The 71,348-nt window shown below is 43.7% G+C and overlaps 2 protein-coding genes and 1 long non-coding RNA gene across 9 annotated transcripts; 1 reads left to right on the top strand and 2 right to left on the bottom strand.

Annotated features, from left to right (window-relative positions):
• Window positions 1-2,260: 2,260 nt before the first annotated feature.
• On the bottom strand, window positions 2,261-26,016 carry LOC137153195 (heat shock factor protein 3-like). 3 transcript variants are annotated; one of them, XM_067548311.1, is made up of 13 exons: window positions 25,821-26,016; window positions 24,198-24,306; window positions 20,966-21,093; window positions 18,348-18,472; window positions 17,348-17,423; window positions 16,203-16,264; window positions 15,318-15,399; window positions 14,906-15,033; window positions 9,782-10,030; window positions 6,617-6,722; window positions 5,439-5,504; window positions 4,169-4,232; window positions 2,261-2,959 (listed from the first exon to the last, which is right to left on the bottom strand). In XM_067548311.1, the coding sequence occupies exons 1-13, from the start codon at window positions 25,932-25,934 to the stop codon at window positions 2,628-2,630; spliced, it is 1,641 nt and encodes a 546-aa protein (XP_067404412.1). In that variant the 5' UTR covers window positions 25,935-26,016; the 3' UTR covers window positions 2,261-2,627. The 3 variants fall into 3 exon arrangements, with proteins under 3 accessions (XP_067404412.1, XP_067404414.1, XP_067404413.1); XM_067548313.1 differs by lacking the exon at window positions 25,821-26,016 and adding an exon at window positions 25,499-25,596; XM_067548312.1 differs by lacking the exon at window positions 25,821-26,016 and adding an exon at window positions 24,394-24,412.
• HEPH (hephaestin) lies at window positions 25,844-55,054 on the top strand. Of its 5 annotated transcripts, none has more exons than XM_067548307.1 (22): window positions 25,844-26,056; window positions 27,213-27,313; window positions 29,694-29,893; window positions 32,559-32,803; window positions 33,936-34,148; window positions 34,782-34,961; window positions 35,397-35,651; window positions 36,282-36,450; window positions 37,708-37,847; window positions 39,001-39,132; window positions 39,821-40,032; window positions 41,829-41,979; window positions 42,447-42,659; window positions 43,587-43,800; window positions 44,446-44,585; window positions 45,486-45,617; window positions 47,704-47,810; window positions 49,469-49,694; window positions 51,179-51,318; window positions 51,710-51,872; window positions 53,115-53,147; window positions 54,278-55,054. In XM_067548307.1, the coding sequence occupies exons 3-22, from the start codon at window positions 29,733-29,735 to the stop codon at window positions 54,514-54,516; spliced, it is 3,465 nt and encodes a 1,154-aa protein (XP_067404408.1). In that variant the 5' UTR covers window positions 25,844-26,056; window positions 27,213-27,313; window positions 29,694-29,732; the 3' UTR covers window positions 54,517-55,054. The 5 variants fall into 5 exon arrangements, with proteins under 5 accessions (XP_067404408.1, XP_067404409.1, XP_067404410.1 ...); XM_067548308.1 differs by lacking the exon at window positions 25,844-26,056 and adding an exon at window positions 26,227-26,350; XM_067548309.1 differs by lacking the exon at window positions 25,844-26,056 and adding an exon at window positions 26,381-26,602.
• LOC137153197 (uncharacterized) lies at window positions 27,144-28,234 on the bottom strand. The gene is made up of 2 exons (XR_010919719.1): window positions 28,039-28,234; window positions 27,144-27,435 (listed from the first exon to the last, which is right to left on the bottom strand). It is a non-coding gene; the product is annotated as an uncharacterized lncRNA (long non-coding RNA).
• Window positions 55,055-71,348: the final 16,294 nt, after the last annotated feature.

Below are 71,348 nucleotides of genomic sequence, written 5' to 3' on the forward strand. Positions count from 1 at the left end.
ACAACTATTCAATGTTAACCCTCATTACAAATTAGAAAGCTAATGTTCTGCATCCGCTGAAAGCTGATAGGACTTTTTTGCAGTTTCCACAATAAGAGCCATTTTCCCTTATTACGTGCGAAACATCTTCTCAACATGCAAGCTCTAACCCCAGTCTGGTCCCATACACCAAGTCTGTTGCAGTCCTTTTCTCCCTCAAGCACAGACTTTTACATGCAGAGTAACAAAAGGCATGACAGACTTTGTACTGATTTTACAATCGCAGAATTTAATTACTTCAGCTCAGGCTCCTCCCTGGCTGCCCAATCTCCCCACATCCGGCATATGCTGGTGCCAGGAAGTTTGCACATTTTCAAGACCTCATCACCAACGAAAATGCTGTCAGCATTTTCTGTGTCCATTTTTAAACCTAGTTTTTTCAGCTCTAGCTTTCTAAGCATTCTCAAGAAAATAAAATGTGGAAAAAAAAACAAAAAACCAACCTTCATCTAAACCCTCTGATGTGATAAATGCTTGGCCCTGCTAATGCCAGGTACGTTCATGATGGGTGATCTCCAAGAGATATCAGTGGCAGGAAGTGTAGATGTTCAACTCAAACCTATTCAGACTGGAAATTATACAAGAACATCCACATATCCTGAACTGTGTGGTTTCAAAATATACTTAAACAGTCTGGGGTCTGTTCTATTTTGCTGCTTCTGGCCAAATCTAGGGATTGCAAAACTTTGTGAAAAGTTACAACAGAACTAACAAAAAAACAAACCAACCAACCTTTTTCAAAACCAAGGAAGGTTTTGGCCTATTCAGTTTTTCCTAAGAACTTACGATCCTGCATACTTAGCAACCAGCTGTTAAAGAGATAAACATGAAAGATCATCCAGCTAAAGGATAGTTATGAAAGTACTGGCCTAAAATATTTTGAAGGTCCACACCTACAAAAACAGCAACTTCCTCATTTAACTCAAGGCTGACAACAGAGGGAGCTATAAACTAGGTTCAGACAGGCTGACGGTGCAAATTATTCTATCTGAAAATAATGTATCTGGTGTCATTAGTCACTATCCAACAAAATATGAAACAGTTGTGTTCAGACCTATCGTTAAAACATCTTGGGTTCTTGATTAGGCAAGCAGTTTTGTGATTCAGGATATTTAGAGAGCTGGCAATACAAGTTAATCACCAACTTAACACCAAGTAAAGTTTTTTCACACTAATTCCATTGGAAAGGATGGCAATTACATGATATCAGTTTTTTGTCTTTCTCCAGCTACCCCGCAGCTGCTTTCCTGGTTCTGGATATTGTCTGTTTCAAGGGCCACACCCAGCCTCAGCTCAAGCAAGTTACGTTTGATATCAATAGACAAGCATTAGGTTATACCGGGGGCTAAATGTGGCTCTCTACATCATACCTGATCACAGAGAATGGCCAGCAGGAGAGTACAGAAGGGCTGTTTCAGTGCTTGGGGGAATATATTTTTGACACAATCCTTGGTTTTTAATATCCAACATGAGAACTGGCTTAAAGGTACTAAATACATTATTTTTATAGAAGAAAATATAGTCTTTTAATTATAATCCTTAGGAAAGGATTTGGGAATATATGATATCAGCTACGGGCAAGGTTCTGCCCAAAGCCATGAAAATTCCCCAGTACCCACTGCCAGATATAGCTGAGAGCAGAATCAGGCCCAAAGTATGAGTGCTGATGTGTGAACAGGAAGAGAGCCAGCTACAGGAATGGTTTTAAGTTAATAAAAGTCACCATGTTTTGTCCCAAGGGAGCCACAGTTGAGCTCAAACTTTGTAACTACAGCGAGAGCAGGAAACAGGCCCGCAGACACTCGCCCCCCACAGGGCACCACTGCCACTGGCAGGGAGGCTGCAAATGTAAGTATTGGCCCCTGTGCGCCGGAGACCCCCGGTATGCCACTGCATGTGTATGCTATGTGCAAGTTATACCAGAGGAGTGGCCATGCAGTGCACACAAGAAATCAGTTAACTAACGGAACACATAAGAGTTCTGTCAAGGGACAGTTGTTGGGATGTTAAAGTAATATTCTATGTTAAAAATACTGTTTTCATAGGAAAATAATTTTGCCTATATTAATATGTGCGGCAAATCTCAGATTAGAAAAAAGTGACATAGGCAGATGCAAATAATCCTAGCAACAGACAAACAAAATATATTCTATCTTTTCATATGTTAAAAATCTAGTTCTAACAGGAGATAAGCCACTTAATAAAAGAGACTCAGAACAAGTCAGTCCCATGTTGCAATATTCAGTAGGATGTGAGTGGACAGCTAAAAAAATACAGCCCAACTTTACAATACCATACAGATTTCCTTTTGCAATAATATAAAAAAAATTACGTATTACAGTGCAATATATTTGTGGCATTTGTTCTTCTCTCGAGTGCCTTCAGTGCTGCGCAGTTCTTGTTTTGACCTTGCTTACAGCTTCTCTCATGAACTGCTCTTGTATTTGTAAGAGATCTTCCATTATCTTTGCATATTAGGCCTGGCGGAGGGAAGATGACGGAAGGCAGAGAAAAACGTCTCGCTGAGCCTTGTACCATCTCTTTATTTACACCAGGAAGCTGACCTTACAAAGATTTTGTGCAATTTTTCAAGTAGTTTCTATCTCTGAGGCCTCTTCTATGAAGTTAGCAACAGGACTGAGAAGCAGGAGGGGAAATAGTTTATACTCTCCATTTCCATCTTCTGAAAGCAGAGGCTGATCATACAGTTCCAATGTATCAAGGAGTTCAGCCTGGTTTGCTGGAGCTGCCAGTGATGGAGCTGCTTCACTACTTGAGGGAAGAGAGAGAGTGGTTTTCTCCTCCAGTGAGGACAGGAGAAGATCTTTAGGATCCTCTGTCTTCCCTGCACCTTCAGCAGAAGGCAGTTCTTCAAATAACGAAAGCAGAGGGTTGCCCCTGTATTGTATCAGCTGCATGTCTGTAAGGAAACAAACATTCTAAATTCAGATTCATGACAAATGTGGGAGAGCAAGGAAGTCTTATTCAAAAAGGGAAAATGGGGCGGGGAGGGGGATTGCTTTAAAAGTTCCTTCACCTCAGACATCAGCGGCAAATAAAACTTTGGCCAACTGTGGGCTAGAAACAAGAGGATCCTGGAGGCTGCACTTAAAGCTTGTGAGAAATGGAGCAGACTCAGCTGTCTTCCTCTGTAGGTTGGAGATACTATTTATGGAGGCTACAAGTGACATCACATATCATCCACATTTGTCCAAAATGGCCTACCCCGACCACTGTAATGCTATGCAAATGGCCTGGGCCGATCTCTCAGCAACTCACCTCTCCTCCCTCTGCTGCTATTAAAAGTTCCCCTCTTGTCACTCCAAACATATCAATTCCGTTCCTTCAAATCACTTCAGTGGTTTTCTGTCTTGACACTTCAGATTTAAGGTCCAGCCTTTCCTTATCACATAGTATCTCCTTTTCTGTACTTCCTCCTACTCTTGCTTCTAGATCCATACACTCTGCCTTGTCTTTACAACTGCTCCAATCTCACCCTTCGGCCACTTTCAAGTCTGCCATGCTGCATCGTCTACTAGAAGCAACCTCTCACCTCTCAATACTCCTTTCATTAAGCTTTCCCTTGCCATTGCCTCAACCATCTTGTGTTTCAAGTTCCCCTGCATTTAATATTCATGCCCGAAGTAGAGTGCAAACTCACCAGAGCTGGGACACATACTTTACATGTAGCTGTATGTATACTTACCAGACTCCATAAATAAAGGAGACCGAGCATTACTTTCTGGGAGCTGCATCCTACGTGGGCCACAGTAAAGAGGGTGCAGCTGAGGACCCCACTTTGAAACTCTCTGAATTGCACTTTCTCCTACCATCCCAAATAGAATTATTAAAAATGTAAAGCCTCCTTGGTGACATTAACACATGGTCAAGGGACACAAGGAAAAAAGGAAATATTAAATCCACCAGCTAAGACTATGGTGCTATATTAAATCCTTACGGGCTTGACTCAGCTCCCAGGCAAGATCTTAAACAGGAATTGGACTGGGCTCTCAACTATGGAAGTGAGGTTATAACACAGGCTGGGAAAGCTAAACTCAAAACCACAGTGATGTATTTTTAGGGTGGTCTAAAGACTCTGGGACAATTCCCAGTTTTCTCTGCTGCCCACCTTTGTTTCCTATTGTTTCCTGCTCACTTGTTCCTTGCTCAACACTGTCTGTCAAGTCTTCAATCTAGAGGGGAAGCAAACACAAAATAAAAGGCAGTACATTTAGCAATAGCGAATTTTTAGAGTCAGAAATATTACTGGGACTTCCAGCTTTCTGTTGATAAGTTAAGACTAGGGGTGGGGGGCAAGTCATTAACCAAAGTCTGCACAAAAAAGGCCAAAATGGCACTCATTCTCTCTATTCTATTACTGATGTGCACAGCCCTGATCTCAAGGACTTTTGCTACTCATGAGGATGAAAGCTGGCAGTACAGCAAACAGAAGCTTTCAGAGATGCTTCTTGTAATTCAGATAACTAACATTCCCTATACAGATTTGCTGCAGTTCGTTTTTGGCAGATGTTCCCTAGTAAATATTGATCTCACCCTAAAACCAGAAGCTCTTCTAGCTCTTTTATTCCTGCAGGGCAGACCATGAAAAGCTGTTTTAAGTAATGCCTGCAAATTAAATCACACCTGATGAAAGCTGCCAGCATTTTACTCTGATTAATGTGACCCAAACCAAGCTGACAGAGAAGCTTATTTAAATAATGCGTATTGTTTTAGGATTTGTAAAATCAGAAGCCATATTTGCACAAGGTTTCTGTTTCAAGAGAAGAATTTAAGAACTGGATTAAAGAATAGTTATAAGCACTGAATTCTGAGGTCTCATCTCACTTTAGGAAGCTATTATGGAGGTGGGTTTGGGATAAATGTATTTTATTGAAATTTTTATGTCACTATGAAGAACTGGTGTCAATTCTTTGATGAATATTTGCCTTCATTATGTCCTGTTTATAGAGCTGAGTGAATAACTCATGAATATATGAATTGACAGTATCTGTGACTAGGTTTCCCCTTCCCCATTATCCTTCAGCTTTATTTATAAATCATAGAATACGTTACCGAAAGCAAAATGATGAAGCTCAACATTTTTAAAATTAGGTAGGAGTATTACAAAATTTAAGAGGACACTCAAGACAACTTTCTCTTAATTGTTGAACATAGTATCACCTGCGATAATTCAAACAAATCTGAAGTTCAAACTTTTCCCCATTTCTGCTCTTCACTCATTGTGGATGGTGAAACTAACTAGAATGACAGTTTTCATGTTGTATCTCCAATCAATTTCACTTGCCACATGGACAACTGGTTGCTGAATTTTGTTTTGACCTTAATCTTCTTCAATACCTTGTCAATCCTTCTCACCAGAAAAAATCCCCACCACTTACATTTTCCATATTGGACGAGGCATTTGTCAAGTTCACGTCCAGGGCTGGGAGCTCAGGATTGAAAGTCTAAAGGTAAAGAGAGAGGACATGCAATATATTTATGGAAAATCATAGTGACACACATAGCATATGTAGGTCCACAGTGGAAAGAGGAAAAGCAAGGCCAGGCAGATTGTGACATCCCTCCCACCCTTCTGCTATGGAAGGACACCACCTTAATAGAGGATGTGTTACATTCAACAATGTGTACGGTCTTTCATCAGAGAATCTAAGAGAACTTCACAAGCATAAAGCTCCAGAAAAGGCCTGTGAGATAGATTAGTATTCTCCATATTTTACAGGAACAGAAACAGAGGTGCATAGGAAAAGCATCTTCTCCAGTGTCAGAGCACGATAGTAAGAACTGGAAAGAATTCCAGTCTCCTATGGTCCAGAACTGCACTGTTGCTAGAAGACAGCCTTATAAACTGATGCTGCTATTAAACTCAGCCAAAAGGCCCAAAATACTTGTAGTCTTTTTTTCAGAGGAGCTGAGCATCCGTAATTCTCACTGATTAAAATGGAAGTAACAAGCACTCAGCCGTACTGAAAATCAGACCATTAGTTTCTTGAATCTTGCGTTCATTGTAGTCCCTTAGGATTTTCCAGTCAAAAGGTACAAGAAACAGATCATAACAATGCAATGGAAAGTCCCATCACAGTTTAACATCACACATCTGACCTTAGTCACAAACCCTTCACAAAGTGCCTATAAAGGCAGTGAACAGCAACCAAAAAAAAAAAATATTTCAACACTGCATCACCTTGAATACCTCAAATGTTCAGGCAGCAAAAACAAACATATATTTTAGTGAGTACACATGCAACTAAGGCATGGAAACGAAGGGAAACGTGCATTATCATCAGTCTGTGATGCTGCCAGGCAGGGTGTTTTATATTTCTTGTTCCAAGTAACACAGAGAAGTGTACCGAGGCTAACAAACCATAAGATGGTTTGATAGGAGTCCCTACAATGACTATTTATAACTTTGTACTATTTTATTCACTAACATCTACATTTGAGGATCTTCTCCTCTCCACCCTCCTATGAAATAAAAGCCGACATGAGAAGAAAAAAATGTAAGTGTTCCAACTGGCACATCTGAGAAATCAAAGTGTGCAAATAAAGAGCCGCTCACATCACTAAAGGGTTCAGAGCCAAAGTTAAATTTCTTCCCAGACAGCATCGCCTGGAGCTCCTCAAGGCTGGCATCAATACAGTTCAGAAAATCCTGAATCTCTTCCCTAAAAAAAATAAAATGACAATGTAAAGCGAGATGCATCAGAAAACCAGACATGTGGATTGTATTGCAGGCTGGGAAGAGCTACTGAGATAATCAAGTGGCCAAGTGATCATTACAGCTGGAAGAGAGCAGGGAGTGGCCAGGATCCAGAGTGGGCCACTGCAAGTACAAGGTAAGTCTCATTCCCATGCTACAGACCCCATTACACTGCAGTGATGGCACATACAGCACTATTCCTGCTCAGACAGGTATTGGCATGAGGAAGACGACTATTATATCAAAAAGAAGCAGCAAATCCATCTTGATTCCTCCCTTTCTGCATATATTTTCCCCTCATTTTAAATTTCTTCCAAATACTCTCCGGATCCTGCTGTGGTCTGAAATATATGAAGTTTCTCTATTTTAGCTCAGGTTCAGGGTGAGCAGCTCTTGCCTTGTTCTTCCCATGCTGCATTCAGCACTGCTAACTGTTTTCAGGAAAGCGGCTATGTACGGACACCGCTTGCTTATCTTGTAACATGAGCAGCCGGATTCTTGCCAAACTGTACCTGCTTCCTAGGGTGGCTGGAACACAAAGGGCTTGGCCTCAAATGAAAAGGAAACGTGAAGAGAATGCTGAACAGCATTCGAGCAATGTAGCAGACAGACTGCAATCCCTCACTCTCTTTTGAGCTACTTTCCATAGTGGAAAGATATATACAGCTAAACAAGACAGTTATACAACAGCTGTGCAATACTCCAGGTCTTGAGCTCTCAGTGAGGCGACGTACCAGTGGGTATCGGCATTTGCACCCATCACACCAACAAGTGTGAATTATTGCAGGTATTCATACATGAAGGGCATCATAGCACCAGGTCACTATGAAAAAGGTTTATGGGGAAGAGGGGGGCATTTTTTCAGTAACCAATCTTGTCAATATGGCTATCTGTCTGATCGACAGGATAAAGGAGCATTCAACCTACAGTAAGAGTTACTTCTAAAAGCATGTGCTGCTAGAGGACTGGATGGCAGAGAGAGACCGTCACCTCTAGGTCACAGATCCAAACCTAGCCCTGATCAATAGTGACCAACTGCCACTAGTGGTTTTCCATGTGGAATGAGTTGGTCTCAGTCCAGCTTCTATTGGATAGGAGTCCACATTAGATAAAAGAGAACCGATAAAAGTGGTACTACTTGGTCCCCTTATTAGCAATCTTAGAAGAGAAACCAAGGCTGAATGGCCCATTGAGAATTAATTCCCCTCCTGCTCCAGAACTTGGATGTGTAAACCCTGATGGTCATTGTTACTGAGATACCTGTTTTGTAGGATAAGCAAGCACCTGTTCGTGGAGCTGGTCAGTCTAACTCCTTTTCCTAGCAGCATATAAATTCACTGCTCACAGCATCAAACCCGTGCCAGAGGCAAAGGATATTTTGGAGGGTAGTGGGGGAGAAGTCCATCTACATGTTTATTGCTCCCTTCCTCTATACTAACAGTCATTTTTAGAGTAGGTATTCCCTTTGTTGTTATATTGGCAGATCCAATTAAGTTAAGAGTTTCTACCCAGAATATACAATGCTCAGTTTCAGGAAATGAGACCTATTCCCTCTGGCTCCCTCCAAGTAGTACAAAGCATCATCTTCATCTAGGGCTTATTTTGAGAATGCTGGCGTAGATGGAGAACAGATGCTGCCTGCTTTCCATTAGCCACACATGTCCCACAGCTTTCTGCAAGACAGCAGAAAAAAATGACTTTAGAGGCTCCACCTATTTTTTTTCCTATGAAACCTTCAATAAGTTGTGAAGCAATAACCCAAATCACTGATCAATTTGAAGACTGAAAAATCAGTGTGGATATGTTACAAACTATTGCATTCATGAAAAACTTTTTGTTTTTAATTTAAAAAGAGACTCAATACTGCAGTCTACGAATCCAGACTACTCCAATATTCTCCCCAGAGTGGTCACATGCTTTTTTTGCCTGTTGGCTCACGTTTTGGTTCCATGTTAAAGGATGGTCTCAGAGTGTTTTGGACAGTTACTCCTTTTCCCAGGGAGCCCTTTCATGCAGGATTCCATTCAGTCCTGTTCAATGTGTATGAGGGGCAAGCGGAAGAGATGGTGAAATTGATTTGGGGTGGGATGCCAGCAGGATACAAGAGACACATAGATCTGTGTCTAATATTCCCTTCAAATCCAGAGGATCTGGCATTTTTTGCTTTCTAGTGCCGGGCTGAGAAACAAACTGGTTAAAACAAACTCTGGACAAGATGCAGCAGATGATCGTGGGTTGCAGGGGGAGATTAGAAATGCATGGTTCCTACTGCAACTACTTTGCTCAAGGGGTTTCCAGTTGGAGTGTACTTGCATATCACCAATTACTGGTAGCATTGGTAGATGAAGATACCTGCTTTCACTTTAATGTATTCAGGACTACGTCTCTTTGATCTGGTCTTGACTAATGCTGCGCATACTTTTGCGACTTATAGACTGAATAACTGCAACATGCTCACAGGGGGTCACCTTAAAAACTGCAGCTCCCTGCCTGATAGCACCAACTGCATGGAATTATTACACCAAATCTTCAACAACCCCACTGACTTTCTAATTTCTTCTTGGTGCAATTCAAGTTGCTGACTCTGATTTTTAAAGTCCTACCATATACAGTATCACTCCTGGCTAGCAGAAAGTCTGCCTCTTTCCGTGGACTGACATGACAAGGCCATTTGTGGGGACAATCCCAAGATTTTTCATATCTGGAGCGCATGCATTCTCTGTGAATGACCCTCAGCTCTAGAATTCGTTCCCCCTGCCCTAGTACAGATAGTGTGCAGACCTTCAGCACATGGTGCAAGACTCATCTCTTTGTCAAAGCTTCGGAATGCGGAGTGGAGAATTATGATTAATGGAGGGAGTAGAGGGAGCTCTAGGTTGTTCAAAGGTATCTGTTATGTTCCATTATGTACACACTTCTGTAATTAGAAGCATTCTACAAAATTAGCACAATGTATGTCACAAGAATCCTAGCATATAGGCTAGTTGCCTATACCAATCATATTAGTAGAATGATACTCTGTACCTCTCCAATAAAACATCACTCTGAGTTGTGGAGTTGTTCTCATTCAAGATGGAGTCAATCACCAATGCAGGGTCTTCTGGAGCATTAACTTGTGCAGAATGTAGCTCTATAGCATCGTTTCCTACTGCATTGGACTTAAGGGAATCATCAGCAACCTGAACTGGGCCGTCTGGTTCTGTACGGCTTAACTTTATGGGCTGTGATGCTTCGTGGACAGGCAGATCCTGTTCTTGAGCAGTGCGGGTCTCTCTGAGAAATACATGATACAAGGAAACAAGACTCAGGAGAGCTCAGCTACTACAACATATCATAAGAACAGCCATAATTAGTCAGACCAATGGTCCATATAGCCCAGTATCCTGTCTTCAAAGGGAATGAAAAGAACAGGGCAATAAGTGAGTGACTGATCCCGTTGTCTAGTTTCTGGCAGTCAGACCTTTAGGGACACCCGGAGCAAAGGGTTGCATCACTGACCATCTAGGCTAATAGACATTGATGGACCTATCATCCATTAACATAGCTAATTCTTTTTGAACCCAGTTAAATTTTTGGCTTTTACAACATCCCATGGCAACAAGTTCCACAGGTTGGCTGTGTGTTGTGTGAAGAAATACTTCCTCACATTTGTTTTAAACCTACTGCATATTCATTTCATTTGATGACCCCCTGGTTCTTGTGTTTTGTGATGAGGTAAATAACTCTTCCTTATTCACTTTCTCCATGCCAATCAAGATTTTATAGACCTCTATCTTATTCCCTTTTACTCATCTCTTTTCTAAGATAAACAGACCCAGTCTTTTTAATCTCTTTATGTACAAAAGCTGTTCCATACTCCCAATCATTTTTGTTGTCCTTTGTACTTTTTCCAATTCTAATACTTCTTGAAATGGGGCGACCAGAACTGCACACAGCATTCAAGGTGTGGGTGCACCATAGATTTATATAGTGGCATTATGGTATTTTCTATCTTATTATCTATCCCTTTCCTAATGGTTCCTAACATCATTAGCTTTTTAGACTGTCTCTGCACAGTGAGATGTTAGAACTACCCATGATGATTCCAAGATCACTTTCTTGAGAGGTAACAGCTAATTTAGACCCCATCTTGAACAATTTTGTATCATCTGCAGACTTTGCCCTTTTATGGTCTACCCCTTTTCACAAATCTTTAATGAATACTAGGACAGTAATGGTCCTAGTACACATCATTGGGGGACCCAACTAATTATCTGTCTCCACTCTGAAAACTGACCATTTATTCCTACCCTTTGTCTCCTATCTTTTAACTTATTACTGATCCATAAGAAGACCTTTTCTTTTATCCTATGACTGCCTAGTTTCCTTAAGAGCCTTTGGTGTGGGACCTTGTCAAAGGCATTCAGAAAGTCCACATACACTATATCCACTGGATCACCTTTGTTCACACGCTGGTCAATAACCTCAAAGAATTCTAATCAATTGGTGAGGCATGATTTTGCTTTACAAAAGCCACGTTGATTCTTCCCCAGTGTATTGTGTTCATCTATGATAAGTCTGTTCTTTATTATAGTTTCAACCAATTTGCCTGGTACTGAAGTTAGGGTTACTGGCCTGTAATTGCCAGGATCGCCTTAACAAAAAACAAAACAAAACAAAACAAAAAATCAGCATTACATTAGCTATCCTCCCGTCATCCGCCCCAGTGACTGATTTAAGCGATAGGTTAGGTACCACAATTAGTAGTTCTGCAATTTCATATGTGAGTTCTTCAGAATTCCTTGGTATATACACCATCTGGCTCTACTGACTTACTACTGTTTAAATTATCAATTTGTTCCAAAAACTCCTCTATTGACATCTCAATCTGGGACAGTTCCTCAGATTTGTCACCTAAAAAAGAAGGGCTCAGGTGTGAGAATCTCCCTCATGTCCCCTGCAATGAAGACTAGTGCAAAGAATTCATTCATCTTGTCTACAACAGCTTTGTCTTCCTTGAGTGCTCCTTTAGCACCTCAATCATCCAGGGGCCCCACTGACTGTTTACCAGGCTTCCTGCTTCTGAAGTATGTAAACAATATTTTGCTGTTAGTTTGTGTGTCTTTTGATAGTTGCTCTTCAAATTCTTTTTTGGCCTGCCTAATTTTATTTTTATGCTGGTCTTCCCAGAGCTTATGATCCATTCTATTTTTCTCAGTAGGATTTGACTTGCAATTTTCAAAGGATTTTTTTGCCTCCAACTACCTTTTACACTTTGTTGTTTAGCCATGGTGGCATTTTTTTGGGTGGTCTTTTGTTTGTTTTTTAAATTTGGGGAATGCGTTTAGTTTGAGCCTCTATTATAGGGTTTTTTAAAAGTTTCTATGCAACTAGCAGACATTTCACTCATGGCTGTTCCCTTTAATTTCCATTTAATTAGCCTTGCCAGTTTTTGAAGTTCCCCTTTGCGAAGTTAAATGCTACTGTGGTGGGTTTCTTTTGTATTTTCCCCTTTGTTTAATTAAATTACATTATGGTCACTATTACTGAGTGGTTCAGCTATAGTCATCTCTCAGACCAAATCGTGTTCTCCACTTGGAACTAAATCAAGAATTGCCTTTCCCCTAGCTGGTTCTAGGACTAGCTACTCCAAGAAGCAGTCATTAATGGTGTCTCAAAATGTTTATCTTTGCATCCCATCCTGAGGTGACAAGTTCCCAGTCAACATGGGGATAATAATAGGGGATTTTGACTATGGTTTCTGCCTTTGCAGTCTTGCTAATCTCCCTGAGCATTTCACAACAGTCACCATCCTGGACAGGCGGTTGGTAGTATATTCCTACTGCTACCCTCTAATTATTCAGGCATGGAATTTCTATCCATAGATTCCATGGTACAGTTTGAATCATTCACAATTATATTTGACTCTATCCTTTCTTTCACATATACTGCAACTACCCCACCAGCATGACCTACTCTGTTATTCCTATATGTTTTATACCCTCGTATTATGGTGTCCTTTTGATGATCGTCATTTCATCAGGTTTCTGTGATGCCTATGTAACAATATCTTAATTTAATACCAGGCACTCAAGTTCATCCATCTTAGTATTTAGATTTCTAGCATTTATATACAAGCACTTATAAAATTTGTCCACATGTACTTGTCTGCTTCATTTGATGTAATGGAATGGACTCTGTCCTTTGACATTTTCTCTTCAGTTCCTACTTTTACATTAACTACTATCCTCTCCTCTTCTCCTTACTAGGATAGAGTATCCATTTTAACAAATCTTCCCCTAAGGGAAGTCTGTCTGAACCATGCGCTCATCTGCACCTGTTGGGTTTCCCCCAGCCTTTTGTTTTAAAAACTTCTCTACAACATTTTTAATTTTACATGCCAGCAATCTGGTTTTGATTTAGATAGAGCCCATCCACCCTGTATAGGCGCCTCCTTTCTCAAAAAGTTCCCCCATTCCTAATAAACTTAAATCCCTCCTCCCAACATCAGCACCTCATTCTCATTAAGACCCTGCAGTTCTGCCTGTCTAACTGACCCTGCGTGTGGAACTGGAAGCATTTCAGAGAATGCTATCATGGAAGTCCTGGATTTTAATCTATTACCTAGCTGCCTAAATCTAGCCTCCAGGACCTCTCTCCTACCTTTCCCTAAGTCATTGGTACCTACATGCACCAAGGCAACCGGCTCCTCCCCAGCACTGCACATAAGTCAATCTAGATGTTTCAAGAGGTCTGCAACCTTAAAACTTGACAGACATTCCACCACGCAGTTTGCTTGGTCATCACAACCCAACTACCAATATTTCTACTAATTGAAATCACCCACTATTATTACCTGTCTCTTCACAATAACTGGGGTTCCCTCACTCAAAGAAGTATTCTAAGTGTGAGTGGATACCATGACATCTCAACTATGGGATCATTTTTCTCCACTCCAACTTCTCCTTCCCAGAGATTTTCATCCTCCTCAACAGCACAGAGGCTGTCAGATTTCCCATCACAAGCTTTAATATCTCAGTTCTCAATGTCTTTTATTTAAGTCTGACAGATTAAATCTTTGAGTGCTTTGAATGCTGGAGTCCTTTGAGTGCTCAATACATCATTCCAGTCCCTTTTAAAATTAGTGGAAAATACCTTTACAAAAGGAGAGATGGAGAATCACTTATGACAGCTTAGATAATAAACTAAAACTGAACATTCTATTTTGAAGAACTGGAGTAGTGTCTGAAGACATGAGAGCATGAAAAAAATCCTCCCCTGTAAAAATAGGAGAACATCATCATGCTAAACTCAAACTACAAAGCTTTGAAGTGGGGCTGCATTTGGTATTGACTGCTGACAACTGGGTGGCTTAGGACCTTCTAAGACATTTAGATTTTGAGAAAAAGAGAAACCATCTGTTCCAAAGATTCCATGCTTTACATGGCTCCTCATTCAATATGCAGGGACAGGTGATTTTTTGGGGGAACAAAGATCTCTTTTCCCTGGGCTGAGACAGACAAGAAACACTGACTGACCTTTTCACTTTTGGCTTTATTTCTAAAGACTAAGATTTGCCAACTTTTCCAAACATTTGTTAGGTGACTACACTGAACAATTCAGGCAATATTATCTCATCTTCAGATCATCTTGGCCCACTTTGGGCTGTTTCATATTGTTCCTCCCAGACATTCTACAAGAGTCTGAGGTTGTATGTTGGAGGTTTTCTCCCCATCCCACTTAACTGTTATGTTCTGTAGATTAGAATCAAGGTAACTTCCCATACCAGGGTAACAACTCTATCTCTATTGCTTTGAATATTATTGCAAAACTTGCCTGCAGCAGGACCTCAGCATGTAAATACTTGAGCAGGTACTTAATTTTAAGCAGGTAAATAGCCCCACAGAATTCAACCCAAAGTTTTTAAACATGTAAATGGTCCCATTTGAATCAAAGTAAAGGAAAGAACCCCTTAAGTACTTTGCTGACTTAGTGACTTGCATGTTTTCTAATAGCTTTAAAAAAACCCAGCCTGTAATTCACTGAATATATTTAAAGATTTGTATAGGCTATTAGATTTTTAGAATCAAGTAGTGCCTGCCACTTATGTTATCATGACAAGTATTAAATATGTCTCATGTGCAAGTACTTTTACATTCTCTTTCATACCCATCACTTCCACTTGTGTGTTCTAGAGTGAGCAGCCCATCTGTGGGATCATCGATAGTGTTGGTGATATCTTGAATGATGATACCTGTATCATCAACACGGTTTGGATCATGTTCGGAAATAGCCACCTGCATACCACAGGAAACAATATAAATAAATCAAACATCTGGCATATGAAGGGCTGTCTCTAATTCTTGTTGCAATTTGTGTTCCACATTCAGTTTTTTGGGTTTTTTTACATCAAGCTTTGTGTATTTCCATTGTTTCAGGAGCATATCAGTAATCTACCATTTTCCACATCAGAATCTAAAATGTTTCACCTAAAGTTTAGGATATTATGGTTGCAAGATTGCTGAACAGACCACACAATGACAAACACATCCATTTTCCGAAATGCTCCCTCAAAACTTACTGCATCACCATGCTCCACAGGTATGCGAACATACTGCCGACTGAATTTGGAAGGTGAGGCACCTGAGGCATCTGTTATAGATCTGAGGAAAAAAAAATATAGTTGTAGTGCATGGTTCAAGGTTAAGAGCACAAGTCATAGTAAAGCCTGATTTCACACATTCGCTTACGTAGAATAGCAATAGCAGTTTCTAAGAGCACCTAGGAAAGGATTGATATATAAGCAATTTAAAACCATCAAATAGTTGGTGTAAAATGCACTCTTTTATTACTGTTATTTTCATCCTTCCTCCTGTTTTTGTCACACATATTTTTTGTATTAGGTGAGAGAAAGGTCTTGGTGGCAGGGATAATTTCTTCACATGGTTTGCCCAGCACAACAGAGCTCCAGTACTGGTTGGGTCAACTGGGCATTATTGCAATACAAATAAAAAAATAAATAATGAGAATGACATTTGCTCATATTTGTTTTGAAAAAAAAGTCTTCACAGCAAAACTTGGACAGCAATTTTTACGACAAGTTCTTAGTAGCCCCACAATCAGATAATCAGAAAGCCATATTTCAATTAGCAGAGATACAATTTTAACATTAAAAAAAAAAAAAAAAAAAGCACATGCAACATCCAGAAGAAGTAGTTAGGAAGACAGACTTCCAATCTCTCTCTTTCTTTCTCACATGCACAAAGACAGACATGTGCCACAAGAGAGCAGCGGTGTTACAGTCCTAAAAAATAAAATCTTTCAAATGTCTTGATTTCAGAAGTTTGATGATTTGGTTAAAAAAAGAACGAGCTGGGAAAGAAGAGAAAAAATAATAAAAGGCAGTGTTTTAGGGATCTTACAAAGAGCGCTTTGGCCACCAAATGGTTAAATACCCAGTAGATACCTTTTTCTTTTGAGTCCCACAATGTAGTTTCCTCTCATCAAACTTAGTATAAATTGAAGGATCTGAGGAAACAAAAGAAAACATGATCATATGGACTGATACCAAGAATGGACTCTGTATCAATGTATAGACTTGGCTACAAAATTATAAGTAGAGTGAGAGTAGGTGTTTTTGATACAAATACCACCAAGTGGTGTGACTGTCTTTACATTAAGAAAAAACCTAAGAAAGAGGGCCCCCAAAATGAGACTCGCCACCATCAGATCCATTTCTCTGGATCAACTGAGCAGTCAGTGATCCAGAAATCGATTAAGAACATCTTCTCAAGTGGCGCAGTGCAGTGAAGACGGCGCGCAGAAGAGAAGCAGAGAAGTCGACGGGAGTTACGCAAGTTTTTTACGTAGCTTGCGTAACTCCAGTCGACTGCCGCCAAATCTCGGAGGTAAGAGTAGACAAACCCTAAGACATAGCTATGCCAGCAAAAGCCTTAGTGTAGATGCACTCCTTCTGTCAGCATAAACTGAACCTCCGCTAATAGAGCGCATTGGTAGAACTATACCAGCAAACCTTTTCTGGTGTAGGCAAAGCCTCTATTCTTCACCATTTCCTAGTCTTTACTATGAACAGCAAAGTCTTCTCCCAGGCCATGTATGGAACAGGCCCAGTACACCGCTATGCACCACATGTATTTCAAATCCCTGGTTTATGACCTAAACAATCCACCTTCACTCAACCTCCTAGTTTTCCTATATGCTCATTCATTTTCCCTGAAACTTACCCTTAGTGCTAGTCTTAAAATTCTACGACCCACTTCTGCTGGATGTATAGTAACTGTGATTGCTTTCTCTAGGGTGGCATGAACATGACCTATCTCCTGAAAAGTTATACAAGGGGGGTGACGCAATATCTTTTATTGGACCAACTTCTGTTGGTGAGTGAGACGCAAGCTTTCGAGCTTACACAGAGCTCTTCTTCAGACCCGTAAAAGATATTACCTCACTCACCTTGTTTCAGCAATATCCTGGGACCAACAACATTGCACATATAACTGCATCATTTGTCATCCTACATAATGAAAGAATGCCATGGAATGTCACGGACAGGCAGGAGTAAGGATAGTAGCACTGAAGAGGCTGCAGTGGTACCTTAGAAAGCAGCTTCTGTTGTTGGCTGTGCTTCTGCCTTAGAACAGCCACTTCTTTCCACAGGGCTTTATTTTCCCTGCAACGCAGAATAAATCAAGAGGTAGGGATGAACAGAGTGTTTATTACTTATGTGCTAGTTCCACAGTTTTCAAACCTTCATACTAGCCTGAAGCACTGAAGATTACATTCCTTCCCTAGGTAACTGAGAATCAGTGAAACAGACCCCACCAATCCAGACTCTGGGTTAAACTCGCTCCATCCTCCATCATGCTGGACCAACCAATCAGTACTGGGGATTTTCACATCCTCTGCTGCTCAGCCAGTCATCTTGGTCTGAAGTGTCCATCCAAAGCCTCCTGAGGCACTTATGCCAATAGCTTTCTTCTAACTGGTCATCACCATGTGATGCTCAGAGAGAGAAGCTCAGTGTAGCATGGACCACGTCAGAGCAACCTGAATGGCAACTTCAGAGAAACACAAAAGAACGTCTAGCAGGGGATGAAAATACTTACTGAGCTTTGGTTGGTGCTACTTGCTTGTCAGAGGTCAGAATGGGATAACCCAGTGTCCATAGGAATGGATCTGCAGGAACAGAGAGACTAGGACATGCAAATTCAACTTACAAAACTAGCTGACCTCTCACACAACCACAACTGACCCTGTTTTGTATTTAGGAAGGCTAAGTCATTTCCTGCTGTAATCACCAACAACAATCCAAATACTGGCATGGATTCTGATGCTGGTAATCAAACTGAAATCTCATGAGTGTTAACAGATTCAAAGTCCCGGATGCTGCGTTAACTGGAATTGCTGAGTCACGTGGGTGAATGAAACACAGAAAACTGGAACACAGATTATTCAATGGAAAGTAAAGGACAATAATGAAATTATATGCTTTTGCTTAAAATGAAACAAACTAGGGAACTAAAGTTTGGCTCCATTAATTAGATACAATCAGTGTCCAAAACATAAATTCATCTGAAATATAGGCACTGTCTACCTCCTCATACTAGCCAGTCTGACATCCAAGTTGTTCTGTTGCTCTCTCATTTCCTGGACTTCAGAAAGCACTTTGTGTAAATCTTCCGGGCAGACTTTGAGATCCTCAGCTCTCATTGCAGATACCTAAAATAGGATTGGGTTGCAGGTGCTTTATTAAGGTCTATATTCTGTGCATTTCATTTTTATAATGAACATTTTAATTTGATTATTGATTCTTCAGAGGAACTGGATTGCCTCAATGGATTAGGTAAGATTGAAAACACACTCATACTTTGGAGCATGAGAGGTCACGTCACTGCAGACTCAATCTACTACTGATCATTTACGCTTGTTCCCTAAAGAAAATGCTCCACAATCTTTAGATCCTTTTTAGCCCAAATGCATACAAAATCAGGGAGCCAAAAGGAGTGTGGCGGCTATCATGGTAGGGTGGGCATTTAACACTATGCATCATGTTGAAAGTTTAACACAGATTCAGAGCCTTCTCCCCTAAACAATTCTCTGTATTTCAGATATGAAGATTTGCCTCTACCACTGGAGCACAAGCCTGCCGTCACCAGAAAGCTAGAAAAAATCCTGCATTTTGCATAACAATGATGGAGGCGCCACTATTACAGATACTGAGGCACACTTTTCTGTATGGTGCTTGGTGATTCCTATTAGTAAGTCAGCTAGTCTGTCTCTCTCTGGCATTTATATGGTGCTTATCACTGTGGTATAGTTAAGTCCCTACAAAACAGTAAGTTTAGGTGTCCAGTCAGATGCATCCTACTTTGCTGCTCCTAATCAAAAATAATTTCTTCCTTCCCCCTCCCTGCAGAGTCCCACACACTCCTTCCCTCTCACCTCTCCATCCTGCACTAGTCCACTAGCACAGAGATCTAACCTCTGGCAAGTTGTGGACAACATGGCTCCCTCTACAGTCCATCAATGATGCTCCTTCAGATGGACTGGAGCAGAAATCGTCGGAAAGTGAAACAGGTTCTCTCCACCGCAACATTCCCAACTGGAGAAGCAAGCAGTTGAATACAGAGATCCCTAGTTACAAGATAACTAGTATAGCAGGCTATCTTAAAGATTCTTCTCCAAGATAAATGGTCTGAACAGAAATTTATCTGCGTTATGGTCAGAAACAATCCCATATTAAAACAACAAAGAAGCAAAGTAGAAATTTACTTGGCTCTAGATAGTTGCATGTAGAGTAGCACCTAAATAATCCAGAATTACCAGGTATGGAGTAGAGACTTAATTCTTTTCCATCTCTATGATTCTATGCTAATAATTAATAATACACTAGAGATCAAGGTGTATACTTGGTATCCTGATCAAAATGCACTGCTGCCTGCTTCATTATCTGCACAGCATCAGTTCCTAGGGAAGCCTCCCAGAGAATGCAGACAGCAAGAAGGTAAATTTTACTGCCAGTCAGTCTGCCACTAAAAACTATTATGTATCCATCTAGATGAAATGGGATTTACTCCCTTCAAAGTCTGTATTTAAGTAGTAAGGTCCATAAAACTAACCACAGACACAGAGATCCTGTAGTTGAGAGTGTAAAGATCCCTCAACAGCCTCTGTTAGGAGAGACTGACTCTTCATTCCAGCCTGCACTGCTGCTGGAAGCCTGAAACAGAATATATAGCAAGCACTGCAGTTATGACTCCCTTCCAACTCATAAAACAGCAGGAAAGGCTGACGGCCATTTTATCCGCTGTAAGAACCATTCACGTTTGCCACACAATGAAGCCCGTGCTTGCCAGCCTATTCCATGGTTCAGGATGAGTTTTCTCAGCATTAATTAAAATCTTTTGCCTCCAGGCTATAGCACTCCAACAAATGTAATGTAGAAGACAACAATGTGAGCCAACTATTCCAACATACTCTCAGAAAACTAGGTTTTGAGCCAAGACAAACTAATAATTGTAAGATGGGGGGAGGGAGAATGGCAGCATCAGAACAGCAGCTATATTTGGTCCAGTGGACCTGCCTGCAATCAAAGTCACAAAGTAGCACATCAAGCAAAATAAAATTGTAGCTTCCTGACTAGCCCCCATATCTATATCCCACTCTTTATTAACTGAGGCAACACAATAGCTAAAAGGATCCTCCACAAAACTCAGTGCATGCTTGCACACCGGCAAATGTCCACACTGCACTCCGCACAATAATATTCTGGGCGCCAACTGCTTGGTATGGAGGTTATGGCTTCTAATGATCAAATACTGTTTTTGTAAAGCCGCTGTTACAAGACAGATTTAGCGTGTGAGTTCAGTACTGGGAAAAGTGGATTAGATTGATGGCCTTGGAGACTGAGGTTTATTTATTTATCCTCAGGAGAAGTACAACAAAAACAAGGGCAGGGCAAGCTTCCTCTACATCACACCAGGATAACCTGAAGGGGCTGCATGTGGAATTCAGCCTATATAGCCCACCCAATCTGCAGCTTTACGTATTGAACAGGGCAGCAGAAAAACCAATCTGTGCACAAGTGAGATGGTGCTTTTTTGGTCATGCAGAATTTGTTGGCTGGGAAGTGGACTAAGATCCAACAACTTATTTCATATAAGCTGCCTTTGATAAAAGGATGAATACATGAATATGCTCAGTGCACTATACCTTGCGTTTGATGTTTTCCAGTAAGTTTTCTTTCCCTTGTTTGAAGAAAGGGTGCTGGAATTCGATGGCTGAGTTCTTCTCTGCTGTAATCATACCATTCTCCAAGGCAATCACTTTCCTGAATCCATCTGTTGAGGAAAGATTAGTGCAGTCATTTCTCCCAGCAGCCAAAACAAAGTTCAAACCATGCAGTTAAACAATGAAAACCAAATCCAGATATGATTAAAATATCTGAAGCACGTAAGAGTAAAGTTACTGAAAGCAGCACCTGAAAATGAAACCAAATCTTCTCCCAGTGCTCAGCTACTTGATGGATGCTGAACTTCACAACTAGAGAATGCACCTGCAGTGCTACTGAGTGTAACTGACATGGGCTAACAGATTCCATTCCCAGGGAATGAAAGTGGATGTAGTTTGAAAAGCAGGACTAGGAGAGAAAGAGTTGAACAGTGATTTCTAAGGAACCATGGACGTTAGAGAGAGACATGACCTCTTAGGACATCTTGGGTAAAAATTTGGCCCAACTGAAGTATATGGGAGTTTTACCATTGACTTCAATGGGGCCATGATTTTACCCATTGTCCATCTCTCGCTCTTACCCTCCCCCTCTGATGAATACATCAGAAACTGAAATTCCATGTACTACCCTAGATTAGGAAGATAATATAGGGAAGGGAGGAGAGCAGCCAACATGCTGGGGAAGGAAGACTAAGACTTGGTCTGTGCATGCACACACATGCCCCTCTCCCCACATCACTCAGCAGGAAAGTAGCATTAAATAGCATGTCTGCTCTAAAAACAGCATGGTGGCATTGTGTTCTATTTCCATCAGTGCCATAAATACTATGATGAGGATGCAGAGCACATTCTTGAGAGGATAATGAGAGTCCTGACTACTCTCAGCCAAAGTTTCCAATGTAAATAACATCTTCTAGTTACCAGGATACAGCTCTCTGGGTAACAACAAGTCTGTAAACTGCACTCAGAGCCTGGCTGGGCCCAGCAGGAATACCAGGCCTCATACAACTGCATTTCTTTGTGAGCCAGGAGAGCTTTTGCAGGTTTAAATCCAATCTTGCCCCAAGATAACTGGCAACTGTTAATCTTTTGATACTCAGAGGTCATCTACTTCACCCTAAAAACACCACACACCAAGTGCCAAGAGATTAACACAGTTGTCCCCAAACTTTTTATGCTGTGTCCCCCTTATCCCTGTCCATTCCCCACGGGGAGCCAGGGCTGGGAGTGGGGCCATGGTCAGGGCCAAGACTGGGGCTGGCGCCAAGGCCGGGCCAGGGCTGGGAGCAGGGACAGAAGTGGAACCACAGCCATGCCGTGGTCGGCACTGTGGCCATGGCCAGGGACCATGGGCAAGGCTGGGGTGGGTCAGGAAAGCGAACCGGGCCAGGCTGTGGTCGGAGGCAGAACAGAGATCGTGACCAGAGGTGGACCTGTGACCGGGCAGGCAGCCAGGGGTTGAGCTGGAACAGAGCCGTGCCTAGGGGAGGGGCCAGAGCAGAGCTGAGGGCAGAGTGGGGCTGGTTGGTGCTCCCTCCCCACCCTTAGTCACTTCACAACATTTCCTTATGGATAAGTCCCAGTATCACTGTCAAACCACTGACAATCTGTTTCTTCTGCATGTTTATATGCTAAACCCACTGTTTAATCCACCATTAAACCAAAAAGGATCCGAAATAATGAAAGTTTGCTCTGGTTAGTGACAAGGGAGGATCTCCAAAGTAAAGGAGTGCTTTTCTTTGCAGTGATAAGGAACACTGAGCAGTTGGCTCCTCCCGTTCACTGACATGGTTCCTAAAGAATTATACCCCACAGAAGGATCATTCACACAGCTCTGCATCCTGATATCTGATTTTTTGGCTCATTGGCCAAACCTGGGGGGTAATAATCAAACACCCCTCACCCTCCCCCCCCCCACAACCAAACACAAACAAAAATAGTTCGGTCTTGAGCCAAATGACATATTTGAAGGGTTTTTTTTTTTTTTTTGGGGGGGGGGGGGGGTTCTTTTTTTAAAAAAACCTTTAATAAATTTGAAGCAAAATTCTAAATGAAAAATTTTTGTCTGAACTGAAAGAAATCACAATGTTTTGAAAGCGTTGAAACAAAACATTATGATTTTTTAAATTTGTTGGAAAAAGAATAATGAATTCAACATGAATTTGTGGAAATGTTTCAGTTGACCTAAATCTGCATGAATTTCATCCCACTCTTCTGATAAACCTGGGGCTTCCCCAGGGCACCCTGCTCTTTTTCCTATCAAGTATATAACTGGGTCACACATAACATATTCTGATTGAAGATTTTGTGTAAGTAATAAATATTGGAAGTTTCATTAAGGGTTGTTTTTCTATATAAATTTCCATCTCCCCTGTCCCATGAAGTATTCCAGCTACCAGACAACAACCTGTTTGTTCTGTAGCATAACATTGTATTGTGTCTTTGGAGTATAACCTCACTCAACCTTGGTTGGCAAACTGTACAAGGCATACATCTGTGATGTAATAAAAACAACAATGCACCAGATTTACGAGAAGAATGTTTAAAAAGTTATTTATGAACGTGGCGCTTAATCCAGCCTAATCTGTAAATATGACTAATCATGTTTCAACTTCACCAGGCAGCACGGACTAGAACATTTTGTCTTTCCAAAGATGAATGCACGTGTGTACATATGACCCTTGTTTCTTTTAAATATTTATAAGATTAGTACTCATGAAAGTGAGATACTAATAGTACTAGCAGGAGCCAAATAGAGAATGCAAGCTTCCCATGCACAGCTCTGCCAGTACACATCATCCCAAACAACATTCGCTGCTATTTCAGCTCTGGATTGAGCAGGGATCAACTATAGCACCAAAGTGAGCAGCAGTTCTGTGATGCACACATGCCAAAACAGGGATAAGCGCCACCATCATACTCCTCTTCTGTTGTGAACCAAGCTCAGGACTAGAACAGAGCCCTGTATGGGACTACTTTTAATCTCGCTCCTGCTATTATGACAGCGGGTCCTGCGGGACCCACAGGATCCTGGTTCCACTGCAGGCCTCTACACTAGTCCCATGCTGCACTCCAGACTAGACCCCACCCCTTCAGGAATAAAAAAGTCAGAGCACTCAACTCCCAGCCAACTCTATTCCTTTGTTTAAAGAAATTCCAGATTATGTGCTAGCAAATTTAGCAGCACTGACACACAAGAACACCTGTTACTTACACATATTGAGCTGACGTATGAAGCTGCAGATATTGTTGTGTTTGAAGTATTTGGGAAGTAGCTCTTTAGCAAACCTCTGCTCATCCAGAATGCAAAAGCTCTGGCCATTCTAGAAGAAAAGTAAGGTACCAATTAAAGAACAAATACAAGATTTCCAAAGTGTTTACATGCAAACCTCTTCTAGTCTGGTAATTACCTGAAATGACTTATTTAAAACAAATTCAGATAGAAGAGAGATTTTTAAGTTGATGGGGTCCCTTTGAGTTCCCAGTACCACAGGGAAGAGTTTAAAGTCAAAAAGATATCCACAACTGCATTTCTGTTGCCAATGGAGTGTTGTAAACACTTTTCAATTAAAATTTGAGCCTAAACCATTTGAAAGCATTCCTCTTGAATAAGCAGTGATAAGTATAGCACAGTCTTTAAAGGCAAGTCTCTGCTCGCCCAGAAAAATATAAGCATTGCTTGTGCATGTTGGAATTCATGCCACTAGAGGGCTCTCCCACCTGCCCCAAAGCCAAGCCTTCTCACTTCCTTTTTCGGAGGCCTTTCCTCCTCTCTCCACTGCTTTGGCCACTGTGTCATCAGGTATAAATACACATGTAATCTCAAAAAGATACTGAAAGTACAAGGGAGCAGAACCCAGCAATAAAAACAGCCATTTTATGGTAGCTGAACTAGTTTTAGGTTTATTCTATTTAAAAGTTTAGAGTGGTTGGAACTAGGTTGGTCTTTCACCATCCTCCTGCTGTTTGTGCATAGAATAAAATAATACAGCTTCTCCTGACCCATGCACCTTATCCTCCCAATGGCCAAACACCATAAAGTGCTAGCACTGCAGGGATTTAAAAGTAAATACCTTTTGTGTTAACCTCAGTGTCATGAATGTACATTTGTATACATTATCCAGAGCCTGACAGAATCACAAGCTTCCCTACTGTCAGGTAGATGAGGCACAAAATTAGATTTAACTTTTTAGACAGTTTTACAAAACCCAAACTAATCAATTATTGCATAGTTTTTTTAAAGGGTTTGGATTTCAAAAAATTCCCTGCTGTGTCTGCAGCTCACACTTTGAGAATAAGTGAAACCCATTAGTGCACATTCACTTTTCAAAATTAGTCATCAGGAGTAAACAGCAGATACAGAGAAAGTTAAATGAGATCTTTTCCATTGTAATGTTCCAAGACCTTAATTACGAGGTGCGGGTTGTTTTTAATTTAATTGTTGTTAATTCTGCCTCTGGCTGAGTAACCCATTTAGTGGCACTGTGCAAATACGAGCAACACAAAGGCACTCACACAGTATATGGTGTATGTAGCTGTAGAAGAGGGAGGGAAATAGCTCCATAAAATCAACACAAATACTGCCACGTTCCTATCGACAACTATGTGTGCAGGCAACACACACACTCTCACTGAGCATAACCTGTCTATGCACGTGTACTGTGCAAGGACTATTTGTGCACTAGCGCTAACCCCCGCAGACGCTGCACCTACGTGCTCACACATTACTAATGCACCACGCAGTACACCTGCGCCCCTGCTGGCCCACCCCCGGGGGCTCTCGCGGCCTAGGCTAGTAGCACCGCCGCGCATGCGCCCTGCCCCTGAGGGCTCTTACCCGACCCCAGCCGATCACATCGTCACTGCTCGGGTCCTCCACCAGGGCCCAGAGCTTCGCCAGGAAGCCGGGTACTGGGCCGGCGCTAGGACCGCCGGCCACCGCCTCCTTCATCTCCGCGCACAGATCGGGGACGACGCCGCAGCAACAGGCGCAATTGACCGCCGGCGCGCACCGCAAGGCCAGACGCAGGCAGCGTAGCGCAGCGCAGCGCGGAGGAGGCCCCACGACGTCACGTGAGAGGCGGGGCCTCCCTTCACGAGCCTCCTCATTGGCGGGGCTTTCCGGGTCTGGCCCCTCCCCTTGCTGCGCACCCCCGCCCTGAGCGTGGCGGTTGTTGTGGCTCCGAGAGGAACGAGCCGAGGGGCGGGGCCATCAGGGCCTCGCTATGACGTCAATGGAATGCCGGAGACAAGGCAACGCGTCCACTGCACTTGCAGCGTTCCGAGCCTCGCGCTCTTTGGTTTGCGAATGGCCAACCCGGCCCCAGGAAGAGGAAGGGGAGGGGGACAATCCAGCCGGGCGGGCAGGTTGAGCGGGAGACTGACAAATGGGGAGGGGGGGCGCTCTTCTCCGTAGCCTGGAGCGTGTAGCGCCCACCGCTGGCGGCCCGGGGACCAGCCGGCAGAGCTGCATGGGGAGGTGACGTTATGTCACATGTACTGACCCAGCATGTAGGGCAGACTCAGCTTTCATTTAACAAAGGAGAGTGGGAGCCAGCTCGGCACTTAGGGGGTGCAGCTCGAAGCAGCACGGTGGCGAGCGTTTAGGCACCATCACAGGTACCCACTAAAATGCACAAACCCTGAGTTATGGGATTGAACGGCGCAGAAGAACATAATCCACAAAACCAGCCTACCTACATTATATAGAGAGCCGCCTAACCTAGCCGATGCCGATAAGTGACGTGTTTGCTAAGCCTAGCGCCTCTTTGAGATAGGCACATATCTCCAGTTAGCCACCCGCACACAGGAGTCAGGCAGTGCAGAGCGCATATGATGCTTTTTCAGGGGCAGCTGCCTCCTCACTCTATGCAAAATGGCCAGAGGAGATGGTGACAGTGGTGCTGCGCTCCTCATATGTGACGGTTTCCTGTTTCATAATTAATCCTCGGGGATGGTGCCATATGGAGAGGTTGCCATAACTTTTAAAAACTGAAAGCAAAACAAACATAGATGTGCAGATATTTTTAATTATGGGTGATGCCTACGTGGGGTATTTTTATAGTACTTGTGACCTGAATATAACCACTCAGGCTGCTCACATTATGACTATTCAGTGTGTAGTACATTCCTGAGACAACCCACAGCTCAGATCTACCCGTTAAAGGCCAAGCATCTCCCATCTTTATAACCTGGACTTTGCCCCCTCTGAATGTGTGGTTATTTCCAGGTTCATTATTGCTGCAGTGCTCCCGGTGTTTAAACAGGAGAGCCTCAGGACCGATTGTCTGACCCTTTCCACGTTGCCTGTTTCTAACCCAGCTCAACAGAGTAAGTGAAGCAGCAGCAAAGTTAATTTAATACTTTCTTCTTTTTCTTGAGTAGAGGTTTCTTAGTGGTGGAAATGTCATAGTCAAGACAGGTAGTAGTTTAGCTTGATAATATGGAGTTTTCTATACAACAAAGAGAGAAGTAAAGAATTGTCATTTTCTTCCTTTATATGCATTTGATAGTATCAGAAAATAACCTTTGGTTTTAAGATGTTTAATGTTTAAGTGTCTAACCAGCTCTATTTCAGATGTGATTAGAATAAGAAATTTGAAACATTTATTTTCCCTCCTTCAGTTCATGGACTCAATTCTGCTTTTATTTACACCAGAGTAAAATCAGGAGTGACTCTATAGAAGTCAAGGAAGTTGCACCATGGTAAAATAGGTACAAGGGATAGTAGTGTCAGGCCCTGTGACTCTTAACTGAGAGAAACAGTTTTACCATTTCATACAATTTAGAGCACAGGAAAGCATAGCATCCTAAATCCAACCCCTGCTGTGCTGCTGACCTGGTCTTTGTCTCTCTTTGGGATCTTTCAGTCCCAAAGATTCCAGTGCAGGTTGTTGCACTAGGCCTGGACAATTTACTGGCAGTTTCATTTAGGGGGACATCTATTCAAGTAAAATGGATTCAGTAAACCAGCTAATGCTATCATACTGGGTGCTAGTGTGGTAAAAAGGGACTCAAAATATAGTGTTTCTAAAAGGGCAGAACTAGTGACTCACCTGCAAGTGGTACTTTTCCCAATCTGTTTTAAAAACCACTGGTCATTCTGGATATAAAATCCAAAGTCACCCCCGGCTGAAATTTGATTTTGTGAAAAAAGAACACAGCATTAAGATGACATAAAGTTTTGCTCAAACTGTCTCTCCACATTGGGCTGCTTCTCTAGGCATCCTCCTTCAGCAGTGTTCATTCACCTCCTAGATATTCTTTTTCCCCAGAGAGTGACTCCCACCTCATTTATACCCAAGAGGTTAATGAGCTTACTTCCTAGATGAGTCAACAGATTATCAGTGTTAATAGGGTGAGAGGTTTCAGGCTAATCCAGTTTCTTACACCATCTATTCCTTCTCATGACTGGCTGCTGCTGCCTCTCTCTATTCAATATGATATTTGTGTGCATCTTGAATAGTAAATGTACAGTTTAGTTAACAAATTGGTTTGAAACCTATTTTAAAGAACAGCATGAATGTGTAAGCACAGCCCTTTCATTTCCAGCTAGTTACCTTGAGTGTAGCTTAGTGGCTAGCACTATAGCATACAATTCATGAGACCTAGGTTCTGTCCCTAGCTCTGCTAGTAAAATGCTGGGAGATCTTGGGCAAGTTATTTCACTTCTCTATGCTTTTGTTTCCTCATCTGTAAAATGGGGATGATATTTATCCACTTTGAAAGCTACTGATGAAAAACTCTCTAAGAGCTACATATCATTGGACTGTAGAGTAGAAACTTCTCATAAGTTCAGAGACAAGGGGCACTGTCACTGTGGGAACTGTTCACACATTGGGGTATACCACAAAGTTGGGTATACTCCAAGTTGAGTACCCAGCAATGAAAAGCTCAGCCTTGTAAATTTAATGACCATCTGGGATTGATTAACAGTCACTTCTCCCCATTACCATTAATTTACGGCGACAAATGAGTTGGTTCAGGATTCTTTCCCTTAGCTCTATACATTAGCACAAGAGATAGTTGGAGGTGCCATAGGGCTAGTAAAGGCAATGATAACTTATAGTGATTTTCATTCAAAAGGACTCCAGAGCGATTTAGAAACAAATTTACAAGGACCACTTCACCCACCATGGCAGCACAAACACACACAGTGGAGCACAGCAGCTGTTTTATGGTGCACAGCAACATAATCCAAAACTATAGGACAAGCAGTTTAGGAGAATATCATAGCCAATGAAACACTTGAAAGTTGGCTACGTCATCATGAGGGATAGTTGGGGGGTTTTAGGCATGCCAAGCCTCTCCCCACTTTATAGGAATTGCCACAGACCAATTGTCCATGGTCCATTGCCCTGTCTCCTTCAGTGGCCAGTGTTGGATGCTATTGAGGAAGGTGTAATCCCTTCAATGCACTTTGTTGTGCATTAATATACAATATGGGGAAGGAAGGGGGGATTTTTTTCTCATCCTGGAGCTGGTGACCACCTTATGCCTTGAAGCATGGGAGCTGAGAATCCTTGTAATTTTCCTCATTCATTCTGGTATAATTAAATGGTGACCCCAGGGCTTTTACAGGTTGACTCCTTTCCATGTTTTCACACCATTCTGTACCTTCAAACCACACCACCTAGGACTGAGTTGTGAGAGTCTAATTATGTTTTTGTTCTCTTACTCCGGACCCTTTTTTATTTCTTTTCCAAAATAGCAGTTGCCTCCCCCTGAAGAGCCTTCACCCAGAGCTGGGATGGAATCTTATTGGCAGCTGTTGCCTCAGTCTCTGGTTTTCCTTCATTTGCTGTTGCCCATCTTTGCCGAAGTCTATTACCTGGGAATCCGTGAGGTGGAATGGAATTATGCTCCAACAGGGAAGAACATAATCACAGGCCGGAGCATTAAAGATGACCTGTATGTTTAACGACTATAAGTATTTGAGTCTGTATTGGCCTAAAAAGCAAATGGCTCAGTATTATGCAAGAACTCTGAGACTATTAAGCAAGCAGGTGACATTGTCAATATCTGATTTTTATTGGCTTAATGGTTAACCTGTTTTATTATAGGAACATAGAAACTATCACACTGGGACAGGCCAATGGTAAATCTAGTCCAGTATCCATTGACCAGTTCCAGGTATTTTCAGAGGAAAGTGCAAACTGTCTAGAAAGGACCCCATTGCACGATGCTGTATCATGGGGTTTATTTCTTCTTGACCCTAGCTGGGGATCTGTTTATGTGCCTTGAAGCCTGAGAATTTTATACCATTATGTAAATCAGTGGTTAGAGTGGGTCAAAAATGTATTTTGACAAAAAAATACCTTTTTGAGTAAATGGAAATTTTTGTAAGAAAACTTATGTTTTCATCAGAAATTTTCAGAATTGTGCTGAAAACCCAAAAGCCTGAAAACTGAGAAAAATTAGTTTTCAATAATAAAAAACAAAATAATTTTTGGTTTCTGCTTTTCAAAAACAAAAAACTAAACCAAACCAAACCAAGTCTTTTAAATGACAACCTGAATAAAAATTCTGCAAAAACATTTTCTGAAAATGAAAATTGTGCATTTTCTTTTGAAAATTTTCATGGTAAACAAAATCCATTTCCTGACCAGCTGTCTCAGTGCTACACCTTCACCATAAACACTTTGTATAGTTTGGGTCACTTTATCTCAAAAAGCATAAAGCAAAAATAGAAAAAGTTCAGAGAAAGGCAACTGAAATGATCAGAGACCTGGATAGATTGTCATATATGGAGATACTGAATAGGTTGGAACTATTTAGTTTATAAATAAGACAAATAAGTGGGGACATCATAGAAAATACATATAAAAATAATGAATATTTTAGAGAGGGTAAATCTTGTGTTTCTATTCACCCTCTCTCATAATAATACAAGAACAAACAGACAGCCACTAAGATTAAACACAGAATTAGTCTGTGGAACTCATTTCCACAAGGTATAACTTAAACCAAGAGCTTAGTAACAATGATAAGAAAAGGATTAGACATTGATATAAATCACAGAGCTAGTCAAACATTTGCAGTGCTAATGAATAGCATTGGGCAGCATTTGTAGCTACAGAGAGCCAGTATAGCCTAGTAGCTAAGGCCCTCAACTTGCCTTAAGGAGTTCATTTCCTGGTACTGCTACTGGGTGACTTTGGGCATGTCCATTCCCCTCACTGTGCCTCTGTAAAATAGGGATGATGATGCTGACCTCCTTTGTAAAGAACTTTGAGATGAAAAATGTTAAATAAGAGCTGCTATTTATTACATTCGATTATATAAGTTTTATAAGCTTTCATAAAATTTAAATTATTGACAGGTTCTCATCCCTTTTTAAAACTTCTACTTTTGCCCTGCTCCATGGAAGAGCTGGCTGCAGGAGTGACTTTGTGGATGTAGTGCAGCTCTGAGCTGCATATCTACAGCCCTAACCTTCTCTATTGTCATGAATGACAAAGCTCACGGTTGACTTCAGTGGTACAGCACCGAGCCCATGAAGTACAGGTTTTTTTTTACCATGGTTTGCCTGTGTGCCAGGACTATTTTTATGGCTGTAGCAGTGATGATACCTAGGAAAAATATCGTCACCTTCCAGTATGATTTGACACACTAATACCTGAGCCAAGATTCATCTATCATCTAGTAGGAAATGATTATAAAAAAAGCAATTCACTGTTGTATTGACCTTTGGACATTTGTAAAAGGTTTAAACTCTGAAGTTAGATATGTGCTGGGGACACAACGTCCTGTGCTGACTACTTTTTCCACTAATATTTCAGATTGAGCTCTTGACTAGAAACTCACCCCCTTTTCTTGTGTCTGTGTGAGAGAGCTCAGGAGATTTTTTCCCCCGTGCAATTCACATTGTGTAGCTCCAGTCTGTACTAGAATTAAGCACTGAAATGGATTTATAGGACTAGCACAATAGATAGGATAGTAATTACTAGGGCTCTCAACTTTCATTCTTTAGTGCATAAAATGATCACCAGATAAGGAAGAAAGACATTTTTTCCATACCTCCATTGTATAGCATCGCACAGTTAAGTACATTTAGGGGGACTGTTTCAGGTCTTCCCCTGAAGCAGTCAGCACTGACCATAGCCAGAGACAAAGTCTCAGGCTAGATGGTATGTTGATCTGTTACATTTTGTCAGTTCTTCTCATATTTCACAACACTCAAAAACCAGACAAAAATAGAGAAGCCAATGTGATTCCCAGCTGGATTACATTCCCAGTACTGCAACAGGGTCCTGGAAGAGGAAGCACAATGCTGGACTAGGAGTTGGGTAGAGCATGGGATACAATAGTGGCACAGCAGAGGCCCTAGGAGTCAGATGAGGGAGTAGGGTGACCAGATGTCCCAATTTTATAGGGACAGTCCCGATATTCAGGGCTTTTTCTTACATACACGCTTATTACCCCCCACCTGCTGTTCTAGTTTTTCACACTTGCTATCTGGTCACCCTATGAGAGAGCTACATTAGATGTCCCTGTTCTCACTACTCCCCACATTATGTAGCTGTAATAGATGGCACATTATTCATCATCTGTTTTCCTGTTCTGAATTTAACAGAGAAGCCTCTATGTTCCTCCAGCCTGGCAAGGACAGGGTGGGAAGCACTTACAAAAAGTCTGTGTATAAGCAATACTCAGACTCCACGTATACAACAGAGATCCCCAAACCTGCGTGGCTGGGGTTTCTTGGACCCATCATACGAGCAGAAGTGGGTGACACCATTACTGTGCACCTAAAAAATTTTGCCAGCCGGCCACACACGATCCATCCTCATGGCGTCTTCTACGAGAAGGACTCAGAAGGTAAATGAGCCCCTGCTGAGTTCAGATTCATAGTTTCCCCACTGTGAATTTAGGAGTATGTAGGAAAAGCAAAGCCAGCTGAGAAGGGGACATGTTTGGGTTGGCTGAATGCAATATCACCTGGAAAACTGGTATATAGTTAGCTAGGCTTTTAGCAATACCTGATGCAGGGTTATTGGGTTCCTAGCAATACTTTCCAAACGTGAACACCTTGACAAAATTTCCAAATTCCTTCCTAAAGACCACAATCTGCAGCTTAACAACACTATCATTGCCTGAATACAGGAGCTGAGGACCAGCAAGGAAGTAGCTAATGAATGTTTATGTTATAGTGCTATGCATATTTAGTTGTCTTTCATGTGATGAATCTTGTAGGTGCCATGGGAATGAGAGAATATCAGAACAGAGAGTCACTTTCTGAAATAGTCCCAGAGAATTTAGAAAGGAACTATTTCTGGGATGCTGCAGATTTGAACTAAAAACTTAGCACAGTTCTCTGCTTTCCAATGAGAATATAAAGAAGCAATGATACAGTGGTTCTCAACTAGGGGTATGTGTCCTCCTGGAGGTATGCAGAGATCAGGCAGGGAGTACATCAACTCCTTTAGATATTTCCCTAGTTTTACAACAGGCTACATTAAAAGCACTAGCTAAGTCAGTACAAACTAAAAATTTCATACAGACAAATTGAGAAAGTAAGCAATTTTTCAGTAATAGTGTGCTGTGACACTTTCGTATTTTTACGTCCGATATTATAAGCAAGTAGTTTTTAAGCGAGGTGAAACTTGGGGTATACAAGAGAAATCAGAGTCCTGAAAGGGATACAGTAGTTTGGAAAAGTTGAGAACTACTGGATTAGAACACGGGACTGTGAGTCATCTTTCTGACTTGGCCACCAGTGTACTGGGCAAAGTTACTTAACAGCTTCTCTGTGCCTCAGTTTGCCGATTGGAAAAATGATGATTAAATTACTTAGGTGGGGTGAGTCTTAATTTGAAAGGTGCTACAGAAGTGTAAAAAATAACATGCAGCCATCTGTGCTATATCTAGAATGAGAAATGCAGTACAGCTTTATATGTTATACACTCTCTGCCAAACTTGAATGGATGCTGTGATTGCTCAATTATTCCAGGGTCCCTGTACCCCGATGTATCCTCACAGGATCATAAGAAGGATGATGCTGTTCCACCAGGAGGGAATCACACTTATACTTGGATTGTCTCTAAAGATCACAGCCCCATGGCTGATGACCCAACCTGCTTGACCTGGGTCTATCACTCTCACACTGATGCACCAAAGGACATTGCTTCTGGGTTGATTGGTCCATTACTGACATGCAAAGAAGGTAAAACCTCAGTGGAAAGACAGCTCAGAGTTACAGCTTTTACACATATTGAAGACTTTACAATGATTTCAGTTATGGTAAGGCAAGCAATGATGCTTTGTTAGACAGCTCTCTAGTTCATGCGGAATTTACATGTAATCTGAGATAGTCCTCATATTCTAGATTGATTCTGATTGTTAAAATTGTATATTTCTTTGTGGCTCAGAGGGTTAGTACATTATCTTCTCATCTCAGGGTATTAGTTCAAATGCACAACTGAAATTAGTGCAGGGATCTCATCCAAGATCCCATCTGTACATATTACAAAAGAAAAGAAAAACAAATCCCCCAAACCTCCTCCAAACCCAACAGGATTTCAGCAAGAGTGACAACACTATTGAGAGATCCAGGACTGCAATAGTAGGAGGTGCTGTCAGCAGAAGTGAGATGCATTGTAATTTAGGAATGGAATAACAGGGCGTACTGCAAGTTAAGGGTGAAGTGAATTGGCAGAACTCAGTAAGGGTCTGGGCTGAAATAACAGGGAGAGCAGGAGTGTCATGCTCTTGTTGAATTAACAGAGCTCATCTCACTAAATCCCTTGACAGATCTCTCCTTTGCAGTGGGAGTCAATCATCCTCTCTCTTGCTATAGGAGCTCTGACTGGTGCATCTCGAAGACGGCAGGACGTGGACCTTGATTTCTTTCTCATGTTCAGCGTGATTGATGAGAACCTGAGCTGGCACCTGGATGAGAACATTGCATCATTCTGCACAGACCCAGGCTTTGTTGACAAGGAAGATGAGGAGTTCCAAGAGAGCAACAGAATGCACGGTGGGTGCCACCTTTCCTAACCCACTGGCTTTGCCCAGTCACTCTATGCATGGGGAGCTCCTTCCCTGATACCCTGATGTGCAGCCTCATCTGATGTGAGTGGGGATGGTTTGAGAAGTCAATAAGACAATGCACTGAAAGAAGCCCCATCACAGTGGCAGCCACATCAACGCTATCAAAACAATCATAATTTTTGTTAAGAGTTTTGGCTTTTACCATCACTGGCCATTGATCTGAGGTCCAGAATAAGCTCTATGTTAGAAAATGATTAGTGGAAGCGGGCTCACCAGGATTGGGCAGGAGAAGGGAAAGGCATTCTGTTGAGACCTGTTTTCTGAATGTCCTGGATTTCTGTAATGGGACCTGCAGGATGGAGCTGTGAGCCCTACCTCCATCCCACTCCTCATCTCTGCTCTGATTCACTTGGTTTTGCAGCTATTAATGGTTATGTGTATGGGAACTTGCCTGAGATGACAATGTGTGCTGGTGATCACGTAGCATGGCACCTCTTTGGGATAGGCAATGAGATTGACGTTCACACAGCCTTCTTCCATGGACAGACATTCACCATCAGAGACCACAGGTTCGATGTGGCCAGCCTCTTCCCAGCTACTTTTGTTACAGCTGACATGATTCCCAGTAACACTGGGAAATGGCTTCTGAGCTGTGAGGTCAACGATCACCTGCAAGGTAAGGTACAGTCTGGAATCTGTCCTGCTCCTTGGGACCCCCATTCCCTTCCCCACTGTGATCCCATGACACTGCAGGATGAAGCAGAACAGCTTGTGGGCAGTGCCCTATTGTAAAAGGACTTTTCCTGAGGTGTAAGGGATGGTTCGATCTGCTGGCTCCCCTATATTGCATAAAATTGATGCGACTCTGGTCTTTAATATGCAGGTGCAGCCTACAGGGAACAGATGCCAGATGTGACACTCTACCTTGTTCAGCACTGAATATCACACAACTGTAGCAGTTTGTGGTGCTGCAGGAGGTGCTGTACATCTAGGTGGAGCACTGCATGCTGGGACCTGTAATCTTTCCAGGCTGTGCTTGTATGGTACACATGCGGGTGGCCGAGAGCTATTTTTGTCCACCGACCACCCTGATGCAGTGTCCTGTATTTATGGTAGGCACTCTGGCAAAGAAAACTCCCCCATGTGATTCAATTGCCTAAATACCCACTCCCAGTCATGCACAATTTGGGACAATTGGGCTCAGTGACTAGGGAAAAGGGGGTACACTGTGGAAATATCCACCCTTCATTCAGATTGGCAGACGGGAGTTAAGTGTGCATTTCCTTCTCCCACATGTCTTGGGCAGCTGGAATGGAGGCGCTCTATGAAGTCAGACAGTGTTCCCACGAAACTCTGGAGTCCTCCCTGAAAGGGAGAGTTTGGAGATACTACATAGCTGCAAAAGAAGTACAGTGGCATTATGGACCCTCCGGGCTTGACCAGAGCACTGGGAAAAGTCTGCAGGAACCAGGCAGGTAAGAGGGCTGTTGCATGCAAGGCACTGTACTAAAATCTGTAGCCATTGTCTGGAATATGAAGATATGTCTGGAACACTCTCAAGGAAATTTGGACTGCCTTTTTCAATGGAATGGTTTAACATGCAAGTCACATAACATACGGTCACAAAGATTGCAGATGTTCCAGTGTCCTGTATGGTTGAGGGACTCATCAGTTGCCTCCAAATTCCACCTCCGCTCACGGTACCTGATTTAGCAAGAAGCCTGCAAGTTAGATAAAAGAATGTTGCTACGATTAAAAAAGTCCAATGGCAGATGCAGAGTGGCATAGATGGACTACAGATTTACACTCAGCTTCCATCTAGCCTTGCTACATGAAATCTAGCAAACGCAGAGAGATTGAAACAACTAGCTCTCCTGAGAGCCTTACATCCGTTCATTCCAAACAGCTGTAATAATACTTCGCATGTAGAGGGTGTTTTGTATTTTCAGAACACTTTGCAAATAGAAACTAATGAATTCTCACACCTACGCCTGGGAGGTGGCAAATGTCATGCCCATTTTACACATGGGAAAACTTGAAATGCACAAAAGTCAAGTGACTTGCCCCATAGCCCACATACTGAGCCAGTAGCAGAGCTGCGGTTAGAACTCAAGAGTCCTAGGCTGTGTGCTCTCTCTGCTAGACTATGCTGCTTCTCCTGAAGGGCATGTTTTGGAATGGGGAGGAGGGGATGGAGAGAGGAATTAATCTCTTTTCATTCCATGTGTGTTTCTTTTCAGTTAGGATTGCCACTATCCAAAACATCCCAGTTCTTATAGCTCTTTCCTAAGACTTCCAGGGAAATCCAGGGACTGCAGGAAGTATTGATTCAGTAGAGGGCACCTTCCCTGCTGAGTCAGTACTGCAGTTTCATTTGGATACATTATTCTATACAGTCTGACCCCAAACTGTTGTACAGAGCTGCTGTACAACTGTTAAACAGCTGCCATGTTCCACCATATAATTGACTGCATTCCTGTGGAGAATGAGGGGATCCATACATGAAATCTGCATATCAGTTTGTAAAGGACTTTATCACACTCCAGGAGGAAAAGTGCTACCACCTAACTGCATTACTATACTTGACACTGCTGGGTTTTCAAAATCAGAGGTTCAGACTCGATTTGAAGGGCTGCAGAGCTGAGAGCTGCTGCTGTCACTGCCTTGATGGGGGTGGAGGAGTTGGCCTCTTTGTAATGTAAAAGGACATGAAATTTGTTCTTTGTGTTTAGTTCTGCTGAGCAGTTCTTCAAGCAAAGCCCCAGTCGGATTGGGGGAACATACTGGAAGGCCAAGTACGTGGAATATACTGATGCAACTTTCCGGGTAGAAAAACAACGGTCAGAAGAAGAGACCCATCTTGGGATCCTTGGTAGGAATTGTCTGGCAACATAAACCCTCTTACAGCACCTTTTAGAATGATCTATCAGCACCAGAAATGCTGATTGGCTGGCACTGTCCCATATTTACTAGAAGCAATGACTTCTGGGTGGAGATGTTTCCTGCATGACATTACACTGCAGTGTTTAGAGCGAGGGAGACCCAGGCTGGGGGAGAAGGTTCTTCTGGTTGGGCAGGGGAGACCCAGTATTGTTCTGCCACAGCAACCTTTGGAAGCTACCAGGAAGGGGAAAGAAACACATTATACCCCTATCTTTAACTGTACAAATCAGAGCACAGAGCTTGTCTGAGTGAACTTCTAACTGATTATGTGTTTCTGACTGTGTGTCTTCAGGACACAATGCAAACTCCACTTTCTAGTGAGAAACTTCTTCCAGGGAGGAGTTGGCAGCTTTCTTTGTGGTCAGATAATGATGAGAAAAAAGAAGGGGGACTTGGAGAGCAAATGAATCGTGCATGGAAAGGCATAGCATCAATTCCTTTGAATAATTTTAGTACCACCTATAATTTGAGCTTTTGGTGCCTAGATAATACTCTGGTGAGAGACACAACAGGAATGTGATAGATCAGAGTAGAGTAGAGCAGATTAGATTAGACCTATTAATAGATTGATAGTCTGGCTGGGTGGGGTTAGTTCTCATAGAGGCAGTTAGGGAGTGGTTCAAGGAGACGAAGGGCTTGATCCTGTCCCACTGAAGTCAGTGGAGCTTTGGTCATTGATTTAAAGTAGGATCAGGGAGTTGGGAGTAGGAAAAGGACATAAACCAGGAGGGGGACTGCTCATTGCACCAGCTAAATCCCCCTCTCCTTCACATTTAATCCCAGCCTTTAGGACCTGGAGTAACCTCTCCACTGAATTCTCTCAGTCAAACGTCAAGCTATTTTACTTTTAAATAGCACTCCCTCCCCCGAATGCCAATCTGCCAGAAAGGCAAGCAGTCCTACTAGCATGGCCAAAATCAGACAGCTGGCAGTTCTGCTATGCCCATCATTGTTTGTCCTCTGTTGCTGTGAACTCTGCATAGAAAATGGTCAATAGCCTGTTTTGTCCTGTTATCTTGGAAGTCACTCCATTATCCACACATGCTCTCTCTCTCTCTCTCTCTCTCTCTCTCTGCGTGCAGGTCCAGTGATAAAAGCTGAAGTGGGAGACACCATCTGGGTTACATTTGCTAACAAAGCCTCTTGGCCCTTCAGTATCCAGCCCCACGGTGTGCTTTATGGAAAGGAGTGGGAAGGAACACTGTACCATGACGGTTTGTTACTCCCATCCCACCCCTTCTTTCTAAACTAAGGCAGTGGCAAGCACTGTGGTGTGGTTCCACACCCTGCAGCCACACCTCATTGGGTGGTGATCCTATCAGACCTCATTTGTTGAGCAAAGCTGGGCCTGCTCGGCTAGTGTGCTGTGAGAAGTGGGGCTGGTGATTCAGTAGAAGATGCTCTTCCCTTTGACCTATCACTGAACCACTGCCGAGTGTTGGCACTAGAGAGGAGGTGGTGCTGGAGGAGCTATTTCTTGGAGAAGAGATGAAATCACAGTGCTGACCATTTCTAGCCATTAAAGAGCCCGTGACACATGTTTCAAGAGCAGAGGTATATATCCCTGGTCACACTGTAATTTGGGTAGCTATATTCCACCTACCAAAATTCTCCCGAGGATTTAATTGGATATATTTCTTTATTTCATGCTATCAGGCCCACCTCTGTCATGACATCTACAATAAATTTGCCCACAAATGTATGTCCAATAATATGTAAATATGCCCCTATTGTATTTCTGAGATATATATAATGGTTGCCACATTCTACCCCAGAGGTGGCTGCCCTTTGGTGGTGAGTGAAATTAATTGCAGTAGCAGATGACACTGTAAAGTGCTGCAGAGCTTGCAAGGGGGGAGGGGTTGTATACATGAATCCATATCAGCATCTCATGTTTTAAAGGTCTGTCATGGAATGGGGTTTCAGTTGAGCCTCTCCATAACTTCACATACCGCTGGACTGTACCACAGCATGTTGGACCCACAGCCAATGATCCTCCTTGCCTGACCTCGATGTACTCCTCCGCGGTAAATCCCATCAGAGATACCAATTCCGGCTTGGTGGGCCCTCTGTTGATCTGCAGATCTGGGACTCTGAACAACAGCAACAAGCAGGTACAGTCAGCTCTCCCACTGCAATGTTTCAGGCTCTTGGTCCTGTGATGAAGAAATAACTGGAGGAAGGAGACTGCAATAAAACCATGGTGACTGGAATGTAATTAAAAATATACTGGTGGGGGTGACTCACAGATTAGAATAAAAGCATCAAGGCAGAATATAGGTGCCGCCTTAACCATGCCAACTTAATGCATTGAAGTTTGTATGGGAGAAGACTAGCACGCTGGTTCCTGAGATCTTTGACTAATCTAATCTTGGGCTTTAATTTAAGGGAAAGGGAAACCTTTAGCATTGAGGTGGATTTTGTCAAAATTTTCGGCCAGATTCATCTTTAGTGTGACTCTATACTGACAGTTATGGGATTACACCAGGGATACATTTGTCCTAATATTTGTAGGGCAGAATGCCCTGTTCTTTTTCTTCTTCTTCTTACTATTAATGAGAAGCGTATAAAAAATTCACTACAAAATTGAAAATACTGAAAATCATTTTCATTTTAATACTAAATTGAAAAGTGTCCTGCTTCTGCTAAAGGTTTGTGCATTTTTTGCTCAAAAAATTGAAACATTTTGAGTTTCAAATGGACCTAGGTTCTACTCTACACTCAGCCCATTTTGAGAATAACTCAAATGAAGGTGACTTTACAACAGAAGAACAAAACATGGATGGTGTTTTGCAGGCTGTTGTGATGGGGAGATGAGTGAAATCCTAGGCTGACTAACACTTTGGAATTTAATGAAGAAATGTTCATCATTTTTGCGCAGGTGTTGCCAAGGTAGCACAATGAACACACAAGGGAACGGGAAGTCACTGACAGCATTGAAGTAATAGGTCCACATATGACCAACAGGGGGCAGCAGAAGATCAAACTAGCTGCATGATTGTGAATACATTGTGATGTAGATTGGGGAGTTGCTGGTGAATTTACAAAGCAGTTGCTTTAATTTAGAGCCTCCCTTGAAGATCTTGCTGTCTGCATCAGAATGATGTGTGTGTCTAAACTAGATAGAGTTCAGAAGAGAGCAATAAACCTGGTTAGGGGGCAGGAGAGATTGATTTTGAGGAAAGATTAAATGTATATTTTGGCAGGTGGAAGACCAATTATTATGATAAATCATTTACAAGTATTTGAGGGTATAAATAAATCCTAGGGTCGAGTAATAGAGTGATCCCAGAGGGTATTACTAAGAGTAAGGGGAGGAAACTGAGCAAAATGGATATGTTGGCTAATTATCAGGAAAGTTCTCCTAACAGGAAAACATAAGGATGTGGAATAGGTTCTTAAAGAGAAGTTGTGGAAGTCTCTTTGCTTCTGTCAGTTCAAACTGAACTTGACAAAGTTTTCAAGGCTTGATTGTAGGAAACAATCCTGGATTCTGATCTTGTATTAGGTGAGAGTGGGATGAGCCCAGCTCCTGAACCTGCATAGTGGGGAGAGTTCTGATTCTGACCCTAATGGGAGTTGGTGGGGAGTGCCCAGCACTTGAACTTATGGACTGTGGAGGAAGTAGAGAATTACTTTTCAGTCTGGGCCAAATGCTGATCCCTTTACTCATGATGAGGAGCAACTTTCTCCACATATGGTCCCAGTGCTGCTCTCAGACCACTTGTAAAGTAAGGTGCTACTCAACATGAGTAAAGGGATCAGCATTTGGCCCCCTATGAAGTGGAAGTGGCCAACTTAAGAAACAAAAAAATAGAAATGACCATCATGCAAAGCGGCTGGTACTTCAACAGTTAATGCGTGATCTGTATGTTTTAAAAATGAATGACCATTCCTGTTGTTATTGTAGAAAGGGATCGACAAGGAATTTTACCTCCTGTTCAGTGTATTTGATGAGAACCTCAGCTGGTATTTATCTGCAAATATGAAATACTATTTGAGGACGGAAGAGGCTTTTGTGAAAAAGGATGCTGGCTTCAGGGAATCCAACAGGATGCATGGTATGGCTCTGTGCTCTCTCTTATGTAGGCAGTGAAAGCAGAACTATAAACCTTGGGCCCAGAACTATGAGGCTTGGGTCCATCTTTAACTCAACCCTGGTCCTAAAAACTCTGGAATAGCTAAATACTGTCCTGGCACTTAAGGATCCCAGTGATGAATGCCTTGGACATGCTATTGGGGGGCAGGGGAGAGATCAGGTGGACTTGGGAATTAAATTTCTGCTTTGCATCAAATGGCACCTCTTTTGAAAATTCTCCACATAGAAATGTCTTGGTGAATGGGTAATGGGACATGAAGCACTGCTGTGACTCAAACAGATACCAGGGTGAATTTCTGGTGAGCTGTAATGAGGAATACAGGGCAATATGCAATTCAGATAGGTTGCCCTGCACTGTAGGAGCGTGTGTACAGAGATGACCTCCAGGCCAGTGTGTAACCGTGTGGTTTTAATTCTTTTCTGTTGTAGCAATTAATGGATTTATGTTCTATAACTTGCCCAAGCTGGAATTGTGTAAAGAGGACACTGTATCCTGGCACTTCCTGGGCCTGGGCTCTGAAGCAGATGTGCATGGAGCTGTGTTCCAGGGAAACACTGTTCAGATGAATGGGATGAGGAAAGATGCAACCAGTCTGTTCCCTCACACATTTGCTACCGCCCTCATGCAGCCTGATCATGAAGGTAGATGCCTGCACAGCTGATTGGGCATCAGGGAAGTTATCTCAAATGTTAATATTTGTTCTCTCATACTGATTTTTGTGGAGGTGGCGTCAGGTTCACAGGGTGAGTTGAACTTTAGACCCCTTTCATTTCCTCTTGAGTGCACCCCTCACGTGACAGCACTGGCTTCCTGCACATCACTCTGGGTGGAACCACCCAGCCATACCACTCATCAACTGGATCTTTGGACTAGAGCACCCATTTTCCAACTGTGTGAACCTGACAGGCCCACTTGGTTTTGACCCCTGTTGTTCCTTTCACTCCAGCAACTTGTGGCAGAATACGCTTGCAGTGACACAGAAATTGCTTCTTCAGAACAAAGTATTTTTTTGCCAAAGGGAACACAGCATTTAGGAAAATGAGTTAAAAACAAAAGGCCATATATGCATCTTATCATACCTAAGCTTAACATCTCTATCTATAGCTCAGGTAGGTCCAGTTTATTCCAGACCTCCTTTCTGAATCTAAGGGCTTGTTTTCATCCCTGTGTCTCATAGCTCAGCGTGTGTGTCAGCCTGTTTTCTGACAGCCCTGCCTTCCCCTCCTTTTCTGCAGGATGAAGCCTTTAACTGGTTGGTGTCTTTTGATCTCTCTCTTCTCACACTTGCCAAAACAGCTGTGTAACTTTGTTGGCACCAGGCAGGTAGCTTCTTTACAGCCAATAACTTGGCTAGTGTGTACGAATGTTTGCTGGGATGTTCCTTAGCTAGGCCATTGTTTTGCCTTCCTGCGTGGCTCCTCTAATAATAGCTTAATCATAAACAGACACCCGGAGGTATGCACCATATTAATAAAAAATAATACAGTTATTTCCCAGTTTCTCTCATGTGGTAAGGAAGGACTTGCTTGGATCTTTAGAGCTGATCTTTCTGTTTGTGCGGCCCCTAGGGACTTTTGAGATCTACTGTCAGACTAGCAACCATTACCAGTCTGGGATGAAGGAGCATTACTCTGTTTCAAAGTGTGGCAAAGGGGCACCGGCTCCTGACCCCCGGTACGAGGAAGTGCAGACACACTACATCATGGCACAGGAGGTGGAGTGGGACTACTCCCCAGATCGCAGCTGGGAGCTGGAACACCACAACAGCTCTGGGCAGGAAAGGTAAAGAGGGCACCTTGGGGAAAGCCTGTGGCACCTTCAGGCAAAGCTTTTTGGTAAAGCTTTGTAAAACCCATTAAAACAGGGGAAATGACATTTTTCTGGAGTGAGCCAAACCTCGGTTGATTGGATGGACACTGGCTGCCTGTGCCATGGGCCTGCAGATGGCCCTCATTGGGATGTCGGGGGCCAATTATCCCTCTTAACCCAAATATTGGCAGTGTTTTTCCTCCCTATATGCTGTATCTCCTTGCATATCTGTATGTGAGAGGGAAATTCACTCTCTGTGGCCCATTTTCAGTCCTGGCTGCCCACTGGTGCCAGCTGAGGTAGTTTTTTTGATGCAAACATCTTTCCCAAACTCCCTTAATGTAAGCCAGTGAGCAGCCATTCATTATAAGGTAGTGAGGTAACTTTGATTACTGTCATCCCCGCACAGATTCCAAAGGGTGACTTGGAAGTTGTGGCTCTGTGTCCTCTTACCAACCACCAGTGCCATTCAGCTCCCTCTGCTGGTTTCATATATGAAATAGGTACTTTTCAGAAAGAAACCGGTTCAGCTAACGAACCCTCTGCCCACAGAGAAGTGTCGTGTCTTTAATGCAAACAGAGCAGTGTTACTGTAACGCAGCACTTTGCATTTCTCAGCTATGGCAGCCTATTTCTGAGCAATGAGAACGGACTTCTGGGCTCCAAGTACAAGAAGGCAGTTTACAGGGAATACACTGATGGGACATTCAGGATACCCAAGAACAGGACCAGTGATGAGGAGCATTTAGGGATATTGGGTAAGCAGTTATCTGAGTGCTGCATCATTCACTCAGACAGGGCTGAGGCTCAGTCCTGGAGAGTGAACCAGGGAACTGGGACTTGGGAGAGCTGGGTTTGACTCCCAGCTGTGCCTCTGACTGGCTGTGTGACTGTGGCCAAGTCAGTTCTCACATCTGTTCTCCACCCTGTCTGTTCAGTAGGGATAAACCTCACCTTTGTAAAGCACTTTGAAAGCTATGGGTGGAAATTTAGTCGGGGTTGGTCCTGCTTTGAGCAGGGGGTTGGACTAGATGACCTCCTGAGGTCCCTTCCTTCTATGATTCTATAAAATCTCCAAGTGTGAAAGAAACTTCTCTGTGTAGCATCATTAAGAAGGAACCAGGCACTATGAAGCAGAGGAGCATGCTCTGGTTTCTCATCAGAGTCTAAGGAGACAACAGCTCCACTGCCTCACTCCAGGATATTTCAGTACAGCACAAGCAATGTGAGGCAGCCCATTCAGCCTAAAACAGCAGATTACAGCTGTGAGCTATCACAGTTTCAGGGCATTTTACACTGTCAGGTGTGGTTAAACCAGACCGTTGGGGATTGTAGTTGATGATGATGTTTATATATCAATCGGATTAGGGTAACACTCAGAGATCAGGACTGGTGAGGATCTCACTGTGCTGGCTGTTGTGATCGTAACAAGACACATTCCCTGCCTTGAAGAGTTCACAATCTGAGTTTTCAAGGTCATCTTGAATGTGGGTTTGACTCTGATTCCTTACTTTGGGGAATTACTTTGGAATTCACCTCCCACTCCCACACTAATGTGATATCAATAAATGATAGAGAGAAATACTCACTTTTGGCCATTGATGGGAGTTGCACTCATGGCACCTGCAGGTCTCTTAGTGTGATCTTCCTGTCTCAAGGGCCTTTTATCTGGGCAGAAGTTGGAGACGTCCTCAACATTGTGTTTAAGAACAATGCTACCCAACCCTACTCCATTCATGCACACGGGGTACTGGAAAGGAATGATGGACAGGTGGAAGCTGCAAAGCCTGGTGAGTCAATGGTCAGCTATCAGTTGCATGGGCTAACATCTGTATATCCAGGCAATGATGACTCAACCTGTTGAAAAGACTCAGCGAGGAGGGTAGAAGTTATTCTGGTGTGTTAATGTGATAAGCAATTGGAGCTGAATAGAAGCCCGCCTTTCATTTGCAATGTGTTTTTATTGTTCATCTAATATGCTGGCTTAGCAGCCCTGGGCAGTAACAACCTCTCTTTATCCTCAGAAGGCAGCCAGCCCGGGTAGAGGCAGTGCAAATTCCCCTTCCCCCAATGTTGCTCACCACCAGTGCTCCCCTACACTGGAGGGCTCACCTCTAGGACTGAGACAGAACATGGAGAGATGGAGCTTGGGCCAACATTCTAGTCACTATTAGCAACAATTAGGCTCCTCTAGAAGGCCTGAGTGGTCTGGTGGGTGCCTGATTATTAGGCTTCACTGGGATTGAAAGCTAGTTAGCCCATTAACAGGCAAGCCAGGGCTGTTTCTCTGCATGCTGGGATCATTGGAAAGTCTTCAGGGTCTTTCTTTGCTGCTCCTCCAGCCATTGCAGGGTTCCCTCCATCACCCAGGCTGCCAAATCCCTACACCGGCTTTTCCATTCACATGGATGCAGGCAAATCCCAGAGAAGCCCCCAGTTGTGACTGGGCAGGATGCTGCACTCCCACCTTTTCCACAAACATAGACCACTCTGAGACTTATTGCTTGTAAACACCACCGTGTAGCTTAGTGTTTTAATCCTTCCATCAGTACATAGCAGTGTCTCCATACCTTTGCACTGTATTTCAACTAACTACTTCTCCAAATAAAAAGGGGGAGAAGGGCCAGGAAAAGTAAGGCATCTCTCTACTCAACAAACTCCAGGTACGTCTTCACTGACGGCGGTGAATTCGCCGCCGTCAGATCGATCTATCCAGATCGATTGAGCAGTCAGTGAAGACCAACTCAATCGATCCGGAAGTCGCCTTGTTAAAATCACCCCCTCAAGTGGCACAGTGCAGTAAAGACACCGCGCACAATGGAAGTTAAGAAATCAATGGGAGTTACACAAACTACTCTGCGTAGCTTGCGTAACTCCCGTTGACTGCCGCTGAATTTTAAGGTAAGTGTAGACCAGGCCTCCATTTGTCAGTCTCGCCTAGCCGCCTGTTTCGCTCCCTCTCTTTCCCCCTTCCAACTCACTTCCTGAGTCTTTTTAAATCACTTGTCTGTTAACAGGCTAATTAGCTCATTAGCTTCCTAACCCCAGTGTGGCCTAATAATCAGACACACCTCTGACCAATCAGGCCTCTGCCACGGAACCTAATTGGTGCTAATAGTGGCTAGAGTACTGCCTCTCCATCTCCATCTCTCAGCCACAGGGATGTTTAGTGCCATCAATGTTTGGCCATGCCCTGAGACTGCCAATGAGGGGACCAACTAGTGACATTTGACTGTGACAGCATTATTTTTATGATGTGGACAACTATCTGCTAGGCACTGCTGAGACCACTAACTTGTTTCCCTGCACAGCCCCCACTCAAGGGCACAACTTTTGGTCACTACCAGCATGAGCTTGATGAGAGCCGGAATCTCATAGGCTCTGTATCCTAACTACACAGCCCCCATAAGCTATCCGGACTCTGTCAGCTTCTATTTTTAAAACTGCATTTAATATATAATAAAAACTTAAATTTGAATGAGAGTGGCAGGCACCTCTGTGAATATACTTTAAAGCTTCCAAAGGTCACCTCAAGCCTCATGTAAAGTGAGCCAGAATTTCCCTGGAGAGCATTAGTCCAGGGTGATGCAGGTAAAAGTGAGGTGATTTTCCACAAGTTGGGGTTCAGATCTTTTCCCACTCCCTAATATGCCACCTCTTTTGTTTGTAAGAGGAGGAAAAAGCCTCTATTCTATTGTTCACAGCTAGGGAAAGAATCTGCAATGTCCAATGAGATTAACATAATGTCACTCTTTGGGGCAGGCACCATCTTTTTGTTCAGTGTCTGTACAGCACAAGGGAGTCCTGGCCCATGGCTGGGGCTGCTAGTTGCTTCTGTAGAACAAATAACAACAACTACTACTGTCTGTCTCTCAGGTGACATTGTAACTTACCGCTGGGACGTTCCTGAAAGATCCGGTCCAGGACCAAATGATTCTGCCTGTGTTTCTTGGGTTTACTACTCCATGGTGGATCCTGTAAAGGTAAAACTTGGTTGGAATCTTAGAATAAAACCAGTTGTAGATGGAAAAGCTCAAAGATCATCTAGGCAGTCTCCCAGGCAACAAGGTGGGGGTGTTCCCTGTAGGATATATATTAGAGCAGTGGTTCCCAACCTGTGGCCCGGGGCCAAAAGTGGCCCGTGACCAGCAGAAGGGAGCCGCTGCCTAAGGACCTAGGCTGAGTGCATTTCCATGGGGCTAAAAGACCAGTGCAGGCTCCTTGCTGCAGCCGAGGGGAAGGAAGGGGAGATCAGCACTTCCTTCCCCCTGGCTGTAGCACAGCAAAGCGCTCCACCTATGTGCTGGGAACCCTGCTGATGCCAGAGGGAGGGGAGCACTGATCTTCCATCCCCCTGGCTGCAGAAGGGATCCATTGACTAGGAACCCAAGGGGACCGCATAGGGCTACAGGATGCGTGCGGTTTCCCTGCTGCAGCCAGGGAGACAGGAGATCAGCAAGGAGGCTCCTCCTTCCGTCTGGCTGCAGTGGGGGTGGGGACCTGCTGGCAGAGACTGGTGGCCCTTCATGGTTGTAAAAATGGTATCTATGACCCATGAGCCAGAAAGGTTCGGAACCACTGTTTTAGAGTTTGGCCCAGTTTAGAATGCAGTGTCTCATATGATGGAGCTTCCATCATGTCTCTTAGAGAGACAATTCCACAGGCGAATAGATCTCATTGTTGGGAAGTTTATCCTTGACATTAAGCCTAAATTTTTCCTTTCTTGATATTGTCCCTCATAAAATAATTCATTCCCCACTTTGATGTTAACACACTTCAGATATTTATACAGCATTTTCAAATCCTCCCTTTAGTGATGGCTTTGCCTTGCTAGACAGCTCAGAGCTAAATTTGGAAAGGCAGAAATCATCCAGAATTAGCCTAGATAATTCAGGGAACTTTGAACATTTATAGCATTTTACAATATATGGATTTATTTAACAAAGAAAAAGCAAAGCCCCCTAAACTTCAAAATACTTTAATTAATTGAGAATCCTGCCCGTGGAGTGTCTCATTTAGCCACAAAAACCGTTTGTGTTTTATCCCCAAACCCAGATGTTTGTGCAGCCAGTGCATTAAATGGAAAATATTTTATTATTTCATTAATATTATGTCTGTTGATGTGCATACCTAAAAAGCACCTATCCTGGGCTCTGTTTGGGAGTCCAAGGAACCCTCCCCCAATCACTGCTATCTTCTCTGTAGGCGGGGGGGGAGTGAGCTGCAGTTTCACTTTTTGCTAGTGGCCCCCCAAGGGACAAACAGGGCAGGGAGGTGGTAAGGCCATTTTGCAAGACCTTATAGAACCGGCTAGCTATGGAGCAGATGTATGCACCTCTTAAGGGTTGGCTCAAAGTCCCCCACTCACAGTAGGATAGTGGCAGCTCCACGTTGCATTTACTGCACAGCAGTAATTAGCTGCTAACATCTGACTCTGCACTTGTAGCTTCCATTAACTCTTTCCAATAAAATGTGTTTCACAAACAGGACTGATTATTATTCAGTGGCTCGCAATGTATTTTATGGAGAGTACTGCAGGGAACAAGTCAGGGTGCTGAACGATAGCAGAGCTGTGTGCAAGACGGATGGGAGGAAAATCCCCAGCTTTGAACACCTCAGACTTTCTTCTCTTTCCTATTAGGATATGTACAGTGGCCTAATTGGCCCCCTAAAGGTCTGCCTTAAAGGTACGCTGCACTCTGATGGGAGAAGGAAGGGCATCAACAGGGAGTTTGCACTCCTCTTCCTGGTTTTTGATGAAAATCAGTCCTGGTACCTGAAGGAAAATGTGAAAACTTATGCACATGGGAATCGGAGCAAAATCAACCTGCAGGATGAAGAGTTTGTGGAAAGCAACAAAATGCATGGTGCGTGACTTTCACTTCATGGGTTTTACTGGGTCCCATTCAGAGCTGTCCTTGCGATTTGCATGGCCCTAACTGACAAAGGTGGTGAGATAGGGAAAGTCAGTCCATGAGTTGCATCTCTCTCTGGTCCTACCAAAATGGGGGATCCAGTCAGAAGCAACTTGCTTTTTAGATTTGTAGGTGTTATTTAGATTGCTAATTGCGTAAAGTACCTCGTGCGTTGGCCGACAGACGCCTAGTATACAAGGGCCTGATTCCTGCTGAGGGTCCTCAGCTTCCTTTGACTGTAGTGGTGCTCAGCACCACACAGAATCAGGCCCTGTGTTGCTGCTGTTATTACTGTGGCATTTAAAAGCCCCCCATCACAGCTGTCTCTAGGTGACAGCTAGTCATTACTATCGTTCAACTAAAGGAGAGGGAACAGACAAGTACAAGTGCCAGAAGTTCCTGTCCCCAGAACAGGGGTGTGTGCAGGAATTTAACCTTGACCCCTTTTGGGGGGGCATGTTCACTGCTGGTCCTGGCAAGAGCTTGTGCTTCCTTCCCTCCCTTCCCCCTGCCACCATTGCCTAGCCCCAGCAGGCACTTGCTCTTCCCTCCCCCTGCCACCTGACCTCCCTGGGCCCCACAGGAGTCCGCTCTCCTTCCTCTCCTCACCAGCACAGCCCCAGAGCCAGGGGAGTTCTGTGCCTCTGACAGATGGGGGGGATCTTACCCCTGCTTGCCCCCCACTTTGTGCATGCCCCTGCCTCAGAACATGTCCCTCTCAAGCACAGTTCCCTGTGTGCTGCCTTGCTTTATTTTTCTGCTCTTTTATTGTTTTGGATCCCTATTTCATTTGCTGACCAGGTGCAGTTCTCATTGTTGCTGTGCTAATTGTGAAATGACAGCCCAATGAGTAGTATTTTACAAATGATCAGCATCTCAGAGTCATGTATGACGACATTTAGGATGCTGGAATTGCCTGTTGATGGGGACCTGTAATGTTTCTATTGCTCAGTAAGTGCATGGCCAAGAGTTTAAAAAATGCACAACTGCAGTTAGGCTACAAAGACCGTATTTCCATATCCTGATCCTCCAAAGTACCCAGCTGCTACTTCTGACATCAGCTCTTGGAAATGGAAAGTTCTTTAGTAAAAGCAAAAGAGCAGCAAGGAGGAGGATTCTGAGATTTATCCAAGCTTGAGCCACTGACACCATCTCCCCTTGGGACAAGTCACTCGACCCTCTTATGCCTCAGTCAACCCATCTTAAAAGCAGGTGCAGTAGCTGAGTTGGGAGGTGATTAACAAAACCTTAGGAAGTCATGCTTTGTGAGAATCTCACAACAGAAGAGGCAAATGTCTGATTTACTTGACCCTAGTTGAGATTTGAAATGTTTAACCTGCCTTCAGGAAAACTGTTCTTGTACTGACATAGTGTAAGGTCCTTACCATTCAAATAACAGATACTTTTGCTTCCTCAACATGTTGTCTTCCCCACAGCCATCAATGGAAAGCTCTATGCAAACTTGCCTGGGCTGACCACGTACCAAGGAGACTGGGTGAACTGGTACCTGCTGGGAATGGGCCATGAGACTGATGTGCACACAGTCCATTTTCATGCTGAGACCTTCACGTACAGGGTGAGAATCTCCTGCTGAGTGCAGAGCAGAGAGCAGCAGCGAGTGAAGGCTGGGGCTGGGATACCATTACATTTGTTTGGCCCCTTAATTATCTTCAAGCGGTTGGATGTGTTCGCTGCATTGTCATGTAACCAGCAAGAGGAGATGATTTTGGGTGCCCAAAGCAGACCCAGTGGATCCCAGTGTTGTGCTGATCTCCCTATCTAACCGATCTCAAGATCAGCCTTTAGCAGGTTACACTCCTTTTCCAGTTAGGACCCTGCCGTTGCTTTTTGTAACCTTTTGTTAGAACTCTTATGATTCTGCCCAACAGCCCTTGTTGCTCTAGATCTGAGTTCTCTAAAAATACATGAAACATTGCATACTAACCACCTCCCTCCCCTTCTGCCAGAGCGGCAGGAGTTACAGGGCAGATGTTGTGGATCTGTTTCCCGGGACCTTCGAAATGGTGGAGATGGTGGTTAGGAACCTTGGAACGTGGTTACTTCACTGCCATGTGTCAGATCACATTCATGGTGGCATGGAGGCTCTCTACAGTGTCTTACCCAGACCAGGTAGGGAGAGAGCAGCAGCTATCTCTATGCAGTCATCTTCATAAATAACTTAAGTATACTTTCAGATAATGTCAATAGTTAGCACTTACAGTACTTCAGAGTGCTCTAAACACATTCATTAATTGAAGTATTATTAATTTAAGCTGCTCCTTGTTAACATCATACAAACAGTATTTGGGGGCTAATGAATACTTTGGACCCAGAGTTTACAGGGCCATGGATATTATTAGGTTTATATTGTTGTCTATCTTGGATGGAAGGGAAGTCAGCAGAAAAAAAGAGAAAAAATCTAGCAAAAGTGCTAAAAAATAATCACCATGTATTAATAAAGTCCAGGTCTGAGCTGGAACCCAGAAAACAGCCCGAAGCAGTACGTGACATTCACCATAGAGACATAATACAAAGAAGGATTAGGAAACAGCTCTTTAGACGTAGATTATGCAAGGACCTCCTACTTGGCCTTTTTAAAAAAAAATTTGCAGGAACAATTTTATGCTGCTATGAACTGTGGACATATACAATCACATCTGTAAAAATGGAAGCCATTGTTAAGTGTTATTTATCCCTTCACATATCACAAGACCCAGGGGTCGGTCACTCAATGGGAAAAAAAAAAAGTATTTCTTCACACAATGTACAGTCAACCTGTGGAACTTGTTCCCAGGGGATGTGGTGGAGGCCCAAAGTATAAGTGGGTTCAGAAAAGAATTAGATACATTCATGGAGGATAGGTCCCTCAGTGCTATTAGCTAAGGTGGTCAGGGATGCAACCCCTTGCTCTGAGTGTCCCTAAGCCTATGACTGCCAAATGTTGGGACTGGACAACGGGATGGATCACTCAATAAGTGCCCTGTTCTGTTCATTCCTTCTGAAACACCTGGCATTGGCCACTGTTAGAAGACAGAATACTGAGCTAGATGGACATTTGGTCTGACCCAGTATGGCCATTCTTACGTTCTTATATTTAATATTTGCTCTTGCTCTCTTTGTTCTTGCTCTAATTGTCCAACTGGTTTTGAAGCGGTTTGGAAGCTAGTCTCCACTCTCTTCTACAAGCCCTTGTGCTGTAGGGGGGTCAGAGTATATAGAGGGGGTAACTTCTTCAAAATTGACCTAGGAGTCTAACTCTCATTGAAAGTCATTGGGACTTTGAAAATTGTATCCAGCATAGATAATACCCTTGCCATAAATGCTACATTGCTTACCTTTTTCCTTGCAACATAATTTATCATTTTCTTTCAGAGCCAGTGCCCGTGATCTCAGAACCAAAAGAAGGTATGATTTGCATTACACTGCTGAAAAAGCCTCCTATATTGTTTGGTGAACATGCTGGTTGAGCTTACCCTACAGACAGAAGATTTGCATCAGGTTGGGATTGCATCTGTGCAGGTCCCCAAGAAGGGAGAGGGGGCACAAGAAACCCCATCTCACCCTATTTCTATGTGCTTCTGGGCTGGGGAGTAGCATGTTCTCCAAGTATAAATATGGGGGGAATTGTGTTATTGTGGGGTGCAATCATAAGCAAAGTGAATGGGGGGGGTAGGCTCTGCTTGCTTCTGTGCTCTATCAGTAGAATTGCTCCTCCTCAATAATCTCTCTATGCTCAAAATATCTGTGCTTAGTTAAGACACAGTAGCCTCTGTTTGCCAGAAGCTGGGAGTGGACGATAGCAGATGGATCATTGGATGATTACCTGTTCTGTTCATTCCATCTGAAGCACCTGGCATTGGCCACTGTAGGAAGACAGGATACTGGGCTAGATGGGCCTTTCATCTTACTCAGGCCATTCTTATGTTCTTAATAAAGCACTTAAAGGTGACCTTTATTTTCATGGTCAAGTCTGATCATGGTCATTTAGTTGCCGGGGGCCAGTGGCTTGAAACAGCAGCAAAAATGATGCAGGATGAGTCTCATTGTGAGTGATATCAACACTAGACATGGGATTAGCAAGCTGGCAACAGCACTCGCTGTGAAGAGCTTTCTAATGCTTACTGCATAGTGACTAAAGGGACGGAACTTGTGGGTTTTATTCCCATCTCTTTCACTGACTTGCTGTATGACCTTGGCCAAGTCACTTTGCTTGTCTCTGCCTCAGTTTCCTTATTTGTAAAATGGGGGACAATGATACCAGGGATGTGAGCGTTTTAATGAATGAATGTTTGTGAAGTTCATTGAGATCCTTGGATGAAAGGGGTTATAGAAGGGCAAACTATTGCTCATTTTGTGAATTCCTACACAACCTGAAGGATGAGGGTCCTATAGGATTAAGCAACAACTGATAGGGCCTTCCCATATATTTAAGTCTCTCCTTCCCCTTGATTCCCCTTTCTCCATGTTTCTCAGGCTTCTTAAATTGTCTCATTCCCACCCCCCAACAGTCACCTTCTCCTTTTGTTTGCTCTCAGAGACACCTCCTGAGGATGAGTCCCATAAGGTCGTTGTGTTTGGATTTAAGATGGCTGTGGAGCAAGTGGAGGCCACACTCATCATTGTGGCTGTTGCAGGGATTGTGCTGTTCCTTATTGCCAGCTTCCTGGTGGGTATGATCATCCACCTTGAGAGGCAAAGGAAGTTAAGACGCAACAGGAGGTCCATACTGGATGACGGATTCAAACTCATGCCTAAAAACAATCAAGTAATTTAGGAGCCAAGTGAGGCCTTTTACCCACAAGTCCGAAGCTCAGCCCTACGACATCTTTCACAGCAAACATTTTGGGGCATCATTTCAATCATTTATTAAATGACTCTCTTCATAAAGCCAAACAAGGGGCCCTGGAGCCCAACTCCCTCCATAGACATCTCAGCACTTTGTCAACAAAAATTCCTCCCACGAGAGTCTTCAGGGCCCTTTCAACTAGCTGAAGAGAAGTAGTAAGAATGAAAAAGATCTCCAAGTGCATTCCTTTCCCAAAGGAGGAGAAGCAATTATGGAGATGGTTTTCTCACAGCAGATTCTCTTGACCCTGAAGCAGCCTCAGGTGGGTTTGATCATCTCTTTCTAATGAAGGAGAGTATGAGACGACGAGTTCTCAGACTGAGTTCTATCTTTGCACCACTGCCAGAGTTGGGTGGGACACTGTCTCCTAAATGACTATAAGCCATGACTACACTGAGCCCACCTAATCTGAGGAAAAAGATAATCTGTGGTGCTTGTGAATAAAGAAAGATGAGAATATGTGGGAGAAAGCACTTTAATTAAATTGGATTTCTCTGCTTTTTTTGAGTAGCTGGAAGAACACATACAGCGCACTGTGTCACAGGGTCTAAGGACATCCATTGAGAAGCAGAACAGTAGCTGTGCCTCAGCCTTCAGCACTACTGACACATCGCAGTGCATATGTATACTATAGGGAACACATTTGAGTATCAGGCTTTTAAGGGTGTGCTATAAGTGGTTGAGGGTGAGGGAGCTTTTACACATGCTGCAAAATGCCTTGACAGTTGCAAGTCTTATTAGCAGTAAAGTGGGCTGGGTTTAGCTTACATCCTGTACATCACACTCAAACTACACGAATCAAAGCTGTTAGAGCTGGAAAGGGCCCTAAGTCAGTGAATCCCTTCCCGTGTGCATGGAGAGTTATTTTGTACTGGACATTCTGCTTTCATCATAACTCTGTGGTTTCTGTGGCATGGGGACGTGAGATTCAAGTTCTCTGTTCAGACACATGAGAAATACAACATGGGCACTGGCATGGCTGCCATCCACCCTTGTGCCTCAGTTCTGACTCCAAGGGGCTGTCTTTGGGGTAAGATTGAGCCAGCTGGGCTGGCCCTGAGTGTAATAGTGTGTAGTATGGCCCCTTGTTTTGCCAAGGACTAAACTAAGCCACCAAAGCCATTTCACACAGACCACTGAACAGCTCTTGATGGTAACAACTTCGATTGCATACTGATCTGGTTGTGTATTTAAGCTACTCACCTCTCTTGCATTACCAAGCACTCAGACCCCAAGTGTCTCCTGTTATCACACACGTTAACCTGGCAGGGAAATTGCTTCCAGAGAGGATCCCGTTGACTACAGATGGTCAAAATCGTGTTTTCACATTTCTGCCTCTGTTTAAATGGTGGAGGTAATGAGGAGGAATCCTTTCTGATGAGTGGCTGTCAGATGTCAGAGGCGGAAACAGCTAAATGGACCTAATGCCAGGGGATTGCTGTAGATTATTTAAATACATCAATTCTGTTTTATTCAGAGCAATAGTTATAACCCACTTAATCATATTCAGCTCATGTTGGATCCCTGCTTTTCTCTAACTGCTCTTTCCCTAGGCATCCTGGAAAATGCTCCTTAGCTTCCTTTCATTATGTTTCATTAAGTCTGATGAAATGCTGGGGGGCCAAAACACTCAGGTACTGTGCTGTGCTCTTCATTCTCATTGCCAATGTGATCTCTGGCTCAGCCACTGTTATAAGCCGGAGACCCTCGCATCCCAGTTTACATCATGCACAGTTCTAGGGAAGTTTTAAAAGCTGCAGCATGAGAACTAAGTTAGGATATAGCAGCCAGTGCTAACATACAGGGGAGGGGAGCTTGTTTCTGAGCTCTGATAGCTAATGAATGCTTCTTTGCTGTGGTGGTTGCATCTGACAAACATTAAGGATTTAGGTGTCATAATATCCCCATTACACATATGAGTGTTATGGATACATTTTCTAAAGATATTTGTGGGGGCAATTTGTTTAGGGGGAACAGAGATTATAATGGTACCCAGATCCTGCACAGTGGGATATGGGGAGGGAAAATTCCTCAGTTTCCCTCCTTCACACCTCTGCATACCCATCTGTCAAACTCAACCTAACCCATAATATTCTCACAGCACTCTGAAAAATAGAAATGGCTAGATGAGTGCAGCATTAGTCGCTCTAGCTTTCTATGACAGCAGTGAGTGTGGAGTGTTGTGTTGGCAGGCGGAGCAGTATTGTGTTACCTGGATAACGATGTTCAGACCTCAGATTAATCCTGTTAGTTAACTCACTGCAATGAGAAACTTGCAAAAATAAGTACAGCTATTGGGCCACATTCTGTTTTTGTTTACATCAGTATAAACCTGGTGTAACTCTACTGACTTCAGTGCCAATGAGAGGAGAATTCATCTCATTAAATTCCTTTTTGGCATATACCAGCAGTTTATGCTCCAAACGTAAAAAGAATCTAATGACATAGGTTACACTTATTTAGGATACTGCCTTTTGTATGCAGTTAAAGATGTCACCCCGAACCAGCAAAGCACATGTAGTGTGAGTAGTCCCACTGACTTGTGTAAAGTACTGCATGTGCTTTCCCAGAACAGGGCCATAATCTGTAAAGAAAATTGAACTGTTCTGTTTAGGCAGCAGCACCTTAACATTTGCTGCAGGTCTGAAATGAAAAGCTCTCTTTTTACTCTGCCAAATTACTTTCTAATGTCCGTAATCAAACAATACAGTGCTCCAACTAGGCTGACTACCTCCACTTTCCCTCTTATTAACCACGGTCAATGCTCCTCATAACTGAGCTCTTTTATATGGTATTTAAGGGATTCATTTATTTTCATAGACAGGGGAATAAGTGGGTTTAACTAGATGTAGGTCTAGTTGGAGATAAAAATGGAAATCAGCAACTGAGCCATTAACTTTTAATGACTGCTGGCCAAAGAGACCTGATGGACTGTTGCACGTGGATGGGCAATTACAAGTCTGACCACAACCCCTCCCCTACCTGAACATGGGAGGGGAAGTGGGTGGATGGGTAGGGGGCAGTACACATTAAAACAGAAAGAGTAGGACTTGAGGCAAAGGACTAAGGAGTCAGGGGAGGGGGAAACCAGAATTCTGCTGCCCCACCAGAGGGGCAGTTGAATCCAGGATGGTTCAGCAAGACCAGATTTGCTGCAAACAGGCAGCCTGCCTACCAGGCCAGGGCACAGAGAGGCCTGCCTCCCTAGGTAAAGAGTAGCTGGCAAGTTAGCTGAGAGATGTGCATGTAGGCTTTGCTTTACTAATTTAACCTCCTGTCCTTAAATACTGTATTCCTGGCAAAAGCCTCTCTTGGCATAGGCAAGCTGGGTGTGGGCTAGGGCAGCAGATACGCAGCTGCCAGGGGTGTGATCTCTTCTGCGCTAACCTGCCTCGGTGCAAACTGTCTGCACGCTGATGCACATTAACCATTCCATAATGGGCTGTGATCTAGTTTCTTTGAAACGGGAGTAGATCAAAGCACATTAACAGATTGTTCATGTGCAACAGCAGGGTGCCCAACACACACACAGGCCTTGGCACATGGGAAGGCCTGGCCCAATGAGGGAAGCCTGGAGTGAGCCCACAGCCCAGCCATGCCCCTGGTGGCTTCTCCCTGCATGAGCTCAAGGACAAGGGTGCCCAAGAGCAGGCAGCAACCTCACCTCTTGACCCCTTTGGCCCATTGCTCTAGACCTCCCTGTCCCTCTCTAATCCTGTATCCTACCCCACCCCCTCTGTCCCTGCCTCCCCATCTCCTCCATGTCCTAGCCCCTTTGTCCTAGCCTTCCTGCCTCCAAACCCTCTCCTATAACCTAGCCCATCTGCCACCCTGAATCCTGCCCTCTATCGCTCTCCAGCCTCATCTGCCCCGCCCACTCAGAATCGCCCCCTTCCCCAGTCATCCTGCCCCACCAGCTCCTGTCCCCTCACACTATCTGCTCCCAGGGTCCTACTCCACCATTCTCTTCTCTAGCATCCTACCACATCTGCTCCCTGTGGAGCCCCATACCCCCCTGCCTTCTGTTATCCCCAGCTACCCAACCCATCTACCCCCCCATGTCCTAGTCCCTCCACCCCATTTGTGCCCCAATGCATCCTGAACCCCACCTGATCTGTTCCCTGTGCCCTGGCCCTCATGTCCAGACTCTAGTCGCCCTGTATTATCTCCCCCATTGTTCCACCCATGTCTGGCTTGGTCTCCATTCTGCCCCCTGCCTCATATCAGGAATCCCCCTTGCCTGCTGCAGCTCCCCCACCTTCTAATGCCTTCAGATTGACACCCAGAGGGGTTTGCTCAGGATGGGTGTCTATGACTAGACGGGGGACTTTCAGGAGATGGAACTCCATGCCATGAGTCCCAGCACAGGGTGCTCTTACAGATAGATCCTAATGTGGGGCTGGGCAGGCTGCTTGGGGCAGAGAACTCCAGTGTGGTCCTTCCAGGGAAGACTGTTTACAGAAGATTTAACACGCTCTTATATTTGACACACTGTCACCTTGAAAGGGGAACTGATGGGGGGGGGGGGGGGAAGAAGAGGGGTTTGATCCGGGAGCTGCAGAGGGTCATCGTGTCTGCATGGGAAACCCCTTTGAAATGTGGGTGCTGTTTTCAAGGAGCCACTTAGGTCCCATACACACCTTCATGCCAGAACCTGGTCAGCGGTGGGATGGGGTCACTTACCCTCTCGGGAGCCACGTAACCAGCAGATGTTGGCAGCAACACTAGGTGGCCTTTTCAAAATGACCTTATTGAATAGTCATCTGGAATCAGAGGCTGCTCTAGGCAATCTGCTGCCCTACTATATGGTGTGCTCCTATGGGCATTTACAGGTCTTACACATAAGTTCAGGGTTTGTAAAGTCTGGTGTGGCTTGGGTCCGGCCCCTGTGGCATGTAAGGAAAAGCCCCCAAACTTATAGGTGGGGGGGGGGGGTGTAAAGCTCTCCAGGTAGGAGAAAATATTGAAAGTAAGGGTGCAAGGGAAAGTCTGGTCCACACGGACCGGATTGAACTGTGGGGCTAACCCAGGCTACAGCCCTGGCCTGGATAGGTAACTTTCCACCTGGGTCCAGCTCATGTGGACCTACTAAAAAGGAGCCAGGAACCTAGTCTCAAGGATATAGAGTCACAGCTTCCCCTCCACCTCTCAAACTAACTGGAGGTCCAGGGCCTACCATGAAGATGAAAACACTCCCAGAAAAACTGTATAAAGGTTGTTAGCATCACTCTGTGGATATGTGAAGGTAGATTCATAAATTAGCCCTTTGCTTTAGTCTACCTGATTTGCTTTGTCCTAGATTATCGCCAAGTTATTCTTAGTCTGAATAAATCCTTTTAGCTTTTTCATTCACTTCTCGGCCCTAAACAAAGAAATTGCATTGGAAGGAACTCAGCGGGGGCCCATAAATATAGAAATTAATTGCATAGAGTAGTGTTGTTGCCAACTGGCCACCGCTTCATCTGGTAATTTTGTTGCTATACAATTACAAGATGCAGGGGAGGAAGCTGAGCGGGAGGAATATATACAAATAATACATCAAACCTTCATAAACAACTCAGCAATAATTGATTAACAAAGACAGACTATCGTGGTGATGCAAGACCAGCAAGACTCCACAGAACAGCTTCTACTGGAAATGAGCATTTATCATGGGCTCAGGTTAAGTTACTCACAATTCCAGCAGGTCTCTGATCAATTCCGCTGCTATTCTCTCTCTTTTTTTTTTTTTTTTTTTTTTTTTGGGGGGGGGGGGGGGGGGTTTACAAACAAATCTATTATACAGCAGCTAGCCTTTAAAAAAAACTTAGCAAGTAAAGTGGAGGGTGTAAGTCAGAGGAGGCCAAATTCTGCCTACGTTTACACCACAAAGAAATACTAAAAGGAAGATCAAATGTACCCAAGGAGCCATCGATGTGGAGCAAGGGAAGAAGGTAGATCATCAGCAGCACGTACGTGGCATTGGTACTAGCACAGGGAGCATTGTGTAACAGAGTTAAATGGAACTGAAGCTGCTGCTGCACGCATGGTGGAGTCAGTGTGCTCTGCCCCAGAGCTGGGGGTATAATAGGGGAAATTACATCTACACTGCAGCTGGAAGAGCCTCCCAGCCCAGGTAGACAGACTCATACTAGCGAGGCTTGAGCGAGTGTGCTAAAGAGAGCAGTGCAGACAGTGTGGCTCACTGGGGTGGTTCAGGTGGGCTTGAGAGCCTGACTACAACATCCACACCTGCTATCTTTTAGTGCGCTAATTCAAGCCCCACTAGTGAGAGTCAGTCTACCTGGGCTGGGAGGTCAGCGTAGCCCCTCCTTATGTTGCTCAGTAGCACTTCCTCCTCCAGCAGTGAAAAGATTAGGCATGGTGGTCTGTGAAAGAACCCCCGCCAGCCTTTCCGTGCTGAAGACAGTGATTGCAACATGGGGCCCTTCTTCCCACCGATTGGCGGTCCTCACAGAAGAAGTCGCTGCCTGTGGGGCCGAGTCGTCGTCTGAGGGCGCATGGTAGCCTTTCTTGTACTTGAGGCACTCACTGCATCCCTGAGGGGTTGACGGACTGTGGTCCCGTCCCCCCTTGGGACGTCCCTTAGGCCCCCATACAGTCATTGGGGGTGACCATTGCCTTTGGAGGCCATCTGCCAGGGGTTCTGGCACTTTGGTTGATGGATGCTCCCCCAGGTACTACATCCCCAAAGGGACACTAAGGCACCATTGACAGACCACTACTGGGGCTGCCCAAAGCCTCTTACTGTGCGGTACCGTCGCTCCAGAGAGCGACCCCTCGGTGACAACCACCTCGACCACCAGGGTTGTCGTGGGTGCCGCGGCTGAAACAGGCGTAAGGACAACGCTCCAGCGAGCTGGGGCGACCTGAGCATCATCCCTTCACAGAGGACTTTTTGCACTCTGCCTGCATCTCAGCTCTGAGTCAAGCTCCAGTGACCACCTCCGCCGGCCTCGGTGCAGAGCGAACTCCTTGGTGCTGAGTCCGTCTCCGGCATCCGAGTTGGCGCAGCCTCGGTACGGGGGCGTGAGATCTCGGTGCCAAGTCCATCTCTAGCATCTGGGTTCTGTACCGCCTGGCTCCTCAGTACCGAGAGAGTCTGCGGTGAGTGGAATCAGCGCCACGTACTTGCTGGCAAACTCTTTGGTACCGGAGTGGTGGGATGGACCTCACCCGGTGCCGGGGGGTCAAGACCGGTGTCAGGTGAGCTAATTCGCTCTCCAACTTGATGCGGGTTGGTCCGGTGACCGTGACCTGAGATGAATTCTAGGGGAGCGTTCCTGCTGTACCCTAGGAAACCGGTCTGCAAGAGATCTTCCTCCCCGTACCAGGGATCTCCTGAGCCATTCAGGGGGTTCCAATGCGCCAGTCCCCTTAACACCAGCCCCTTCTTTCTCATGGAGGTATGGGCAGCAATGGCGTATGCAAGGCCAACAAGACTCTTGCCACCCTCCAGCCACCGAAGCCGGTTGGTGCCGAGGGGCTCCCCCCACTCCTCGAGTCAGGGGAGGCTCCCTGGCTGGAGACGCTGGCTCCGGCAGCGGATCTCTGTGATCTGACCTCGGTGCGGATCGGTGCTTCACCCTGCCTGCTCCGACAGTGCGGGGGAGTGCGAGTGCATCCGTCTCCGTGGTGCCAAGTCAAGTCGGTGCTGATGGCGCTCTCTGCACCCACGGCGTGCTGGATACTGCTGCAAAGCAGTTGGCTCGGAGCCAGCTCAGGGCTCCGTGAGCTGGACTTTCAGGGGGGAGGTCTGAAAGTCTTAAGATCCGTTCTCTCACTTACGAAAAGTTTCCCCCGCCCCTCCACGCATTCGGCAGTGGGGGTCAGTTAGTAGGAAAGCCTTCCCGCCAGAGCACACGGCTTGAAGCCATGACACCGGAGTATACCTGCTCCCGGTAAGAAACTAAGCTAGACTATCTTCAAGTGTCTAACTGCCACTACAGCAGTTACTAATTTAACTAACACAAAAAACCCGAGTTTTAAGGTTTAAACACGGGGAATTAAGCACTTGCAATGCAAGCACAGGCAGTTCCAGTAACTGCCACGGGCAGAAAGAAGGAACTGAGGGGGCGTAGGGCCGGCAGTGCCTCATATACCATGGCATGTGTGTGGGACGCCAGGGGGCACCAGAGCCGGCCCTATGGGTTCTGCTAAGGGGAAGAAAGTTCCGGTAGCTGTGCACACACCTATAGTGGAATGGACATGAGCAATCACTCGAAGAAGAACCAGAAATTGAACCTAGATCTCCTAGATCCTAAATCCACTGCCTTAACCACTGTACCATCCTTCCTCTCTTGAACCGCTGTGTCCTGGCCCTCTATGGCTGTACAGGCGATAAAATAATCTACTCAGGGCTAAATCCTCTAACACAGAGTGCACTGATATAGTCTTATTGCCTTTCACTTTGAGCCCTGCTGTTGAAGCAGAAATCCCTCTTTGCTCCTGATGTTACTTTCCAGCCACCCATGAAACAAATAATGACTCAAGGCATTAAAAGAGGCTGTTAATCTCAGAGCAGCCTACTATGCCCCAGATGAAACCCCTAATCAACAGCTGCAATCCTGGAAATGTAATTATATACTGGAGGTCCTCAAATAAAAAGGTGCTATAGAGAAGGTCAAAGTACTTTTCTCAGTAAAATCATGTACTCTCCTAGCTTCAACCTTGTCCCATCCTTTTCCTACAGCAATGCAGAGAGAAATCTCCACAGCCCAACCCAGTCTCTGGCTTCAATATCCTTTTTCTGACAGTCAGATATTGGCAGGCTGAAGTGTAAAGAGAAGCATATTCTTCCTATTAACTATCACACCTTGTCACAGGTAATAGGGCGTTACCCACATGTATTAAGTCTCCCTTGAAACAATTCTATACTTGTGCCTTTTTCCCTCCTGCCCTGCTAGGCGTAGCTACCGGATCACAGATCACCAAGCTGCCACCTTCTCCTCCTTCAAATCTTTTCTACAACCCCACTTCTGTCAGGCTTCCGATAAGATGTGAGTTACCCTACTGTCAAAAAAGAGCTGATGAATTTTTCTGAGCTACCAAGTTGTGCCCATGGCAGAACTAAGTAACACTAACTTTAGCACTATAACCCCTCCTCCATCTTCCACCCTACCTTTTACTGACTGTTATCCTCACAAGTTATATTGTCTAAAATGGGGTTGGAAGCTCTTTGGAAGAGATACCATGCCGGGTCTTAATTTGCTCTCTGCAGCATTAGAGCACCTTTTTGGGTGGTCTGTGGACAACACATTAACAACTGTCGCACAGCTGGAATAAGTGTGTGAGAATGCAGGCTCCACACCACCTACTGGCTGGGTTTGCTTGTTGGATTGGATATCTGGATTGCTTCTTTTTGCTACTCTGTTAGGTCAGAAATATGCTGGTCTTAGGGAGCTAAAAAGCATCTAGAACCATTCCTCCTTTACCTGTTTTCAATATCATGCAGTTCAATCTCTCTCTCCGCCCTCTTAAACACTTTAATTTTAAGTGCCCTTCTTACTCCTTTCTAATCCTCCTCATTGTAGGGCAGTGGAAGAAAGGCATTCCTGTTGGTGCTGAGCTGTTTTTAGGGTGCTGGTACTTCATCTTCTTGATTGCTTTTGTTTTTTCTTGCGTTGCAAGTGCAGGCCAGAATAGAGCCAAGCCACCAGTCAGAGAAGCAAAATGAAGGGAATTCAGAGAACAGCAGCATAAATGATGAAGGAGCCAGAGGGACTGGCTTATGGGAAAGAACAAACCAGCTAAATATGTAGAATTTGGGTAAACAAGTGGGGCTAGCTGAACCATCTCTAAATAGCTGAAGAGGAAGGAAATGTTTAGCTCCAATGTGGTATAACTAGGAGTAATGAATGGCCTGAAATTGAGCAAAGGAAACTTTACACAGGAAAAACTTCCCAATGGTCTATTAAGACTGTGGAAAGTTCTTAGGAAGTAGCGGAAATTCTATGACCCAAGTCAGTTGAAAGTAAAGTGGACAAATTACTGTAATAATAATATTGCTGGAATCAAACTTTACAACCTAGAGAAGCCATCATTGGCCTAGAGATATTTTCCATGAAGCGGAGCTGAGAGAGAGAGAGAGAGAGAGAGAGAGAACGCACGCACGCACGCACGCTCTCCCAGCCAAGATGAAGTCCCTAGTGCAGGAATTGCTGTGTAAACCATGGCATCTGCGGCACTCCTTTTCCTGCTGTTTATGCTTTTAATAATATATCATTTCGTTACTTTAAAGAAATGGTTAACAAAAAAAGTACCTTTCTCTCAGACCAAAACAGAGGCATGTGATGCAGTTAGATCTGGAATATTAAACACAGGGAAAAAGTCTAATTTTTGTCATTGTTTTGTAAGAAGCCTACTATGAAATCTGCTGCTGGTGCCAGAAATGAGGTGTCTGATTTCCCCCGTGCTGTGCCATATGAAAGGTCTCAGGTAAAAAACTGATTGCAATGCTTCACTAGTCAGCATGCCCTCAAGGGCTCATCATCTGTCACATCATCCAATGATGGAGACCATGTGACGAGAATAACTTTTCCCTCTCCTCAAGATCTAAATCAATCACACTCAATATGTAACAAGTGTTCCTAGCAAAATACAATCCTGCAGAAAGCACAGAGGTAGGATACAAGGCTCTGATGGGGACTGGAGCATACACATGGGGAAAGACACCTTGTGAGAAATAAAGTGATAGCCAGAAATGCCTGGGTGAGCCAGTTTAGATAAAATTGCTGATGCTAAGTATGAAGGGATGTTAATGAGGCAGGGAGCATCTTGACGGATCGCATGAGGTGGCCACCTTGGGGCACCGTGCCTCCCAAGAAGCCAGGGGCACAGGTGCATTGAAGAACTCCATGACTCTTCTAGGAAAATTAAAAATGAAGTATTCTACAACGTAAAAAAGTGAAACAATCCTTCCTGTTAGGTCTGCATTTTGATCCTCTCTCACTCGAGATGTTTGAGTCACTCGGTGCTGATGAATGTACTGCACAGGCTGATTTCACAGATCTTGTTCTATCTGCCTCAGCTGACCTTGAGCAGCAGGTGTCTGGAGAGAGTCTCAGTTCTTGGCATTGATTTCTGCAGAGTCACTCCTGATCAACCTTAGAATGCAAGCACGGAGAAAGCCCTCCCCTCCCCCTGCCAGGAAATCTGTTCCTTCCCTTCAGATTGTTCTTTGAAAAGCCATCTTCCAGTGAGAGTTAGGGGCAGCCTTCCAGTTCTGACAGGTGTGTTAGGCCATGCCAGTGCCACAAGCTCGTGAAATGAAGATGCTTGGAATGCAATTCTTCCGCCTTTTTCCTCCAAGAGCTGCAAATAATATTTTTCCTTGGAATGGGGAGAGGGCTGCTTGTCTTCAGTCTCCCGAAGAACCCCATTTTTGCTATTCCATATCAACTCTAGCTCTTTACCCACTCCCCGAATCATACAGCACTCCCAATGAAACCTGTCACTGCTGCTACTTCTCCAGAGGCCTGGTTCTTCAGTGGGAGCCCACACCACTTTTTGCCCCTGCCGGCCCAGCAATCGAGTCTGGAACCTGTGACCAGACTTGGCTTCCTGCATGGCAGGACAAGGCCTTGAATCGGTTGTGTCTGGTTCAGTTTTAATGACACAGTCTGAACTGATTTGCCAATATAAAAGAGTTACCTTAAACAAGAACTTTCTAGAGAGGGTATCAACAAAACACCAAAAAGGCAATTTAGTCTCTCAGAATCACAGGCCCAAATTAATCTCGGGTCTAACTCCACTGAAGTCCACTGAGTTACACCAGGGCTGACTTCAGCCCATAGAGAGATGGAAAAGGTTGGTTAAGTTCCAGCTGTACATAGGATTGTATCCCATTTTAGAGCATGTTTGGTCCTGTCCAGTTCTAAGAGCCTCAAGGGATGGGGCTGCCACCAATTTGGGGGTCAGGAGGGATTGGGGGGGGGGGGAAGGAAGGATGAGCCTATTCCACAGCTTGTTACACCTCACTGTCTGGAACTTTTTGCTGATAGCAAACAAAACAAAAAATAAAAACAAAAAAACCTCAAGCTAAATAATTCCTCTTCTTCCTGAATACTCAATGGTGGTCTCTCTCCTGAGCTTTCCCAAAGAGAGGGGGGGAAAAAGTAGTTGGTGAAGAGAAAGTTAATGTAGTGTGATTGACAGATGAAGTGAGTGAATGGATGGATACTTATCATTGAAACCCCATGAAGTTCAGATCAGCAAACATCTGGTTTGAAGCCTGTTCTCATCCAAGGAACTTTACAAAGCGCCTCTCATCCCTATTATTTTTCATGCAGGTCATTAAATTGATGTCCTGGTCTTGCCTCACTTCTAGGGCCTCATTGTGCATGTTTAAACTCTCTTCACTTGGATTATTTCTAACACTGGTCCTCATAACCTGATGATTTAAGAGATGCATAGGCTTCCAGTGTAAGTTTCAGTGATGCTGATGCTTTTCCCATTAATATAGATGGGACCACATCATTTATCTGAAATCCCTGAACTTTGGGTATTCAGCTGAAGTGGAACCCAGAGCTCAACCTCTCTTGGTTTTGGTTTGGCTAAAACAAACCTGACCAAGACAAAAGCCTTCCCTAATTTGGCCATCTTTACTCATCATTGCAGGGTTTGATGCCACACCCATCACCTTCCTGACCCATTTTACCATTGCAATTGGTCCTTTATCTCCTAGCCAGTTCCTTGTTTACTAAAGGATAGTACCTTGAGACATTCTTGCTGACGCTTATCTGTTAGAGTACTCTGCATTGCAGTATTTGAATGCCCTTCTGAAATGTCTGTATGTTAGCAGTGAGGGTGACGCAGAACTATGTTATTGCTTCAGTCCCTGCACCCCACCAAAATTTGTCAGAATGCATCTGCCGTGAATCCTGCTGGCTTGTGTGACCTGACCCCATTTGTCTTCAGATATTTATGATCTTAAACTTTATTGCCTGGTTTTACTAAGTCAAGAGGCATGTATAAATTATAGCATATTTGTTTTAAAAGTGAGTTGTCTTGACAACAGCACAGCTGGGTCTTTCAAAAAGATTCAGTGAATCTTGGAATATTGGTCTCAGTTACTCGGCCTTCTTCATCCACTATCCAGTAGAAAGGATTTAGAGTTATCAGAATCAGGTGATAAAACCCTCAGAATTCAGATCTTCCCATAATGCCTAAAGTCCTGTCTGATAAACTGTCAAAATACACACATTCCAAGAAAGCAGAGGTCTGCCACGCTTTTGATGCCATGAATGACAATGAACCAAACCCTATGCAGTACTGAAAGGAATGTGAATAAATGCACAGCGCTCTGTCATCCAGCCCATCATTTGCATACATAGATGCTGCTTTTAGGTCACAAACTGGCATTTCTTGAAGCTGCTGCACAGAACTGTCTTAATCGTTTTCTGTATCAACAAAAGCTCAGAAACTTGCTTATCCCTCTCGCTTCCTCAGCTGTGTGTTTGATTTGGTTTCAGACTTCAAGGGGCAGCTGCAATGTGCTTACCACAGATGGACATTGACTTTTCACACCTTAGCATCATTTGCTTTGCAAAACCTGCAGCCACCCATGATTTATGAATCATTTGATCTACTTCAAAGCATTGAAACAAAAGCTTTTCAGGTGGATGCCATTGGCAAACTCTTTTCCTTGATCATCAAATCCCCATTTAATTGCCTGTATTTTCCACCATCTCTTCAGAGCTCTAGGTGCATTTTAGAAGGTGTTTGTAAAAGTGTTTTTATTCTTGACATATATTTTCCTCCCTCATACAATTTCCTCCAGGATCCATCCTGTGTATGGACTAAACAAAATAGAACATAAAATTCAATATATACCCCATACTGTTTCCTCCTATATCCCAGAACTACACACCTGTTAGCCCACAGGGCAGCTGTAGACTAATGCAGTGGTTCTCAACTAGGGGTATGCATACTGGGGATACACAGAGGTTTTCCAGGCCCTGGGGTATATCAATTTATCTAGATATTTGCCAAATTTTACAACAGGCTACATAAAAAGCACTAACAAAGCCAGTACAAACTAAAATTTCATACAGGCAATGACTTGTATATAGAGCAGTATAAACACTATACACCGAAATGAAAGTACAATATTTATATTCCAATTGACTTTATAATTACATGATAAAAATGAGAAAGTAAGCAATTTTTCAGCAATGGTGTGCTGTGACACTTTTGTATTATGTCTGACATAATACAATAGTTCTTTTAAATGAGGTGAAACTTGGGGGTATGCAAAACAAAAATCAGACTGCTGAAACGGGTACAGTAGTCTGAAAAGGTTCAGAGCCACTGGGCTAATGATTTAGCACTAGGTTGGGAGTCAGGGAAATAAATATAATTATCTGGATTTTATAGAAGGGGAAATTGAGGCACAGCAGTTAACTGACTCAAGGCTACAGGAAGAAATCAATTTCAGAGACAGGATTAGAACTCAATGGGTTCTGGCTCTCTCTCTCTCCCTCTCCACTTTTTCATTGAAAGCTACAGCTGTGGAAGAGATTTTCAAAGGAGCCAAAGGGAGTTAGGCACTGAAATCCCATTAACTTTCTAATGATTCTTCCTAGATTTAAGGGGTCAATTCTACTCTGACACTCGTGATCCCAACGAAGTAAATGGATTACAAAAAGGTGTAAGTGAGGTTACAATTTGGGTCAAAGTTTATAGTTCATTATGATATACATTAAATGTATAAAAACCAATCAATCAAACCTAATGATTCACACAACCATTTATGGATATTTCAGAGCACACCAGAGGGATTCATTAATGCCACACATTCAAACTTATTTGCTTTTATGTCAGCTGACTGATTAAAACTTCTGGCCTGAAAGGATTTTTCCATTCCATTCTAGTTAGTTTCTTATACTACTGAAGTGAGATAGACAAGGCATGTGAAGCTGTGCCCAAACCACAGGGACCACTTATTCTAATTGCACTAATCTGAAGTGTTCTACATTTATGTAATGTTAAGGTCCTGTTGCATTGATTAACATTTATATTTATCCCATTTGAAAGTGGTAAAGTTAAAATATATTCCAGAAATACAAAAACAGAGAAACTTTATCTTAAGGCAGATATGTAATAGATTATCAACATTATTTTTCTTTACATCATAAATACTTTTAGTGATACATCTTATCCATTTGATTGCTGTACCTCTCATTTCCATCTCATTCTGAGGATCTCAAAGAAATGGAGCAATTATTGTTCAACAACAAACACAAATTGACCATATTCTGTTCTTTGACACCAAAAAGAATCTGGGGTAACTAATGAATTCAGGAAAATTGCTCTGGATTTTTCTGCTGTAACTAAATGCAGAATCTAGTCAGTAATCTATAAAGCAAAGGCCCATAATCAATCAGCTGAATGTACTTCCTGCTGTGAGCATAGATCAATCTGGCTTCAAACTCAATGCAGATAGTAACTGCTAAGGACTCAATTCATAGGTTACTTGAACAGTGTTTGTGGACTATTTCAACTACAAACAAGGGAATTGCACAAGGATGGACATGTTGAAATACATTGTTCATATTCCTTGGCTAAGACATCATTACACAGGCCTAATCATTACACCAGGTAGTATACAGAAATGTAGTCAGTATGTACTGAGGCACACAATTGTGTTGTATTGGCACATGTAACAGAATGAAGCATAAAGCCAACATACATGTTGATTATAACAGACATTCTCTGTTTCTGGGCTTTTATCATATAATAAGATCTGCCAATTTCACAAGCTTCTGCAGCCTTATGTGAGCACATAGGATACTGCTTTTCCAAGGGTCTTGCCCCCCACACACACACCCCTCCATCCTTAATCCCATCCATGACCACATAGAACTGTAAAACCAGAGATTAAGTTTCTTAACTGGCCTTCCCATCTACCTATTGCATTAGAAAGTCGGGCTGTACCTCCACTCCCCGGTATACCAGTCTGTATAGGAGGTTCATCAGTGGCTGAGGAGCTGCGCAAATAGGTGTGTCCAGTTCCTTCATGGCCTAGGGATATGTCTAAGGCAGGAGGAGAGTAGATAAGTGGGGTGTCATGGGTATGTGAATGTGAGGTGGTAACTGGTTGGGGGCCCACACATGCTAGGTCACCTGAGGTCCCACAAAACCTAGTGCAAGTCAGTCACTGCAGATGTTATTCAGATTCCTAGAATTGCTTTTTTTTAATCTTGCAAAACTTTGTCAAAAGAGGTAATTTAATATAATGTAGATTCTCAAAGTAAATCCTTTGTCAACATCTACTGATATAGTAGAGAAATGGGTTTCCTATACACCTTGCATATTGTAGAGTTGCCAGTGTCCTTCACAAAGCAAGGAGTTACATTCCTGAAATGCATTGCTTGGACAGACACATGGCAGCGCCATTTTGTATCAACAATGGCTCACACAGAGCCTTGGACTTTAGAAATAGCTTTATTGAGGGGAAAGAATGTTGGACCAAGACACCAGCTATTATCTTAGTGTCTTTTTTTGCTCAGAATTCAGGGGATATTTACTAGAGAGATAGCAGGAGTCTTAGTTAAGAGTCTCATGTGATCTACACCTGTTGTATACCAATAAGATGATTTCTCAGGCTCCAGTTATTTATTATTATTATTATTCAACTGAAGAGACATTCCCATCATCTGAGGAATTTAGAAGAACTTAATTCTCCTGTTAGATTCAGCCAAGTGAGACAAGGTCCAACCCAATGGCTATGTTTTACTAATCTCTGCCAGAACAAATGG

This window comes from Emydura macquarii, unplaced genomic scaffold, assembly GCF_026122565.2.
Source record: "Emydura macquarii macquarii isolate MOO-44397 ecotype Brisbane River unplaced genomic scaffold, CSIRO-AGI_Emac_v2 contig_1253, whole genome shotgun sequence".
Taxonomy (NCBI): domain Eukaryota; kingdom Metazoa; phylum Chordata; order Testudines; family Chelidae; genus Emydura; species Emydura macquarii.

What these genes read in the sequence shown, in the direction of transcription:
- LOC137153195 (XM_067548311.1), bottom strand. Translation starts at nt 25,934, where the DNA reads ATGAAGGAGGCGGTGGCCGGCGGTCCTAGCGCCGGCCCAGTACCCGGC. An exon ending in TGGAAAACATCAAACGCAAG is followed by an intron (nt 18,473 to 20,965) that starts GTATAGTGCACT and finishes ATCCTATTTTAG; the next exon opens with GTATCTGCAATGAGAGCTGA. An exon ending in CACACAAGTGGAAGTGATGG is followed by an intron (nt 10,031 to 14,905) that starts GTATGAAAGAGA and finishes TGTATTTCTCAG; the next exon opens with AGAGACCCGCACTGCTCAAG.
- HEPH (XM_067548307.1), top strand. Translation starts at nt 29,733, where the DNA reads ATGGAATCTTATTGGCAGCTGTTGCCTCAGTCTCTGGTTTTCCTTCAT. An exon ending in TGAACAACAGCAACAAGCAG is followed by an intron (nt 40,033 to 41,828) that starts GTACAGTCAGCT and finishes TTGTTATTGTAG; the next exon opens with AAAGGGATCGACAAGGAATT. An exon ending in CCATGGTGGATCCTGTAAAG is followed by an intron (nt 47,811 to 49,468) that starts GTAAAACTTGGT and finishes CTTTCCTATTAG; the next exon opens with GATATGTACAGTGGCCTAAT.